Consider the following 72,089-nt stretch of genomic DNA (forward strand, 5'->3'; position numbering starts at 1 on the left):
CACATTCTTGTGCACTGGTTATGTCCACCACAAAGCTTGTTAAGACTATTTGATTTACTAAAGTTTAGTAAATATGGTTATACTTACAAGTTTAAGTATAATTCTGAAACATTGGAAAAGTCTCAATGTATTGCAGAACGAATAGGAAGAATCAAATTAGGGAGAAAGATAAAAGTTTCTCAAATCTGAAAAGATGGGAGAGTACTTTAGTATCATGTTTGTGATCATCTTAATGATTTAGAAATCATATCACAATTAGTCCTCTAAAGGTCATCTTAGTGCATTCTTATGACTAAGAAGAGGAGTCATGAATTGTTGAAATGGTTAGATCAGGAAGATGAGTCATACTTCGTTCCAAAACAATTCTTAGAGTCATACTCCAAGATTGTAACTTGAGTGACATATCTTAAAGAAAGGTTTAAAACACTTGTCAAATGTAAGAGTAAAAGTGTCCTACTCTTTTACATTTGAAATTGGTAAGTTGTGATGTTTTGGATAAAACAAAGACCAACTAAGGCCAATTGTGTGAAGTGTTTGTCTTGATAAAGAATCCGCACTATCTCTTGAATATTTGGCAAGATAGTCTTATATGTCAAGAGGACAGTGGGAGTCTTAAAGATCCTAAAAAGAATTTCAAGAACTAATCAAGAATAAAACCTGAGGTTCTTCACTAGCACACGACTTGAGGTTTATAACCTATCGTGTTGACATATTCTGTGCCCATTCCAGTTAAAGTTGGCTTTGCATAGGAGTTCTGAAAGTTCTCAATTGGTTGCATAACAACTTGGAAGCAATGGCAGACCCTGTACTGCCAGGTGGCAAGAAGTTAAGATTCCATAAGTTCAGTCCATATGAATTTGGATTTGTCATTATCCTTGTCTTGTGACTATGGTTTTGATGATTCACATGGATAAGAACACATACACCATAAAATCTAAGGGTCATAAGGTTTCTCTCCGATTCATGAAAATGATGGTGAGGAAACACTTCCACCAAGTAGATTTGAAGCAGATGGCAAAAGGTCTAAACAATTGAGACTATGATTACGACATCCCTTTTCATAGTTCTGAAATTGTTTAGACACACATGCATGCTATCTAAGGAAAGGTGTATGATTTTGATAAAGTTTTATCAAATCATCTCGTATCAGAAATCTGAACTTTGGTAAGAAAGTCAATAAAGTATTGATTTCTAGAAGTCCAGCTGATTTCTGAGTACATGTCAAAGCTAGTGGGAGCATAAGTGTTATGCTAATAATCATCATGTTAGTGGGAGCATGATGATTATTGTTAGTGTTGCAAGTTAGCAATGTTAATTATAGAAAACAAAAGTTTCAATTCGTGAGGCTGCAGGGATTGAAAAAGTTGTTTTGCTATAATTAAGGGAGAGGATATACTTCATTTCAGTTCTAAAGGCTTAGATTGAGACCTTAATCCTCTTTAGTCAAGAATATATATCTATGAATTTCATGTTGGATTGGTTCAACTTAAGGAAATTCTATATATTGCGTTCTCAAAATTCGATTATGATTACGACATCCCTCTTCATAGTCAAATTTTGAAAACATAGCAAATAAATATATTGTAGCAAAAGACTGGTCTAGAATCATGTCTTTATGTGAGACATCATGAATCGTGTACCATTTGCTTTGGGTACAGGATCGATTGCATGTGCTATAATATTTGTCCTTTCTAAATTTTTCCAAATGCCCAGAGGCATTAAGAAGGGAAAAGGTCTAGAATTGGATATGACTAAAATGATTAAGCAATTGTCGAGGACAATCTAAGGCTTACCAAAGATTGGTTGCTCAGGGACAGTTGGAAGTATAGTGCTAATTTTGGAAGGACTATATTGACATATTCTGAAAAGAGGCATCTCTTGTTCAGAAGTGATAATCAAAATGAGAATATGAAGTTGTCTCCATAGGTAGGAGTTATCTGTGTAAGATTAGAAAACTTAATGCAAGAATGATGTTTCCATGGAGTTGATCTCCATTGGAATACTCTGTAATGTTTGTTGACAAGTCTTTGTGACTTTGTACATATTCATTACAGGAGGGTCAGTGCATATAAGTTTAAAATCTAAACAAATTTCGATAAATGATAGGAATTTGAAATTCTCACATTTTTCGATAAGGATTTGGAAGTGTGAAATTAGAATCATTGAAATTATGTTCAATTGGTTTATTTCACAAAGTAAGGATCATAGACAAACATAGAGTGCATACTTGGTGTATGGCAAAGCTATTGTTTAGAAAAACATAGTGTACATGCTTGGAGCATGGGACAACTAGTGTTTTTAATTCAGGTATAAAGTTGATAAAACCGAAACAATGAAATAATGAGTAATTAGTATGGTGATAAATAAAAGTGGTCTATTTGTATTCATAGGGTTTGATGCCATATTTGATTCATTTATTCTTGTGTTTCATTTTGCATGTTTTGACTTCCAGAATAAACTAGGTCATTCTTCCTGAATGACTAAGTTATTCAAACTATCCACAGTCGGTCATATGTTGGAAGTAGATATGAATCAAGACTGTCATGGGTTGGCTTGTAGAGGTCTAAGATGTTGGACAAAGCGGTGCTACAACACTCATGAGTGCTCATAAGTTCTGAGTATTGGATTCAACGTACGCTCATTTGAATCACTTCATGGATTTTGTCATGAGTGATCATGAGACGATAATATCTTATATTCTTCAAACCTAGAGATATGAGTTGGTACTATGAGTTGGTTATAAATTGCTTGCACGAAAACGCATTGGTAACTCGATGTTATAAAACGTGTCTTTGTGTATGATTCAACAAGTAGTAGAACAAGCCTTATGAGTCGAAGTTTATCCATTCATTTTACCTTCGGGATAAAAGCGATATCTGTGGGCCCCTCGATGATTTAATGATGACACATGTGAGTGCTTGGCCAAGCCAGGACTGATTTGATCTGTTCAATCAGTCAGTCGTCATGAATCGGAAATCGGGAAACAACAAATGGACAGAGAGAATGATTTATAATCCATGTCTCAATCCATATGATATCTAGAATGGAGGAATATATGATCCCTTATCTAATGGACAAGTCATTGACAAAGGTCAGAGTTCATCGGCAAGGTCAGAGTTTGACAGAAGCTTTTGAGAGCTACGATTGCTAGTCAGGGTTTGAAGTCATACTCAATAATAGTTTTAGACTTATCCAAGTGGGAGACTGTTGGATTAATGTCTAAGTCCATAACTATAATTGGTAAGACTTGACCCGACCCGGCATGGTCCATTTGGGTTGCATGACATCGGGACAATTAGATAGACAAGATGAGGAAAAAGGATACTAGTGATTTATATTATTATATTATAAGTTCTAATATATTAATATATAATCATATTATTTAATTACTATTGATCAAGAATTAATTTATAATTAATTAAGTGATCAAAAGGAACTAATTAAATATGGACTCTAAGATATATGTGTGTGATGGACCAAGTTCATTTAGGTTGGGCTAAGCTTTCATGGATAGTCCATGGAGTGTTTAACCCATGGATCATATGAAATGAAAGGTCATGGGTATTAGGGTTTAACCCTAATCTCCACACTATATAAAGATGTCCTTGGTTGGTGAAATGGGCACTAGTGTGTGTACACAAAAGGGCAAGGCCGATTTCACTAGAGAGAACCAAAGTATCCTTATTCTCAAGGTTATTCCAAGTGTTCATGGTGTTGTGTGAACCATTTGAGGTGTCACACTTGGGGCACTAGGCACTCAAGCTTCATGAAGACAAGTTACATAAAAAAGGTATGTATTCTATCTATTTTATTACCCAAGTATATGATATTTGTATGCTAGTATATGGTAATATCTTGGAAACTTCATATTTGCATGTATAATAGAGAAAACATAGATCCAAGGTATTTAGGGTTGTATGTGCACCATAGGATGTTGTAGTATACTAAAACCCAACACTCTCCACATACCAGGCCACATCCCACTTCATGCATGACCACCAATAGTCAGGCCGGAGATCTCTATACATAACCTAACATGCACCACCCCAGTATGGAACCCACACCATCCAATTGAGAGTCAATAATACCCAACTATCATAATCAAAGGAAGCCACCTGACCCACTATACGCTCACTCTTCTGGTGCTTTTCCTTCATAGCCTCAACCCGAGCCACTCAAATCTGCTCTAATAGTGAGGTAATCACTGTCACCCTCAAACATACATCCCTGATCAGGGCAGAAACCACCTTGCGGCTGAGAGGATCGACCACCACATTGGCCTTTCCCGGATGATAAAGGATCTCACAATCATAATCCTTCACCACATCCAACCACCTACGATGCCTCATGTTCAGATTCGACTGATTCATCAAATAGCTCAGGCTCTTTTGATCCGTGTGGATAGCACATCAGACCCTATAGAGGTAATGTCGCCAAATCTTGAGGGCAAACACCATAGCCCCCAACTCCAAATCATGTGTAGGTTACTTCGCCTTATGAGGCTTCAGTTGCCTTGAAGCATAAGCAATCACATGACCCCGCTGCATCAACAGTGCTCCCAAACCTATGATCGACGCATCACAATATACCACAAAATCCTCAACACCCTCCGGCAGGGTCATAATCGACGCCTCACACAATCTCTGTCTCAGGGTCTCAAAAGTTGCCTGCTGCTCAGGCCCCCAACGAAACGTGAGGGTCTTCTTCGTCAACCGAGTCAATGGAACCGCTATCTTGGAGAAATCCTAAATGAATCTGCGATAATAACATGCCAATACAAGGAAACTTTAAATCTCAGATGGAGACCTCGGAACCTCCCACCTCATCACCGCCTCGACCTTGGCCGGATCGACCGAAATACCGTTCTGGTTGACAAGGTGCCCCAGAAACTGCACCTCGTGCAACCAGAACTCACACTTGGAGAACTTCGCATACAATCTCTCCCTCCTCAGAGTCTCCAATACCTCCCTCAGATGCTCCTTATGCTACTTATGGGTCTTGGAATAGACCATGATGTCATCAATAAGCACAATCACAGAATGATCCAACATAGGCATGCATACGCGATTCATGAGATCCATGAATGCGGTTGGAGCATTGGTGAGCATGAAGGGCATCACCACGAACTCGTAATGACCATAACGAGTTTGGAAGGCCGTCTTCTTCATATCCTCCTCTCTGACCCTCATCTGGTGATAACCCGAACGCAGATCAATCTTGGAAAACCAAGATGCGCCCTAAAGTTGATCAAATAAATTGTCGATCCTCGAAAGTGGGTAACGGTTCTTTCCCCGTTAGATTATTCAGCTCCTGGTAGTCGATGCACATCCGATGCGACACGTCCTTATTTTTCACAAACAAGATCGGCGCTCCCCATGGCGAACTACTTGGCCGAATAAATCCCTTGTCTAACAGCTCCTACAGCTGTGTAGACATCTCCTGCATCTCTGGAGGGGCTAACCCAAAAGGTGCTTTGGCTATTGGAGCCGCACCTGGAACCAAATCAATTTAAACTCCACCTGCCTCACCTCACCCTTTGTAACGCCCGCGTTTCTGGCTAAGCATTATTATGATGATGTAATAGTTAGGGTTAACAATTGTAACCTATTTGATGTAATGAAGAAGAATTATTTTGAGTATTATGTGATTTACGTGTAAATTATGTGCAATATACATGCTTATAACGATATAATAAAATAGGAATAAAATACGCGTCTAAAATAAAATAATAATTAAACCCAATATCTTTGAAGAAAGTTGAAGTCGTCGTAAAAAGGATTCCAGAGATATAAGGAACGCTGAAATCCGACTTATAACGAAGAAGTTATGACTCGTCGAAGTTTCATGATTAAACCGGCACGACTCCGCGTATCGTCAAAAGTAAATTTTTAACAAAATACTTTCTGGCCTTAGTAATCTAAACAAAATTCGTAGTAGATGGTAAACCGAGAGCGTTCATATAGAGAACGTCAAAATCTGACTTCGTTAGAGGAAGTTATGATTTTTCTAAGATACAACATATCAGTATACAACTCGAAAATCGAATTTTAGAGCGTTAGATTATTAGCCGACACAATTTAAACGAGAATTGAAGATCTCGTTAATAGGATCTCAACGATATAAAAATAGTCGAAAACGGATGTCGAACGAAAAAGTTACGAACTTTTACCGGACTTTAACTATCTAAGACTGTTAAAATATAACTTTAAAAATAAATTCAAAATTAGCCGACGGAGTCTAGAAAGAGATTTTTACCCTTCTCTCTCCCCATATCTGTTTGTTTTGACCAAGCGAATAAAGCCGGTGGCTGCTGCTCTACTATATAAGTAACGTGCGTGAGGAAAGGATCTCGTGTGGTAAAGCATCTCGACGCTCAATAGCCGTAGTTGACTATAGACCTTCACGAGTTACTTGTCATCACCGAGAAATCACAAATCTTTACCAAGTGAAATCCAACCCCTTCTCTACTCCTTTCCTTATGTTCTTTTTTTAGATCTAGCCTGAATGACTCCTAAACTAAAGGTTTTCATTATATCTAAAGTGTGGAGTGAGGGATCTTTATATTATAGGTAGCCAGTCTTTACTTCACTCGTCCCAAGTAGGTGATGTAAGCTTCATTTACAGTTTTTCGGCTTTTTTCGAGCTTCAAAAAGGCTTGAATTATTGTTTCTCTGTTCAGGTTTTCTTCATTTATTGTTCCATTTAATCTATGCAGTGTGATTTCTGGCTTCTGTTATATTTTTATATTTCTTTCTTTTCTTTTTCTTCCTTTCTATTGAAAAGGAGTCCGCTTTCTTCGCACTCATGAAAACAACCTGAAGCTGGACTGACCATGAACTAGTGGGAATGGGAGCCAAAATAGGGCAAGAGTGTGACATCCCCATTTTCACGGCCAAAAAAGACCGATTTTGTTTATGCTTTATAAAAATCAGAGTACCTCTTTTAATAAAAATGTTGCGGAATTTGTTCCCAGTAAAACATGATAAATATGTTATCAAAGCATTTCCGAAGAAAAGTATTTTTATTCATTTAAAAAAAATATTTGGGATGTCATCGTCAATACAGAAACATAAGCATAAACAGAACTTACATTCATTATCACTAGTGATTTATATCTCCTTAATCTCTCAGTGTAATGTGACTTCATATCAACACCTGTGATATAAATAAACTGAGTGGGTCAGGTTGGGAAACCTGGTGAGTACATAAGGTTTTCAACCTACAATAATATAATTATTATGTTTAATCGTAAAACAATTAACCCAATTACCCATCCCCATTATCTTCGTTATTCTTAAGGGTCTACCCTAAGAATCATCTATCCTGAATTCGTTCATTCCGAAGTCCATCGCTTCCAGGGTTCATATGACAGGCACTAAGTCCATAGCTGCCAATGCTCGTTCGTAAAGCACTAATTCCATAGCTGCTAAATTTCATTCATCGGGTACTAAATCCATAGCTACCAGTGTTTATCTAATAGGTACAAAATCCATAGCTACCAACGTTTATCTAACAGGTACTAAGTCCATAGCTACCGGCGTTTATCCAATAGGCACTAAGTCCATAGCTGCCGATGTTATTTATTAGGCACTAAGTCTATAGCTGCCAATGTTCACTCATATCATCTTTCATATCTCATCATTCATCTACCCATGTTTTACCCAACATATTCGTAGATATAAAATACATACAGTTTAAATTATTTAAAACATGTATAAAATCGTTCATCCATCATAGATAGCAAGTATACAGGTTATATGCACGTAATTTATATAAAATACTTCATATCTATGTGTAAGATGAAAGTAACTATGCACTCACTTGAAAAGGTGGTGAATCCGAACTCAGACAGCGCTTCGCTTCTTAAAAATAATTTCCTTCGACAAAACCTAGTATTATTACCATTAGAGTTTAGTCTATTATTCGCCGAGACTAATTAATAGTCTAGCTATTATTACTATTATATAAGCGTTAAACAATACTTATATAACCCATAATAATAGCCCAAGTACTTATTATAAGTTCCTAATAATGTTACTATAATTAAATAAACGATATATTAAAAATAGCGTAGGCGTAGCTCAGTTACAGCGGGTTTTATAGAAAATCGGGCTTTGCTTGGAGCAGCGTTCCCGAGCCGAAAAGCTCTTCTTCTCGGAGCCGTCGAGCACTCCGGGGCTTCCGCCTCGTGCTAGGGAGGTTCCCTAGGCTTTTCGGGGGGTTTCGGGGCTAGAGAGAGGTTCTAGAGAGAGAGTAAAGAGAAGAAAGAATGGGAAAGGTGTGAAGAAAATGAGGGTGGGAGAGGTTCTATTTATAGGGTGAAAAATGGCTGAACTTGGTGCCACATGTCAACATCTAGTGGCAAGACTTGGGGAGAAAGCAATGGCCAAGATTGTGCCACATCACCCATTTTCGCACAGCACACTTCCGACTTCTAAAATCCGTAACTTTCACATACGACCTCTGTTTTTGACGTTATTTATATCCACACGTAGGTAAAAATAAGATCTACAACTTTCATTTTGACTCCATCGGCTAATTCTCGACCGATCTTAAATTTAACAGTACGAGGAGATTATACTGTTAAATGTCCGCGTAAAATTCATAACTTCTACATACGGACTCTGTTTTCGTCTGTCTTTTTACCGTTGAGTTCCTATTAATGAGATATTCAATTCTCATTTAGGTCGCGTAGGCCAAAAACCGCTCGATCTAAAATTCGAGTTTCGGGCTGTGCACTGCTAAGCCAAATCTTAGAAAATTCATAACTTCCTCATACGAAGTCAGATTTGGGTGTTCTTTTTTTTTTTTGTATGTTCTCGGTTTAACGTATACTACAACTTTTGTTTAGATTTCTAAGGCTAAAAAGTCCTCCATCGTAAATTCACTATTTACGTCTCCCGGTGTCGTGCCGGTTTTGCCGTAAAACTTCGACATACCATAACTTCTTCGTTATAACTCGGATTTCAACGTTCTTTATATGTACGGAACCCTTGAGACGTATTCTGCAACTTGGTTAAGATTATTTATTCTAAATAATATTTTGTCAAAAAGTCGTTTTCGACCCCTATTATCTCTAAATTGACTAGTCCGGATCTACGGGCGTTACAAAGAGCACTGGAAGTCACAGTAGCAGGCATCATATTAAGTTTGGGGCTAACGGAATCCATTTCGAGTAGAAATTTCTTGTTGAGTTATGTACTTACTTAAAAACCAATAAACCGTTGTTTCAAGAAATAATATCTTCTACCAAGACATTAACAAAGAGTAAATTAAAGGTAAGGTCTAACTAAACCGGCTCAGTACTATGACCCCGACTCTGTTTAACTATCCCTTTCCCGACTCTGTTAAGGAGGATCGCTAACCCAACTCTTTGAATCTCTGACTAAGCCTGCTCCTCGACTAGCGCTTGCTAATCGGATAACAGAACTGGTAACCGTTGACTGATTCTTCTCTTGTCTTTAACGAGTCACTCTAACTCTATCCTCTGTCTACGCTCGTTCCTGTCCTTAAAAGAAGATCTCTCCGGTTGCTTCCTTCTCCTTGCTAAACTAGAAATGATTTCTTACGACTAGCACTACGATTCACGCATCTCGCACGGTTAAAGTTGTAGATCACGTAGATATCTATGCACGGATATAAAGAACGTCAAAAAACGGAGCTCGTATGCAAAAGGTATGGATTTTACAAGATAATTAATTTTCGGATTAACAAGAGGGTGACACGTGTCACGATCTGGCACCACATCTTCTTCGCCAAGGCTTGCGATTTGATGCTGACACGTGGATCCCAGTACACCCAACGTAATTTGACTACACCCAACATACTGGACCACTTCCAGCCTATAAATAGAAGTCGAAATTCACTTTATTCTTTACACCATTCCATCCTACTCTCTCCCCAAGGCTTCAATACCTTTATCTAGCACTTCCTAAGTGTTAGTAACGAAGCTCTGAAGTGTCAGAAAGCCCCAATAAATAGAGCTTTTAGTTTAAAAATTCTTCCCGCACAGAGTCCGGTTTTTCGCTAAAGCACCTGCAAGTTGAGTTATGCTTACCGTACTTTAAGTATAACTTATGTTTAAGTTCATTATCATTATTACGAACCTATAAAAAAGATTTATCAGTGATTCCAAGTCGTTAAAATGATTGATCTACTTACGAGAGAGGTGTCTAGAATGGTCACGTTGGCTTGGTTGTTGGATTTCAGAAAAGTTATACGCCGAAATGATCCTGCTCCCAACTGTCCTGTTTGGATGATCCTTCTTGATAGATCTTGAAATAGACTTTGAATTAATGATGAATCTAGACTAATAATTAGTCGCAATAAATATTAGACTAAGACTTAGTGATAATGATACTAGGTTATGTCAAAGGAAAAGACAGTTGCTAGAAGAGAAGCGTTGTCCGAATTTGGAATTGTCACTTTAACAAGTGAGTGCGTAGTTACTTTCATCTTACACATAGATATGAAATATTTAATATAAATTGCATGTTATATGTTCCTATTATCTGTGTTCCTGATAACTATGTTGGATGAACGATTTATACATGTTTTACTTGATTTAAAATGTATATGTATTTTATACCTATAATTATGTTGGGTAAAAATGGGTAGATGAAAGATGATATAGATGATGAAAGATGAAAGATGAGATAAATGATAAGAGGCATTGACTTTAAAGATGATCCACTCGTTTAGCGGAGTATAGATGACGACCACAGACTATTCTAGACCGTCCAGTGGAACGCTAGCAGGCTCACAACCTGTAGGTGTTTTTGAACTAAGTGTTCACCAGGTGTACTCCATCCCCCTCATGGTTGCCTTACTGACATATATTGCTGAAGAATCCCCTAAGCATTATTGTCTATCTCGAAGATAATCCTTAGGATAGGTCCCTTTAATTAGATGCTTTAGGGACAGAAAGTGAGGATAACGAGAATGGGTAATCAGGTTGAATGATTTTATGAAAATAAAGAATTTAATTATTGTGGGTTGAAAATCTTATGTGCTCACCAGACTCCCAAGCCTGACCCACTCAGTTTCTTGTATTACAGGTAGTGGCACAAGAGCACAAGTGTGATGATGAGATGAGAGATTTATGGATTATAGGCCAGTAGAATAATAGATTTTTGTAAGGCCTATATTATTTCCGTTTATGCTTATTTACTGTATTGACGATGACATCCCAACATTTTTAATATAATTAAAATATATTTCTTTGGAAATGATTTGATAATATCTTTATCATATTTTGTGAATAAATTCCGCAATATTATTCTTCAAAAGGATACTCTAATTTTAAATAAAGCATAAACAAATCGGTATTTTTTGGCCGTGAAATTGGGGATGTCACAGTTGGTATCAGAGCATTAGTTTAAGCGAACTAGGAATTTATAGGATTTCTAGACTTAAACTTAGAATGCTAAGCGATGATTGTGAGATGAGTGTCTGCTATATTTAGGAAATATACCTGCATAGACACGAGCACTAGCTTATTTTAGGAAAGATGCCTAAATTTCTTTTATGTGCTAAATGATTTATGATACCTTATATGCATTATGATGCTATTATTTGATCGGATCTATGGTCTATTGCCGACCGGATCTGGAAACTTTATGTGTTCAGATTTCTAAACGTTTAACTAAGATATTAGAACTGACATGTAAAATTTTGGAGTGATAAGGAGATTTATACGCATATCGTAAATAAAGTTTTCCCTATCTTAATTCCCGTCGCTATACACTGAACATCTGCTTAGGTGTATAGATCAACATGGTGAGAACTCGCAGCAGATTAGGAGACGCTAATGGAAACCAGCAGACTGAGCCACGAGTGATTGAGCGTGCACCAGTGGTAGCAGCCGCACCAAAACCTATCACGTTGGCAATGATACATGCGATGTTGGATCGTCAGATGGAAGAGACAAGGCGTCTACTTCAACAGAATAAGATGAACCTAATGTGCCTATTGTGCAGCCAGAACTGAATAAGGAACTATCAGAGGAGGGAAATTACAGCGGTACATTGAGTCAAGTTGAACCCCTAGTGGTAAGGAGGAACGACTCGGACAAAGGGATTGAAAAGGATGGGCGTATGTATAAGAACTACTTGGGTGTCAAGCCACCAAGTCTTTCAGAAAGCCCAAAGCCAGTGGAGATTATGGATTGGATCTCTGAGATGGAGATGGTATTTAAATACTGCAACTGCAGCAACAACCAGAAAACCGTCTTTACAGCCAGAAAACTAAAGACCGGAGTTTTAAGTTGGTGAAAGTTGTTGGCAGATACAATGCCACAGGGAGAAGCCCTGAGGATGTCTTGGGAAGCATTCATGGAGCAGTTGAAAATGCAGTACTACTCAAAGGTAGATCTGATAGACCTAAACAATGAGTTCAGAACCTGAAGAAATGGAAGATGAGTGTTGATGAGTATGCCACCGCATTCACCGAGAGGATGAAGTTATCCCATACTTTGTGCCTACTGAACTCTCCAAGATAGAGAAGTTTTCTAACGCATTGCTAACAGACTTTGGCCCAACGGTCAAAATGGAAACTACTTTGAAGACGGCCGTTAGAGCAACCAAGAATGTGGAGACCCAGTTAAGGGAGAAGGGTCTGGAGAGAGTTGAGGTAGGAGAGAAAAGGAAATTTGAGGGATCTTCAAGGTCCAACTAGAAAAGCAGGTTCTCAAAGTCTGTTTCTGAGAAGTTTGGAGTAGGAGGAGGTGAAGCAAAATGGTGTGAGAAGTGCAAAAAGAAACACTCTAGAAAATGTGGCGAGGAGCTGACTTGTTTCAAGTGTGGAAAAGCCAGTCATTACGCCAATGAGTGTACATCCAACAAGAGGGTGTGTTACGGGTGTAATGAAGAAGGGCATATTGCTAGGGACTGCCCGAAGAAGAAAGAGGCAGGAAAGCCTAATGTGTCGCCAAGGCCAAAGGCAAGAGCATTCCAGATGACCCTAGAAGCAGCAAGGGATGAAACAGATGTCGCCTCAGGTACCTTTCTTGTAAATGGATTGCCTGCCAATATATTGTTTGATTCTTGAGCTAATTACTCCTTTATATCACATAAATTTGGTAAAAGACTAGCATTGCCTGTAAATAAACTTGATAATGCTCTAGTTGTAGAAGTTGCTAGTGGAAAATTCATACCTGTCAGTGATTGCATTAAAAACATCGTCATCGACTTGAACGGGAATAAATTCAATGAGGAATTGTTACCCATTGAGTTGAACGGTTTCGACATAGTACTAGGAATGGATTGTCTTAGTTCAAACGATGCCGAGATACTATATAGAAAGAAGATGGTGAGAGTAAACCCACCAAGAAAAGAGTCGTTTATGGTGTACATGGACAAACGTAGAGTAAATTCTAGAATTATTTCCTAGATGAAAGCCAGAAAGTGTTTGTCTAAAGGATGTACATCATAATTGGCATTTGTGATTGACACAAAGAAGGAGAAAAAAGAGATGGAAAGAATACCAGTGGTGTGTGACTATCCGAATGTCTTTTCCGAAGATCTTCCTGGATTGACCCCTGATAGACAAGTAGAGTTTCGAATAGACTTGTTGCTAGGATTAACGCAAAGTGCATCCTCAATGAATCCTCGATACCTGCACTAGTCGGTCATCAGCAATCTCAACCTCTAACGGATAATCCAACTCTCCCAGAACATAGCCAAACCTCTTGCTAAGCGCAAGGGATATAAAAGATCGAGTAGCCCCCGAATCAAATAAAACCAATGCCGAAATACCGTTAACAAAGAACGACCCTAAACAATAGTACATGCATATAAGAATGATAAACGATATAAATAAGAAAGTAAGGAGAAGATACATACCAGTGACCACATCGGGTGCTACATGAGCCTCCTCGGCTGTCAGCTGAAATGCCCTGCACTGAACAACTGGCGCATCTGACTTTCCCTGGCGGCCATCAGAGATCCTCAAGGTCACCAGAGCAGGCGCTGCTGCTGATCCCAATGATGCTAAACTCGGGTAGTTGGCGTTCTTATGGCCCCTCTGATTGAAATGGAAGTAAATCAGATCATATCCCTAGGTGGTAGTGGTGGTGGTACAATCCCCGTCGAAGTGCCCTGTCTTGCCGCACTTATAGCAGCCTGAACCACCCGCTCTGCAGACTCCATCATGTGCCATGCCGCACTTGCCACAATGGCTTTGACCCTGATGGCCCTTCGATATAGAACTATCATCCTTGGGTTTCTTTGCTGAAACCCCCGTCACCTGCCCGTGCTCTACCTTCCTCTTCCCTATATGCTCCAAGTCAATCTCCCGCTCTCGAGCCCTGGATATCATGTAATCCAGAGTTGGACAGGCGGAAAAACTAACAAACTCCCTGATGTCAAATCTCAGCATGTCATGGTACCAGGTCTTCCTCATCTCCTCATCTGCAGCGTACTCGGGTACCAATAAAGCTCTCTTTCGAATCTTGGCGGTGATATCCGTCACGGTCTCAGTCATCTGTCGCATATCCACGAACTCCCTCACTAGCTGTTGCACCTAAACACCTGGTGTAAAATCCGCTCGGAACCGGGTCACAATATCCGACCATGTCATGGCCTCAATGGATGGGGCTCCTAGAGTATAACCAACCTCCTCCCACCAATCCCGAGCTCGCTCCCTTAGACAGCCTGCAGCGAACCTCACCTTCGACCCCTCGGGGCAGAAGCTAGTCATATGAGCACACTCAATATCTGATATCCATCGCCTGGCTGCACTGGGGTCCTTCGCCCCAAAGAATTCTAGCACCCCACATCCCCTGAAATCCTTGAAGGAGAGAGTGCAAGCTCCGAACTGACTAGAGGTCAGATCGGCCCTGAAGATCCAAATACGATCCCCCATCAACTCGATAATACCCTCCTTGATCGACCCAAACATCACCGGGGTCGCATCAAGGATGCCTCTAGTAATCTCAGACGTGATGAACTCGCATAAACCTGCATCAATTGGTTCGGCGCCCGAGCCAGAACCGGATCCAGATCCTGAACCTCTAGCCCCACTGCATGTCATCACCATGATGAAACATAACACATAGACAATGAGCATACACATAAAGAAGTTTACACTCTCGAAGTTTCTTGAATTCACCATGGCCTTCCTTGTCTTGGGTGTAAATTATGTTCTTTCAGTAGTACGGGCCCAATACTACCTTCCACACCTATCCATACCCTCCCTAAGGACCGTAATGACTCCTCCAAGTCATTTCCTTTCTATCTATTACCCCTCTCATTGTATAGAGCGCCTGCACGTCAAGACATATTCCAGGAACTTCCTAGGGTTCCTTCCCTCACCACTCTTTGCTATCAGCTGCAGAAGGAACTCCATCTAATACCACCTAACTACTACACAAATACACTTACATATTATTGATACTAGCTAGTTCTTTTAATGAAGGTCCCACACTACAACAGTTGGACTCAAACAAGAGCTACACAATAGAGTTAAACCTAACATTCTAAAATTATCTAATCTCAACAATATTTAACCAAACGCACTCGTCCACTAGTCAGTTGGTACTAATGAGAATTTCTAAAAAGCACAAAGCACGCAACATTCGAGCATAAAGCAATTCAAATCAGAACACAACCTAAACATGCCATCCTATCAGATAACTGATCTCATACTAGCATGCAATCTATAAGCTCATACAGTAGGCACATAAAGGCATCCCTCCTATCATTCTTTCATGCAATCCTGAGAAGATCCTTAGCCCTAATCTAGCATGCGATTCTCATATCATAGCATAAAACATTTAACATGTATGGGTATTTTGGGAAGACTTACTTGAGCTCGACTGATTGCACGTATTGTACCCCCTTATTTTATTATAAACAAAATACTTCTTTTATGAAAACATACCAAATTCTCAGTTTGAGTTCAGACACACCCGAGGGTATGACCGAATCCCTTAAGCCAAGGCTCTGATACCAACTTGTAACATCCTAAAAATTTCAATTCTATTACACCCCTTTCAGTATCTTTCAACTAGTACTAGGTCTATTCCACCTATTTCCTTTCTTTTCTCTTGTTAATTAGAACTCGGGAACGAGGTGTTAGGGCTTTTGGGTCCTTGTATGATCGAGCAAAAAGAAAAAGAACGGGAGCAGCAAACAAAACAGAGAATGGTAGTGTTCGGTGAGGTTCTTAGCAAAAGTTGCTCGTCTTCCCTTCTTCTATTTTCTAAAAATAGATTGCAAAGGAGAGGGAGGGAAGACAAATCCAAAGGAGCAAACATGCCGCAACAAGAACTTCGGTGAGGTTCTCGGCAACAGTTGCTCGAAAAGAGAAGAAGATGTGTGAAGGGAAGGAAAAGTTGGTCCGGTAGAGGAATGCAAGCAGCAACAACACACGTGAGGGTGTTTGGCAGTATTCCTCGACAGAAAGAAGAAGAGAAAGGTGCGAGGGGTTGTTCTCCTTTTTTACTGTTGAAGATCTCCACCTCCGGTGGGGGTTTCGTTGATTGCAACTTAATAAGAAAGAGGGAAGAAACAGAATAAAACAACGATTTCAGGGGTATTTTGCTGCTTCAATCGATAGGGAAAAGTGGAAACAATAATGAGGCTATTGTCCCCTTTATTGGTCTGAAAAACACCATTTCCAGTGAGGTTCTTCTTAGAAGTCGATCAAAGCAGAGAAGAAAGAAGAGAGAGGGAATTGGAGTGTTTTCCTTTTTTTGTGATCAAATGTTTTTTTGTGAACGTCAATTCTTGGCTGATACTTTAACTTTCAATTACTTGTGTACTTTGGGTGAAACTTCTAAGCAATGTATTGATTTACATGCACTTATGTGTATTATTGAAAGATAAATGGTAGAAAAGGTGATTGTAGAAGTTCTAGTCACATGGCTGCCCATTTAGTCTATTAAACATGGGGAAATCTCCAATAAAGTCCCAAAATTTTGGCCCACTTTACGTTTTAGTCCTAAACTATTTTTTTTACGAAAATGTTCCAAAAATCGGTAGAAGTTTTCATTTTGATCATTTTTGATCGGTTGGAACCGGTAACAAAGTAATTTGGGACTATTTACTAAACTAACCCAAAATATTGCGACTTTTCTGCAAACAAAAATATTTAAACATTTCTGCAAACAAAAACCTTATTATTATTATTATTATTATTATTATTATTATTATTATTATTATTATTAAAAAATAAATAATTATACTATTTTTTAAATTCGTTATTATTAATATTGTTAATAATATATGTAAATACGTTTAAATGAAAAAAAAGAATATTAAAGACATTTTTTAAGGGTGAAGGTGGATGAGATAATGATGCTTTAAACATCGAAATCATGAATGTCTGTTTGCATATTCTTACTTTGTATATGACCATTTCATATTTGTTAATATTTTTTCGATTCAGAATATTAGCACTAAACAATTTAAAAGAAGTTGTCTATTTGTAAAATTGTTTATAAATAGTTTAAGGTAGAAGGACTCAAATCCAATAGATCCACTCCAGTCATCTACATAGGTAGCCTATATCAAAATTCAAAAATATTAATTACAATGTCTCGGTTAATAAAATATAATAGGACATGTTTTGCTTTATCACACTACATCTGCTATGTTTCCAAAAAACAACATGAATAATGTAATGAAAAAGGACAACACACATGCTGGTAATTCAAATACTTGCACACAAGACATACACACATAACACACACTCACACACTAATACATGTGGTAGGAGATCCAATCATAATCTTGATATGATCCCATTTGTTGACCCAAACTCGATTCAAGATAATATACACAAGAAATGTTCGCTTACAATTTGAGAATGATAAGCAAAAAACTGAGAATTTAATGATAATATTGATAGACCATGACGTAAAATCACTATTTATAAACAATTTTAAAAAAGTTATCTTCTTTTAAATTGTTAAGTGTTAATATTCTGAATTGAAAACAATAAAAACAAATGTGAAATGACCATATACAAAGTGAGAATGTACAAGCAAACATTCATGATTTCAATGCTTAAAGCATCACCATCCCCTATACCTTCACCCTTAAAAAATGTCTTGAATATTCTTTTTTCATTTAAACGTATTTATATGCATTATTAAAAACATTAATAATAACAAATTTAAAAAATAGTATACATATTTATATTTTTAATAAAATAATAATAATAATAATAATAATAATAATAATAATAATAATAATAATAATAATAATAATAATAATAATTTTGTTTGCAGAAGAGTTTTAATATTTTTGTTTGCAGAAAAGTCCCAATATTTTGGAGCAATTTACGAAATAGTCCCAAATTAATTTGTTACCGGTTCCACCCGGTCAAAAAGGGTCAAAATGTAAACTTTTGCCGGGTTTTAGGACTTTTTCGTAAAAGAAAAATTAATTTATGACTAAAACGTAATCTAAGCCAAAATTTTGGGACTATATTGGAGATTTCTTATTAAACATGTTCCAAAAGTATCACACTTGTGACATGTAATGCTTGGAAAATTGGTAAGTTTCATATGTTAGCCCAAATCGAAAAAGTTTGCAAAAATGGTCCTTAAAGCTAGTACGCGGGGCGTACATGTGGATAAGTGAAACCCTAATTTTAGGGTGTTGCAACCTATTTAAACCTTGTGATAACCTCACTCGGTCATTCTTAGATAGCCTTCATCCCCTCTTGTCAAGAAAATCAAACCCTAAGTGAGATCTTGAGAGTTTGAGCCCTAAAGTATGATTTTTGTGCATTGTGAAGGAGAAGAAGAAGTGAATCATTTGGAGTTGTGCTTGGAGCTTGAAGATCTGAGATTAGCTCTTCATTTTCTTTCCTTGTGAGGTAAAAAGCTTCCATCTTGCTAATCCATGTTGCTAGATCTAGTTTGGTGCCATTTTTGTACTTTTGAGTCCATGGTAGGGTTGTTGAGCCTCTTGATTCACTCCAGAAGTGATTAATGGTAGATCTAGGGTCCTGTAGGTCCCTTTGTCCAAACAAATGCAAGCTTTAGGGCATTTGTGGTCTCATGCATGTGTTAAGACATTTGTTAAGCTCTTTTGAGCTCTAAAAGCCCATTAAGCCATGCATGCACGTAAAGTTGGCAACTTTACGTGATAAACCACCTTAAGGAAGTCATATCTAAGTTTGGGTTAGAGTCTTAATCTATTAAGAGCTAAATAGTGAAGGTTGGCCAAATGGTGGAGTACGTTGGGGGTACAAGCAAGTTCGCCGCGCGTACAAGCCCTCAAACGTGTACACTGAGCGTACGATCTGAGTACACCTTGCGTACTCAACAATGGGCTTCGATTTTGTGGGCTTCTCCGTATTGGGACTTGGTGGACTTTAGTTTTTTTGGGCCATCATAATTCTATTAGTGGGTTGTTAATATTTTATTTAACTCTTGGGTGTAGGCCCATGAAAGGGATTTGGGTCCAATTTGGAAAATTGGGCCATATTGGGCTTTGAGTGATTATTATGTAAATTGGGCCTTTAGACAATTGGATTGGGCCTTGGCCTTGGGACAAGTTGGGGGAAAGGGTAAAAAGGTCTTTTACTCTAGTTTGGACTCTTAGTATGGGTCGGGATCCAATTATTTATTAGATGATTATTTTGTGATTGATAGCGTGGGGATTTTTAGCGGGCCAGCAGCCAGAGATTTATCTGTGAGATTTCGCAGTGTGAGGTGAGTTTCCTCACTGTACTTAGCGGGTCGAAGGCACCAATGCTGGCCCATGATTATTTATGGTAGGATGCTAGATGTCTGCGTGACTCTTGCATGTCTTATGTGCTGATATGTATACCGAGCGAGGCTCGATGCCGGGCGAGGCCCGATGATTGTATTGTATGATATTGGTTGTGGTTATGGCATGTGTTAGCATGATTATATGTTTATATGTTTATATGTTTATATGTTTGTTATGTGTATCGGGCGGGGCCCGATGTCAGGCGGGCCTAATGAATGACAGATCTGTAATCCGGGTGAGGCTCGAGGCCGAGTGTGACTCGATGCCGGGCGGGGCCTAGTATGTGTTTATTATGTATGGTATGAGGTATTTTTGGGGAACTCACTAAGCTTTGGGCTTATAGTTTTCAGTTTATGTTTCAGGTACTTCCAGATCGATAAGGAAGAGCCCATGATGATTGCAGAGCACACACCACCTTTTGCCACATTTTGAGATTACACTGATATGTTTTGGATGTAGTGACATACTTTGATCTTTTGAGGGTTGTGTGACAATGTTTTAATAAATTTTTTTATTAAATCAAAAATGAAATTTTTGGGACTTTACATGACATCCAAAGTACATTAAATTAGCCTTCTTGATTCATGTGCCCAATTCCCGGTATTTAATAATTTCTATGAAGTTGGCGAATGATAGTCCCGGGTTTAAGGATTCCAAAAAGTTAGACAGATCCTAAATCCGACATGTAGAACTCTGGGAAAATCAATTTAAGGTTTCGCGATTAATTGGATCCGATTCGTCAGTTTTCGTGACTTTGTTGTATTTACGGGATCAAAATATTGTGATTATGAGATGTAAGTCCCCAATCTGCTTGTGCATCAATCAGATCCGTTTGATGGTGCGGAATCCCAATCAAATGAATGATGTCAGATCAATAGAAGAAGAAGGAGAAGAAGAAAATGATGAATCTTGTATGAATTGATTAGAATGAAGATTCAGATACAAGAGATTCACACACACAATCTTCTCTCTAGTTTCTCTCTCTAGAACACCTTGGGTTTCACACACTTAAGATCCTTCACTCTCCTTACATGCACTCCTCACCCTATATATAGTAGACATGTTCACGACCGTGAACGGGTTTACGGCCGTAAACCCGTTTACGGCCGTACACACTAACCTGGCCGTGAACACAGCCGCAAACACATATTACACTTTAGAAAAATACAGTTGTTTAGAAAAGCAAAGTATAAACCATAATTTTAGACCCAACAATCTCCCCCTTGGTTTATAGCTTTCTTTTCTAACTGACCCAACAAACTCCCCCTAAAAAGTAGCTGAATTTTCTTGTTAATCTTCATTGGGAGCTTGGCTTCAGCATTAATATTCAAATTCTTCACAACTTCAAGATGAACTTGATGAATTTTCAATGAATGACTTCATCTTGAGCAGTTGGGCTTTTCTTCAAAATTTGACGTTGAACGCTCGTCGGGTGAGGAGGCTTCTTGAAAAGATTCTAGAAAGATGGCGCTTTCAGGTTGAGAATCTTCAGAGAAAACAACAGAGAGAACTAATCTTCTGGATCACTTCAACATGTTCAAGAATAGCAGCAAATTGATTGAGGAGGCTTCAATGCAATCTGTCACATAATCTTCAAGTGCAGCTTGACCTTGCTTCTGGAGTTGATGGATTGAATGTTGGAAGAATAATCTTCATTTCTTGCTCATTTGAATGAAAATTCTTCGATGATCACGGACGAAGCCTTGGCTCAGAAATTCTCGATACAGTCTCCATGAGTCTCATCTTTATCTGAATTCACTTTTCAAGACAAAACAAAACTAAAAGAAAACTTAGCACATAATATTTTTGGATTTTTCATATTTTCTGAAAATTAAAACAGAAACAAAAATATTTTTGGATTTTTTGATTTTTCTGAACAAAAAATAAAAACATAAATAACACTATTTTTGGATTTTTAATTTTCTGATTTTTGTTTGATTTTTGAATTTTCTGATTTTTGTTTGATTTTTGAATTTTTTTTATTCTCATCCTAAATTTGTGCATATAGGAAAACTATGAACAAATTTAACATAACAAAAATATTTGGGATCAAAGTTGTCAAGCAATCCAATATCATTTATCAGCACACGCCTGGATGTCTAAATCTGGTCAATCACCGGTATTGTGGTCCACTTAAACACAAAGGATGTTGACAATTGGGACAGATTATAAGTGACAAGTCATTGTGATATATATTCCTAAATGGACATTTAGCTGACGACGACCAAGGATATTGTTGTCCACTTAAATTAAGCAGCAAGATCTACAGATAACCTCTAAATGGTTCAATTTTAGTTGCACTAGAACGTGTTTCCCACTTCCCGATATACCCCGGTAATCAAGAACTTCCAAAGAACTCCTTACTTTAGGTGAGTAAACAATTATTAAGGAGGAAGAAAGATTTAGAAATAGATGCATATGTTGTGTCCCGGGTCGGATTTATTTCAATCACGCAGAGGGGACAACATATGGCTAACTAGGATAGAGGGATTGAGAGGTAGAATGTTGCATATGCTGTGTTCCAGGTCAGATCATTTCAATCACGCAGTGGAGACAACATATGGCTAACAGATAGAAAGAATTTCATAGATAAGGAGGTGTGTAGAATTAGAGTTGCATATGTTACAATCCAGGTCGGATCTCTTCCAATCACGCAGAGGAAGCAACATATGACTGACAGATAGAAAGCAAGAAAATAATTTCCTACAGACCTACTTTATCAGAACCCCCCAGTTGCCCTATCAATACCGGAATTAAGGACATGAGTCCATACATCAAGGAAATGTTGAGCCACAGTTCTAGATAATTAATTTTTAGTGTATCTTGCAGGTTCCCATGTTTATCTCACTGCTCAATCTACCCGAGCGTCGTATGGTCAGTCCAAATGAAACTATCTAAGTTCATATTAGTCAAGTCCTTTCATGGTCAATCAATGTCTAGTCCTTTTGAATCCTTTGTGCCTACCAGCACATTGAATACAGAGTCTAGACAATTCGGCTTTAGTGCATTATACGCATCATAAATTGCCCTTTAGCACTATACTTCATATCACTTCCCAAAACAACCTACTAAAGAAAGATATATAAGGAAATAAAAAATTGTCTTCAAAATGAATCAGTTTAAGATAAACTCAGGAGTATAGAGAAGAAAACTCAAACCGTAAGTCACCGATTGAATTTGCATCCAGAAGGTCTGAGAACAGCACGCATAATCTCAGAACAAATCCGAAAATTCTTCACATCGTTAAGCACAAACCCCATGAGCGATCCCTTCATTTCTTCCTTTCCCGCAAAGGACACATACTCTCAAACAAAGTTCCGAGTGTTGTACAGTTGAGAGATGCCTCCTATCATGTGCCAGGAACAGCCACTACCAACAAACCAAAGTCTGATGATATGCCTCCATAGCTGCTCCGACACAGAGCGGGATCAGTTGATCTTTGGAACCCAGTCCATTTTGAAACTGGGTTGACCTTTGTCATCCTTGCACGGTATCCTCTCCCATGACATATCCTGTTTATCACAAACAGAAGATGAAGAAACGTTAGAAGCATTAGGAGATTTGGGAGAGTGAACCTTTGGTACCCATCTGTAGCCGGGTTTAACCCATTTCTTTTTTGAGCGGATGGGTGCCTCGACACTTGATTTTGAACTTGAGGTCTGCTGTCGAGATGACTTTGACATAGCCGGTCTTGGCTTCACTGGAGCATCTCTTGGGTTTGGTTTCTTGGCCGACTTTCCCTTCTTGTCCTTGGGATTTTGATTTTTCGCCTTTTGCGCGTTCCAGTCGCCATTGTCTGAACGTGACCTTGAGGGGTTTCTTTTGAAAAATCTCCCTCTTGGCGCGTTCTGCCACCCTTGTGCATGGTAGGGAACGTATGCGCGATTCGGACAATTTCTGGCAATGTGTCCAGGTGTTCCACAGTGAAAGCAAGTCTGCTTCTTCATGTAGGAGTTGTTTCTTCCTGCCCCTGGTGGCGTGTCCATGCCTCGTCTCTTATTGTTCCCACAAGCACAATTACAGTAAACACTCTGTTTCGCTTGTTTTGGTGGCCTGTACTTCTCAACAGCAGGTTGATCAGAAGCAACTGAGTTCAAAGCAACAGATTCAGAGTTCAAGGAGACATTGGTTTGTTCAACAGTTTTCTCAACACTTTCTGGTACATCCACGGCAGAATTATCAAAGATATCATCAAATATATCAAAAAAATTTAAGTCTTCAGACTTTGACACAATTTTATTATCAAACACACTCTCTTCAGCTGCTTGCTTTGATTGACTTAAAGATTGATCTGCATGGGAAGTAGAAACATTAGTATTTTCAAGATTAATACTACCTCCTGACACAAATCCATATTTGAGATGTGGCTCTCTGTCCATTTCCTCTTTTATCAAAGGCTTAAACTGATAATTATGATTATAAGGAGGAGGCACTTTGTCATATCCTAAACCCTTTTGCTGATTCTCTTTGAATTGCAAATTATGTTCTATCATGGATGCAACTACTTCACTTGACACATCAAAATTTCTAAAAGTAAAATTTGCATTTTCAAATTTGTTTTTCAATGTGTCAAGCTCAGCAGTTACCTCAGCAAGTTGTTCAGTCACAGATCTATAATTCGCACTCTTATTGCTATACTCTTCCTGAAGTTTTCTAAAGTATTTGGTTTTTGCTTCTAATTCAGCCTTCAGGGGTTTCTGTCCTTTCCTATGTTGATATCCTTCGTATTTTAGGTCCTCGTTCTCTCTACGTAATAATTCGATATGCTTAAGTAAATTTTAAACATTATCAATGCATGTTTAAGAACAAGAAATTTCATTGACTTTGGTGTTTGAAGAACTCATTGTTTACCAAAAAAATCCTTTGACTAAAAACTAAAAAGTCAACCTTAAAAGTCAAATTTAAAAAGTCAAACCTAAAAGTCAAACCTAAAAGTCAAACTTAAAAACTCAAACTTAAAAAGTCAAACTTAAAAATTCAAACTTAAAAGTCAAACCGAAAAGCTAAATTTGAAAATTTGAAGGTTAAACGAGAAAGTCAAAGTTTAAAGTCAAAGGTCAAACTTTAAAGTCAAAGTCAAAATTTTAAGTAAAAAGTCAAAAATTAAAAACTAAAATTTTTTGGTTGAAAATGTAATTTAAAAATAAAGGAAACTTAATTTTTGGGAAAAAGTGTCAAAAATGCGAAATTTGGTTCGAAAGAAGATGCCTTTTGAATTAAATTTGGAAGAGAAAAACCATCCATCAAGCTAAGATCAGATGGCTAAGGCGTTGCAATTATGAATCAGGGGACCCAGGTTTCGATCCCTGGCACCCCCAAAAACTCTTTTGATTATTTGCTGCTGCTGCGAAGTGTATAAAATTTAAACGAGCGAGATGTTTAACATGTTGCCTTGTAGCTCAACTGGTAAGGTGCGTGGGTGAGGAGATAGGAGACCTGGGTTCGATCCCTGACACCCCCAACTTCGATTCTCCTTTTTTAATGGAAGCACTCTGCGAGGACGAGGCTACGAATGCGAGACCGAGGCTGCTGCGATGCGAGGACGAGAATGAAGCGAAGTCGAGCCGTAAACGTCCAAAGTGAGGCTGGGAACCAATCCGAGGCGAGGACCGCAAACTCCGACCGTAAACGTGCGATGCTGCTGCTGGCCGTGAACTCCGAGTCGTACACGTGCGATGCTGACCGTAAACCTCGGACCGTAAACTCTGAGGCCGTAAACCTCGGACCGTAAACTCCGGAAACCCTAGCTGCTGGCCATACACGCCGCCACCCCCTCGCTGGTTACGACCAAAAACAGTGTTTTTTCGACTTTGTAGCTCCAAAACTCGATCAAAAACCCCTTTTTATCAAAAACACGAAGAACAAACCCCCCTAATTTTCAGAGATCTATCCAAAAACGCAGAAATCCTCCAAAAATAAGATCAAATAAGCTCCATATCTGGCCAAAATGATTGATACAATCCAAGCTCTGATACCACTTGTAAGTCCCCAATCTGCTTGTGTATCAATCAGATCCGTTTGATGGTGCGGAATCCCAATCAAACGTATGATGTCAGATCAATAGAAGAAAAAGGAGAAGCAGAAGATGATGAATCTTGTATGAATTGATTAGAATGAAGATCCAGATACAAGAGATTCACACACACAATCTTCTCTCTAGTTTCTCTCTCTAGAACACCTTGGGTTTCACACACTTAAGCTCCTTCACTCTCCTTACATGCACTCCTCACTCTATATAGTATACATGTTCACGGCCGTGAACGGGTTTACGGCCGTAAACCCGTTTACGGCCATACACACTAACCTGGCCGTGAACACAGCCGCAAACACATATTACACTTTAGAAAAATACAGTTGTTTAGAAAAGCAAAGTATAAACCATAATTTTAGACCCAACATGAGAACAAATATTAGACCTAAGTCTGAGTCCAAAAAAGGTCTCGTAATTTCCATATGAGATGTGCAAGTACCTCAACGGATCAAGTTGGTTTTTTGTTCTTTAAGAAAATCAGTATTATATTGATTTGGTTTCTTAAAATAGATGTAACTTTTGCATACGACCTCCGTTTTTTATGTTTTTTATATCCATAAAGTCCTGAGAGCATAATCTATATAATTTTATCATAATTTGGTCCTAAGTATACTCGATGAAAAAAATTCATTTTTTAACGTCACAAATATAATTAATTTTGTGATTTTCGACTCGATCCTTAACAATAGACGATTTATTGAGCAGTTTGAGACTGAAGTTAATTATGAGTATAATATATTTAATATACATTATAAGCATAAAATTACACAATTTTGGTCTTTTACACATATCGATTCACGGTGGTTTGACCGTTGAACACTGACCTATTTTACCAATTGCTACATTCCCCGCCTTTAAACTCTCGTCTTGGAATTCAGCTTGTAGTTAGGGATATCTTCAAACAATTGGGGATATTGTCATTCTTCTTGATCTCGTACATGATCCTTCTGTAGTTTTCTTGTGCATGCGAGTAGTATATATTTCAAGTTTGATCTATCAATCAAACCTATGATTCTAGCCTAATCTCACAACCAACCAAGGAAAAGGGAATAAGGCAGAGTCAACATTCTAAGGTAATCCAATTCTATAAATACTTCTACCGTATTTAACTAACAAGAATGCGATACTATTTAGGTTCCTTAGTTCACTTAATTGGGAGATATAACAAGAGTGTCATCGAATAAACACTTCTCGAGTTTTGACACCTAGCATGGGTTATACACATCGTTCAGTTTTTTTGAGAATCAGGACTAATTCTTACCGGAATTTCAAAGGTCCTTCATGTCGTAGGTTTAAGTCATTGATCTCTAACTCATATTATTTCTCCAAAAGGAAACTTTTATTGTTGATGTTCGTGTTTAGCTTTATATCGTTCTTTGGTTTATTCAATCTTTTCTGTAATCTCATGACTGCCTTCTGAATCAGTAGGCAGTGTGCTACTTACTTGTTCTCAAATAATTATTCAACATTTTGGGGATCAGCACTTTCATCCGTACAAAACCTTAGACGGTGTGGCTTGTATGCTGGTGTGATAACTATTGTTAAAATACTCAATTAACAGCAATTGTGTAATCCATGCACTTTCAAAGTCAATCACTTAGGCTTGGAACCTATCGTTCAAAGTTTGGATAATTTTTGCCCATCTAGAATGGGAAACCATGTTCATACCTAGGCACGTCCCTAAGAATTTATGTAGTGATAGTTAACATCATGAGGTGAATCTACTAACTCCATCCGATTCGATAAAAATCGACACCTGGTGCAGTTTTGTTGGGTTCTTGAGATAATTTTTGGTAAGCTTTTCTATCTTACTCATTCTCTTTGTTCCACAGGAAGTGGGCAGACTTAACCCCTACTTAAATAGTATTGAGAACACTGTGTCTTGGGTAGTTCTGTTACGAAGTCCATTAAAATTTACTCCCATTTCCACTCAGGCATTTCCGATTGTTGGTGTAAACCCAAGGGTTTCTGATGTCGCTGAACTGGTGATTCCAGTTTGAGACGTTCTCAAGGTAATTACGAGTATAATATATTTGATATACATTATAAACATAATGTAACACCTTATTTTTCCAAGTATTCATTTTATACCCCTGTTATAAGAATTGTTGGCAAAAAGGGTCCCTAGTTGCGTTTGAAGAAAAAAAACGCAGCTTCAGTAGAACGCTATATGTTCGTTGATAACGCCATGCATTGGGGACACTATGCGTTATCATCCTGGACTTAAAACCCTAATTTTTAGGGTTTGGACCCTATTTGAGCATCATTATAACCCCATACCCTTCCTTATCTCTAGCCCCCTCTCTATTTCGAAATCCTAAAGTGTGTGAGTGTGTTTTGAAGCTTGGTGTGTCATTTTGGTGTTCTTGGTGGTGAAGAAAGGATCTTGAAGTTGTGGTGTTTCACTCAAGGCATTGGATCCATCATCTACTCTCCTTTGTGCATCTTTTGGAGGTATAAAGCTCCAACCTTGATGAGTTTTCCTTTAGATATTGTTTTATCTCAAAAGTTACTCCTTTTTGTCCTAAATCTTGATCTTTGTGAGTATGGAATACTACAGGACCTTTGAGTTGTCCTTTCAAATATTTTGAGGCGTGATAAGTCATAAAAATGTAGTCTTGGCTGTTGGTTTCCTTCTATGCATGAACTAGGATGTCTTTTTGGGTTAATAAGTGAGGGTTTTTGGTATTAAGCACTTATTAGCCATGCAAGACCATAAAGTTGGAAACTTTAAGGTTAAGGACGTTAGTTTAGGGCTAGATCTGGAATTTAAGCAAAAGAGAATAAGGAATAAGATCTTAAATTAAGAAAAACGGAACAGTTGGAGAACGCTATACGTTCTCCAGGAACGCCATGCGTCGAGAATGTCATGCGTACGTTCTGGATGCTATGCGTTCTTAGCTGGATTGACTTTTTGACTTTTTGACCTTTTGACTTGGACCAAATTTTGACCAAGTTTGACCTAAGGGTATTTAAGGTATTTTGAGCTGTAATTTGAGTTTTTGTCACTGTTATTTGTAAAGGTGACCGGTAGAGTTGGTTTTCGGAGCAACGTGCTGTTTCAGCTTTTTTGTTTATCTGTGAGGTGAGTTTCCTCATTGTATCCACGGGTCGAAGGCACCAATTGCGACCCATTATTAGATTATACATACATTACTGGTTGTTATGTGATATGTGTGTTTTGTGATCGTGTTGAAATACACCCCAGGGCGGGGCCCACTATGGTTTGCCGGGTTGAAATACACCCCAAGGCGGGGCCCACTATGGCATGTTTGGGCTGAAACATACCCCAGGGCGGGGCCCATAATTTTTATTGGGTTGAAATATAACCTAGGGCGGGGCCCAGTGTGTGTTTGGTATGTGGTACTTTGTAGGAACTCACTAATCCTTTTGCTTACAGTTTGTGTTGATGGTTTCAGGTACTCACGGTACTAAAGGGAAGGGTCCGATGTGATGGCACATCATTCTCCCCTCATGTTTTTCCAAACTTTTCTGGATATTATAACTCTGATGATTTGATATTGTTTACTGTGAATGTTTTGGAACAATTTAATTTTTGAAATTGTTGGTTTTAAAAATAAAAATTTTATCATTGTTTTAGGGCGTTACAAGTTGGTATCAAAGCGTTTGTTTGAGGGATTCGGACACACTTCTGGGTGTGTCAGAACTCAAACTGAGGAAATGATAGTATTTTCAAAAGGAAAAGATTTTAGATTTCTAAAAAGATTTTTTTTATTAAGTAAAAAGGGGGTGCAATGCGTGCAATCACCCGATCTCAAGTAAGTGGTTCCCAAATTACCCATACCTATGTATTGTGTTCAGTATGCTTGATATGTGAATTGTATGTTAGATTAGGGCTAAGGATACCTTCAAGAATCATATGTTAGAATTGTCTGATTTGCGTGATGCTTGTCAGCCTAGGAGGATTGGATATTATGTATTACTTGGAAGTGCAATCGGCCCAGTTAATTGCTAAGTGTATGCTTTAAAAGTTGTATATGATTAGGATCATATAGCCCTAGAATGATCGATTTATCCTCATTTCATGTTTCTTGTTTGGTTGTGGACTTAGGGTAGAATCATTATTTTATAGTCTATGTGATCCCATTTTGTGTATAACTTGCATGCATAAGGCAACCAACGGTGTTGATTGAGGTTCTCTGTATTGTGAGCAGTGGGAGTTGAGGATTCCTAAAAAAGCCTAGGATGTGTATGTTGTTTAGCATTGGATTGGTTTATAGTGCTAGCATGGTGACTTAGAGGAATCAGGGCGATTCTTGAGGTAGGTACAAATAGGTGTGAAAGGTAGTATTGGGCCCATACTAATGGAAGCACAGGATCTGTACCTGAGACAAGAATAGACCGGTAGACTCTAAGGAGTCATATTTTGTGAGAATTCCTTGTGATTCATAAGTTTATTGTTTCTATGTTGTGTTTCAGTTTGATGATGGTGATAATTACTCGACGAGGTTCTGGTTCTGGTTCAGGTTCTGGCTCGGGCACAGAACCAGTTGATGAGAGGTTATGTGATCTTATTGCGGCCGAGATTACCCATGGAATTTTGGATGGTACAATTGTGATGTTTGATACCATCAAGGAGGGTATCATGGAGATTATAGAGTAGCGGCTTAGGGCTTTTCGGGCTGAGGTCATTGTGGGTCAGGTAGGAGTATAGACTCCCTTATTTCGGGAGTTCAAGGCTTTTGTATCTCCTAAGTTCTTTGGGGCTAAGGACCCCATCGCTAGCCGATGCTGGATCGCTAACATGGAGAATGGTCAGCGGACGATCTTATTCCTTGAGGAGGCAAATGTGGGATTTACGTCCTACCTATGGAGGGACCGGGCACGCGAATGGTGGGATGAGGTTGGTCGTGTTGTGGGGACTATGATCTGGTAGTCATGAATTGGGAGGATTTTGTTTTGAGGTTCCAGAGGGAGTTTGTACTGGCTATCGAGGTGTAGCAGTTGACGAGGGAATTCCAGGACCTTTGCCAGACCACTGAGACTGTGGTGGAGATCACTGCCAAGTTCCGAGAAAGGGCTCTGTTGGTTCCACAGTATGTTGTGGATGAGGAGATGAAGAAGACGAGGTGTCATGACATGTTGAGGGATGCCATTAGGGAGTTTGTGAGCTTTTAGGGGTGCAAGGCCCTAAATGATATGATCGAGAGGGTCCCTGAGCGGGAGATTGAGTTATAGCTTCAGTCGAAGCGCAATCTGGAGCAGGTGTTGACAGCAGTGGGCCAGACTAAGAGGCCCAAGACTTCCAATTCACACACCAGGGGCCAGCAGGATCGGGGCCGTTGCGGCAAGTACAACAAGCCTCACAGTGGGGCATTCCGAGCGGTGGGTTCAGGTTATTTTAGTTGTGGCCAGCGGGGTCATATGAGTAGGGACTACCCTCAGGGTGCTTTGATGTTTTTTCATTGCAATCAGACCGAAAATAAAAAGGCCGAGTGTCCGAGATTAGCAGGAGTGGTAGTGGCGGCGCTTGCTCCAGCCACCTTGAGGATCACTGATGGCCGCCAGGGGAAGGCAGAGACACCTGTGGTGAAGAGTAGGGCATGTCAGCTGACCACCGATGAGGTACGCGCAACACCAGATGTGGTTACTAGTACGTGATTTATTTATATCTGATCTCGTATAAGGACCTTTTTGGTCAATGGTATAACCGCTCATGTACTGTTTGATTCGGGAGCTACCCGATCATTTGTATCCCTTGTGCTTAGCAGGAAGTTCTATGATGCTCCTGGGATTTTGGATTTCCCGTTGGAGGTCGAGATTGTTGATGATCTTTCTGTGAGTTCTTCGAGGGTTCATCAAGGGTGTGTCTTGAACCTTTTTAATGAGAGATACTCTATTGATTTGGTGCCGATTCCTTTGTGAGGATCGAAGGTTATTATCGGGATGGATTTGTTGGGCCCCATTGGGATGATTGATTGTGAGCACTAGCTAGTGAGAGTTTGAACCCCAAGTGGTGGAGAACTAGTTATTCCTGAGGAGGGAGCTTCGCATGGGCCAGCTCTCTGTTCATCTGCGAGGGCTAGGAAATATCTTCAGCACGGATGTTCTAGGTTCCTAGCTTATGTGGTAGATACTCGAGTTGAGGGCTCGACGACATTGAGTGAGGTGCCAATTGTTCGGGATTTTCCCAATGTATTTCCAGAGGATTTATCGGGAGTTCCCCTGAGAGGCAAGTTAAGTTTCAAATTGATCTGGTTCCTGGAGCGGCTCCAATAGCCAAGGCACCGTATCGTTTGGCACCACCAGAGATGCAAGAGTTGTCTGCGCAGCTTCAGGAGCTGCTAGACAAAGGATTTATTCGACTGAGTAAATCACCTTGGGGAGCACCGATACTATTTGTAAAGAAGAAAGACGGTTCACACATGATGTGCATTGACTACCAGGAGTTGAATAAGCTAACGATGAGGAACCGTTACCCACTCCTGAGGACCGACCATTTATTTGACCATCTTCAGGGTGCATCTTGGTTTTCCAAGATTGATTTGCGGTCAGGGTACCATCAGATGAGGGTTAGTGATGACGATGTGCAGAAGAAGGCCTTCAGGACTCGTTATGGTCATTACGAGTTCGTGGTGATGCCTTTCGGGCTCACCAATGCACCGACAACGTTCATGGATCTTATAAACCGGGTTTGCAGGCTGATGTTGGATCGGTTAGTGACAATATTCATATAGGATATCCTAGTCTACAACAACACCAAGGAGTAGCACAAGGAGCACTTGTGAGAGGTGGTGGAAACCCTAAGAAGGGAGAGGTTGTATACCAAATTCTCCAAATGTAAGTTCTGGGTCCGTGAGGTGTAGTTTTTGGGGCACATCGTCAACTAGAAGGGTATATTGGTTGACCCGGCCAAGATCGAGGCCGTGATGCGATAGGAGGTCCTGAGGACCCCATCTGATATTCAGAGCTTCTTGGGTCTCGTGGGTTATTATCGGAGATTTATCCAGGAATTCTGCAAGATTACAGTTCCTTTGACCCGCTTGATGAAGAAGAATGTCACTTTTCGATGAGGGCGTGATCAACAGTTGGCTTTTGAGACTCTGAGGCAAAGATTGTGCGAGACCCTGATTCTCATGCTTCCCGAGGGCATGAATGATTTTGCAGTTTGTTTTGATGCCTCTATTTTGGGTTTGGGAGCTATCCTCATGCAGAGAGGACATGTGATTGCTTACGCTTCGAGGCAACTGAAGCCTCATGAAGCGAATTATCCTACGCATGATTTGGATTTGGGGGCTGTGGTTTTTGCCCTCAAGATTTAGAGGCATTATCTATATGGGGTTAGGTGTCCTATCTACATTGACCACAAGAATTTGAGGTATTTGATGGACCAACCAAATTTGAATATGCGGTAGAGGAGATGGTTGGCTGTGGTAAAGGATTATGATTGTGAGATCCTGTACCACCCTGGGAAGGCCAATGTGGTGGCTGATGCTTTGAGCCGTAAGGAAGTGAGTACACCTATCAGTGATATTTTCTTGAGGATGGTTATTACTTCAACCTTATTGGATTTGATCAAGATGGCTCAGGTAGAGGGATTGAAGAAGGAGAATTGGAAGGCAGAGTGAATCAGGGGGCATATTCCTTTATTCGTCATAGACAGTCGGGGGTTGTTGACTTAATGTGGCAGGGTTTGGGTTCTGACTACTGGTGGGGTGAGACAGATAGTTCTAGAAGAGGATCATAAGTCGAAGTTTTAGATTCATCCAGGGGCCAAGAAGATGTATAGGGATCTGAGACTGAGTTATTGGTAGCCCTATATGAAGAGGGAGACAGCATGGTTTGTTGAGAGGTGCTTGACTTGTAGGAAAGTCAAGGCCGAACATCAGAGACCCCATAACAAGATACAACCATTACCTATTACCATGTGGAAATGGGAAGAGATTACCATGGATTTCATCATAAAGCTGCCAAGGAAGACACGTGGAGTTCATTCTATTTGGGTCATTGTTGATAGATTGACCAAGAGTGCACATTTCATATCGATTGTCGAGAATATATTTGTTAAGAAGTTAGCTAACATTTACATTCGGGAGGTGGTGGTTCGGCACGGGGTTCCAATATTGGTGGTTTTAGATTGGGATGCTCGTTTCACATCCATGTTTTGGAGGAACTTTCATGAGGATTTGGGTACTCAGTTGCATTTTAGTACAACATACCACCCCGAGACCGATAGTTAGAGCGAGCGGGTGATTCAGACGCTCGAGTGGGCAAGGTTGCATACCAACTAGATTTTCCTGATGAGCTCAGTCACATCCACAACACTTTCCATGTGTCTCAACTTTGGAAGTGTGTGGCCAATGAGTCTGCGGTTGTCCCTTTGGACGATATTCAGGTTGATGATCGCCTAAATTATGTTAAAAGACAAGTGACGATTTTGGATTGGAAGAAGAAGACCTTACACAATAAGGTGATATCTTTAGTCAAGGTCCAGTGGTAGCGTCGTAAAGGTTCTGAATGGACCTAGGAGCCCGAGGTAGAGATGCGAGAGCATTATCCTGATTTTGTAACACCCCAAATTTCAATTGTTCAATGAAGGGCCAAAAGTGTAAATTTAGGAAAGGGACTCGACGAGTAGGCCCGCTTACTCGTCGAGTCGGAGCGGGATTCTATCGCGGTTTAAGTGGCCAACTCGCCGAGTCGGCGGCTTGGACTCGACGAGTTGGTGCTGAAGAGAGAAAACCCTAATCCCGGGGGTTGTGCCCTATATAAAGCACATTATAACCCCCCTCAGCCTCTTTGCTACCCTTTTTGAGATCCAGAAACCCTAGAATCGAGTGAGCTTCCATTAATAGAGAGAATAGAGCTTTGGAGAAGAAAATCTTGGAAAGGGGCTTGAAGATCAAGGGGTTTGCTGCAAAGGAGTGGTGTAGATCGGGGATCTACTTCAGTTGGAGCTTATATTGGAGGTAATAATCTGTTGCTTGGGCTCTTTTGCATCTAGATCTATTATCATTTGAGATTTGGGGCATTTTTGGTATGATTGAGAGCTATTTCGAGTTAGAGGCTTAGATCTGAGGTTGCTACTTCAGATCTAGGCTTGTGATGGTCCAAAATGTCATAAAGCTTCTGTCTAAGAGTTGTTGGTAAAGCCCCTTTGTCATGAACCCTAGCCCTAGAGTGTTTTGGGCCTATATCTCCTTGGTTTCACGTAAAGTTTGCAACTTTATGTAAGGGTTAGAATGTAGAAGAGTGGATCTATGGATTGGAGCCCCTGCATGCCTCGAAAAGCCTCTGTATGGATTGAGAACTGGAGAGACTCGACGAGTCACATGGGTGTACTCGACGATTTGTATGAACATCTACATGGACTCGGCGAGTTGAAGAACAACTCGACGAGTCTGTTGAAGATTGCCTTGGACTCGGCGATTCTGTTCTTGGACTCGGCGAGTCAGGTCGCAGAACCCCTAACCTCTTCTGGTTAAGACGCAGATCAGTGAGTCGAGGGGTGACTCAGTGAGTTGGACAGGATGGGACTCGGAGATCGTTGGACTCGACGAGTCTTGGGGTGACTCGGCGAGTTGAGTCGTGTTCTAAGAGTTTTCAGAGTATAAGGACTCGACGAGTCAACAGGTTGACTCGGCGAGTAGGGTCAGTAAGGAAGTTTGACTTTGGCCTGGACTTTGACTTTGACCTTCAAGGGTGCTATGGTAATTGGTTATTTATGTCAATGGTCCATTGATGGCAATAGGTGTTGGAGTTTGGAGCAGTGCTTCGGGTGTGTGCTTCCGTGGTTCGGTTCTTCATTTGAGGCGAGTTATCCTCACTGTACTCAAGGGTCTAAGGCACCAAGGCCAGCCCTTTGAATTGTTGTTTAGAGCTTGTTATGTTATGTGATGATATGCTTGCTAGTATCCTGGTAGATAGGATAATGATATGAGGATATGCCTTGTTAGCTTAGTATCCTAGAGGAATGGATAGTTAAGTGATGGCTAGTTCTGTTGGATCAGTGCCCTAGTAGTTGGGTAGTGGTTATTTATAGACCTGTAGTTGGTCTTTCCTTATGTACGCTGGTAGGAGGTTACCTGCGGGTTATGTATGTTGAGCAGTAGCAGAGGGTATTCCATCCCGGTAGGATGATAGGGCCCTAGTATGTTGGTTCTGAAGAGTATTATGTGGTTGCCTGTTATGTGTGCATGTTTGCGAGTGTGGGGCATTCAAACCCGATGGTTGTGGGCCAGGAGTATTCCATCCCGGTAGGATGATTGGACTCATAGTAGGTTGGCATTCCAACCCGATGGTTGAGGGGCCTGGGCTATTCCATCCTGAGGGATGGTTGGACCCATAGTAGTAGTAGTTACTGTATGTATAGGAAGTGGGGCATTCCAACTCGATGGTTGTGGGCCAGGAGTATTCCATCCCAGTAGGATGATTGGACTCATAGTATGTTGGCATTCCAACCCGATGGTTGAGGGGCCTGGGGTATTCCATCTTGCGAGATGATTGGACCCATAGTAGTTATTGTTGTACGTATAGGTGTATGGGCATTCCAACCCGATGGTTGTGGGCCGAGAGTGTTCCATCCCGGTAGGATGATTGGGCTCGTAGTATGTAGGCATTCCAACCCGATCGTTGAGGGCCAGGGGTATTCCAACCGGAAGGTTGATTGGACCCATAGTATGTTGTTCTTTGCTGTATGCGTATGTTTATGTGTGTATGGGTGCTTTGGGGGAAACTCACTAAGCTTTCGGGCTTACAGTTGTGGTTTATTGTTTCAGGTGCTTCAGGAGATCGTGGCAAGGCGAAGGCGTGATCGTACCGCTCCTCATGTTTTTGATTTATGTAATATGGTTCTGGGGGATACTCTGATGTTTAAACTATTTTGAAAATAAGATGTATGAACTTAATGGTTTTTGAATGAAATAAAATGTTTTAATTTGGCTCAATTTTTCTGGGTGTTACAAGTTGGTATCAGAGCCTTGGTTTGAGTGAATTGGAGGAACATTCGTGTGAATCCAGTCTCAAATCAAGGAGGGATTTTCAAAATGGTTTTCAAAAGGTTTTCAAAACAAGTAAAGGAGGATGCAGAGGGTACGATCAGCCGGAGCCAGTAAGTTACCCCAAAATACCATACAAGTTATTTGTTTATGTGATATGTTAGAATAGCATGCTAGTAATAGGCTAAGGGTCTTCAGGAATTGCATGATAGAATTGCCTGATTTGTGATGCGTGTTAGCCTAGGGTTTTCTTGATATGAGATATTTGGTATTCCTCTAGGGGTGAGGATTGAGTGCTTGCTATGTATGTTTGTGCTTAGGGCGTTGTGGTGATACTTGAGACAAATATGGGTAGGTGTGGAAGGTAGTATGGGCCCGTACTACTGAAAGCACAGGACCCATACGCGTGTCAAGGAAGTCACAACCCCTAGGTTGTTGGTTAGAGGTTAGTTCTCGGCGGTTATGCGAGGTATCTGAGGTTCTTATGGTTCGTTTCAGTATGGCGGATGCGAGACGTTTCGAGGCAGGATCCGGTTCGGGATCGGGATCAGGAGAGGGTGGTCAGGATGGACCAACACCACGCGAAGTCATCGGTCAGATGAGTACGGATGAGTTGGATGCCAACATTCGTGAGATCCTGCATGATGAGGTTGCTGCTATGTTCCGGGCTGAGTTGCCGGAACTGTTTGGGTCGATCAAGACCGCCATGGTTGAGTATTTTGATGAGCGCTATGCAGCTCTTACAGAGACATCGGCCGCGGCAACCGCAGCGGCTGTGGCAGCGACAGGAGGAGGAGCCAGTCGGGGCTTTCAGTATCGGGATTTCGACAATATGAAGCCCCTACTTTCGATGGAGTTCAGGATCCGATCGTTGCTATGAGATGGTTGTCAGACGTGGAGGGTTGTTTCTTCACGTGTTCATGCCCTGCGAATCAGAGGGTGAGGTGTGCTCTGAACCTTTTGAGGCTCGGGGCGAAGGATTGGTGGAGGTTGACTACGGGATCTTATTCTGATGCGCAGCGGGCTGCGGTTTCGTGGGATCAGTTCCGGGAGATGTTCAGTACTCGTTATGTTTCGCAGGTTGAGAGAGAGAGAGGTTGGCTCAGGAGTTCCTGGAACTGAAGCAGGGCTCAGAGTCAGTGACGGAGATCACCTGGATGTTCACTGAGAGGGCGATGTTTTGCCCGGAGTTTGCTTCGGAGCAGGCTCAGATGTCTCGCTATCTGAGTATGCTCAAGAGGGACATTAGGCAGTTTGTGTCCACGCAGAGGTGTAGTACCTTGTTGGAGTTGCAGGAGGCCGCTAGGCGGCGCGAGTTAGAGAATAAGCTCCAGTTGAGAGAGCAGAGGTAGTCCCCGGTGCAGTCGCAGCCTGCACCAAAGCGGATGAGGGCTGCTGATTATAGTCAGGGAGGTCCGATAAGTCGCACTTGCGAGAAGTGCGGAAAGGTGCACGGGGGTAATTGCCATTGTTCTTCGGGGTGCCACAAGTGTGGCAAGGAGGGCCACATAGCCAGGGATTGCAGGCAGTCGACTCCAGCGGCAGGAGTCCGAATTTGTTATCATTGTGATCAGGTGGGCCATATGAAGGCCCAGTGTCCTCTGCGGGCTGCCAGGTCAGTGCAGGCCCCAGCGCCAGCCACTTTGAGACTTACTGACGGAGGTCAGGGTCAAGCAGAGCCTCTGAAGGCTCCAGGGCGTGCTTATCAGCTTGTGACCGAGGAGATCAGGTTAGCGCCAGAGGTGTCAGCCTGTATGTTTTTCTGCTTTATCTCGTTTATGTTATGATTATGTGTTGTTGCTTCCTGCATGAGATGTAAAGTGTTGTATGTGTTAGAGAAGAGTTAGTATTGAGGGTTCTTAGATGGTTAGTATCCGGTGTGGAATTCGTGAGAAATGAAGGTTATGGTTCGGGAATTCGGGAACTTTCAGCAGGAACTTAGGTTCCTTGAAGTTTGGTGTATTAGTGGGGTTCGATTGAGCAGCGTGTTAGCTTCGCCGCCAGTGGATGGTGGTTAGTGCCCTAAGTGGGGGAGAATTGGAAATTCTCGGATGAGCCGCTGGTTGTAGAAGGTTGTCTGATGCGGTTTGAATGTTGGTTATTGGGATGGTGCGATGAGGCGGTTCAGTTATAGTAAGGGCTTTGCAAGTGTCGTGGATCTTTGAACCAGTAGTGAGGATGGTGTTATGAGATAGCGGTGAGCACCGCTAAGGGGTGATGTATAGCGAGGATCTGTCGATGTGGCAATGTTGGATGATGCGTAGGCATTATTTCAGTCTCCTTGGAAGAGGAGGGGGATAGTGGCTCCAGATTGGAGGTTTGGACAGAGGAAAGTAAGATAGCAGGTTAACAGACTCGGGAGCAGTCTGGACCGGTGATGAGGACTGTATAAGGATATTACAGACGGAGGTCAAGGACCTAGAGATCGTGATAGGGAGGTATGAGTGGGTTACACTCAGTTGTGGCGAACCGAAAGGTTCGAGGGTGACACAAGGACAAGGTCCTTGGTCCCGAGTATGGTTGTAGGTTTGAATTATGTATGTGGAGGTATCCCAATCTGGGGTATTCCATCATGAGGATGACCGGACCCTATGATTGATTGGACCTGGTGTGTTTGGTATTCCAACCCGAGGGTTGATTGGCCAAACATACACGCGGATGCGAGGGTATACCATCCTAGGGATGACTGGACCCGTTATAGGCGTGCCTGGTATTCCAGCCCGAGGTTGATTGGGCCAGGTATGAGTGGTTACGCGATATGGTTGGTTGATGGGTTATGGGAGCTGAAGGATGCAGCATCCTGTCAGAGCATAAGGGATAGAACCAGAGGGTGGAACAGGATTCGTTCCACGTTTCAAGTTATCAGGGTTATCGCCAATTTTGGGCGAAGGAAGATGTATTAGTTTCTTAGCAGAGCTCAGTGGGTGTTTTTGGAATCTTGCGTTGCAGGGCGCGGAAGCGTGTCCCTGATATGAAGGGTTAGTATTATCAGGTGATTCGTAGTTAATTCCTGGTGCTATTGAGTTGAAAGGCCAATGATCGGCTTGGAGTAGTGGCAAGGATGCCACGTGAGAATAAGCCATTTTAAGAGAGATGTAGAAGTAGGGTTTGTAAGAGCATGAGTTGATTGAGAAGTCGGAGTCTGCAGTGCAAGGGGTTTGTTCTGAGGTGTATACTGCAGTAGGCTTCGAGGACGAAGCCTAATTTAAGTGGGGGAGAGTTTTAACACCCCAAATTTCAATTGTTCAATGAAGGGCCAAAAGTGTAAATTTAGGAAAGGGACTCGACGAGTAGGCCCGCTTACTCGCCGAGTCGGGGCAGGATTCTATCGCGGTTTAAGTGGCCAACTCGCCGAGTCGGTGGCTTGGACTCGACGAGTTGGTGCTGAAGAGAGAAAACCCTAATCCCGGGGGTTGTGCCCGATATAAAGCACATTATAACCCACCCTCAGCCTCTTTGCTACCCATTTGAGATCCATAAACCCTAGAATCGAGTGAGCTTCCATTAATAGAGAGAATAGAGCTTTGGAGGAGAAAATATTGGAAAGGGTGTTGAAGATCAAGAGGTTTGCTGCAAAGGAGTGGTGTAGATCGGGGATCTACTTCAGTTGGAGCTTATATTGGAGGTAATAATCTGTTGCTTGGGCTCTTTTGCATCTAGATCTATTATCATTTGAGATTTGGGGCATTTTTGGTATGATTGAGAGCTATTTCGAGTTAGAGGCTTAGATCTGAGGTTGCTACTTCAGATCTAGGCTTGTGATGGTCCAAAATGTCATAAAGCTTCTGTCTAAGAGTTGTTGGTAAAGCCCCTTTGTCATGAACCCTAGCCCTAGAGTGTTTTGGGCCTATATCTCCTTGGTTTCACGTAAAGTTTGCAACTTTATGTAAGGGTTAGAATGTAGAAGAGTGGATCTATGGATTGGAGCCCCTGCATGGCTCGAAAAGCCTCTGTATGGATTGAGAACTGGAGAGACTCGACGAGTCACATGGGTGTACTCGACGAGTTGTATGAACATCTGCATGGACTCGGCGAGTTGAAGAACAACTCGACGAGTCTGTTGAAGATTGCCTTGGACTCGGCGATTCTGTTCTTGGACTCGGCGAGTCAGGTCGCAGAACCCCTAACCTCTTCTGGTTAAGACGCAGATCAGTGAGTCGAGGGGTGACTCAGTGAGTTGGACAGGATGGGACTCGGAGATCGTTGGACTCGACGAGTCTTGGGGTGACTCGGCGAGTTGAGTCGTGTTCTAAGAGTTTTCAGAGTATAAGGACTCGACGAGTCAACGGGTTGACTCGGCGAGTAGGGTCAGTAAGGAAGTTTGACTTTGGCCTGGACTTTGACTTTGACCTTCAAGGGTGCTATGGTAATTGGTTATTTATGACAATGGTCCATTGATGGCAATAGGTGTTGGAGTTTGGAGCAGTGCTTCGGGTATGTGCTTCCGTGGTTCGGTTCTTCATTTGAGGCGAGTTATCCTCACTGTACTCAAGGGTCTAAGGCACCAAGGCCGACCCTTTGAATTGTTGTTTAGAGCTTGTTATGTTATGTGATGATATGCTTGCTAGTATCCTGGTAGATAGGATAATGATATGAGGATATGCCTTGTTAGCTTAGTATCCTAGAGGAATGGATAGTTAAGTGATGGCTAGTTCTGTTGGATCAGCTCCCTGGTAGTTGGGTAGTGGTTATTTATAGACCTGTAGTTGATCTTTCCTTATGTACGCTGGTAGGAGGTTACCTGCGGGTTATGTATGTTGAGCAGTAGCAGAGGGTATTCCATCCCGGTAGGATGATAGGGCCCTAGTATGTTGGTTCTGAAGAGTATTATGTGGTTGCATGTTATGTGTGAATGTTTGCGAGTGTGGGGCATTCAAACCCGATGGTTGTGGGCCAGGAGTATTCCATCCCGGTAGGATGATTGGACTCATAGTAGGTTGGCATTCCAACCCGATGGTTGAGGGGCCTGGGCTATTCCATCCTGAGGGATGGTTGGACCCATAGTAGTAGTAGTTACTGTATGTATAGGAAGTGGGGCATTCCAACTCGATGGTTGTGGGCCAGGAGTATTCCATCCCGGTAGGATGATTGGACTCATAGTATGTTGGCATTCCAACCCGATGGTTGAGGGGCCTGGGGTATTCCATCTTGCGAGATGATTGGACCCATAGTAGTTTATATTGTACGTATATGTGTATGGGCATTCCAACCCGATGGTTGTGGGCCGAGAGTATTCCATCCCGGTAGGATGATTGGGCTCGTAGTATGTAGGCATTCCAACCCGATGGTTGAGGGCTAGGGGTATTCCAACCGGAAGGTTGATTGGACCCATAGTATGTTGTTCTTTGCTGTATGCGTATGTTTATGTGTGTATGGGTGCTTTGGGGGAAACTCACTAAGCTTTCGGGCTTACAGTTGTGGTTTATTGTTTCAGGTGCTTCAGGAGATCGTGGCAAGGCGAAGGTGTGATCGTACCGTTCCTCATGTTTTTGATTTATGTAATATGGTTCTGGGGGATACTCGACGAGTTGTATGAACATCTACATGGACTCGGCGAGTTGAAGAACAACTCGGCGAGTCTGTTGAAGATTGCCTTGGACTCGGCGAGTCTGTTCTTCGACTCGGCGAGTCAGGTCGCAGAACCCCTAACCTCTTCTGGTTAAGACGCAGATCAGTGAGTCGAGGGGTGACTTAGTGAGTTGGACAGGATGGGACTCGGAGATCGTTGGACTCGACGAGTCTTGGGGTGACTCGGCGAGTTGAGTCGTGTTCTAAGAGTTTTCAGAGTATAAGGACTCGACGAGTCAACGGGTTGACTCGGCGAGTAGGGTCAGTCAGGAAGTTTGACTTTGGCCTGGACTTTGACTTTGACCTTCAAGGGTGCTATGGTAATTGGTTATTTATGTCAATGGTCCATTGATGGCAATAGGTGTTGGAGTTTGGAGCAGTGCTTCGGGTGTGTGCTTCCGTGGTTCGGTTCTTCATTTGAGGTGAGTTATCCTCACTGTACTCAAGGGTCTAAGGCACCAAGGCCGGCCCTTTGAATTGTTGTTTAGAGCTTGTTATGTTATGTGATGATATGCTTGCTAGTATCCTGGTAGATAGGATAATGATATGTGGATATGCCTTGTTAGCTTAGTATCCTAGAGGAATGGATAGTTAAGTGATGGCTAGTTCTGTTGGATCAGCGCCCTGGTAGTTGGGTAGTGGTTATTTATAGACCTGTAGTTGGTCTTTCCTTATGTACGCTGGTAGGAGGTTACCCGCGGGTTATGTATGTTGAGCAGTAGCAGAGGGTATTCCATCCCGGTAGGATGATATGGCCCTACTATGTTGGTTTTGTAGAGTATTATGTGGTTGCCTGTTATTTTTGCATGTTTGCGAGTGTGGGGCATTCCAACCCGATGGTTGTGGGCCAGGAGTATTCCATCCCGGTAGGATGATTGGACTCATAGTAGGTTGGAATTCCAACCCGATGGTTGTGGGCCAGGAGTATTCCATCCCGGTAGGATGATTATACTCATAGTAGGTTGGCATTCCAACCCGATGGTTGAGGGGCCTGGGGTATTCCATCCTGAGGGATGATTGGACCCATAGTTGTAGTAGTTACTGTATGTATAGGAAGTGGGGCATTCCAACCCGATGGTTGTGGGCCAGGAGTATTCCATCCCGGTAGGATGATTGGACTCATAGTATGTTGGCATTCCAACCCGATGGTTGAGGGGCCTGGGGTATTCCATCTTGCGAGATGATTGGACCCATAGTAGTTTATGTTGTACGTATATGTGTATGGGCATTCCAACCCGATGGTTGTGGGCCGAGAGTATTCCATCTCGGTAGGATGATTGGGCTCGTAGTATGTAGGCATTCCAACCCGATGGTTGAGGGCTAGGGGTATTCCAACCGGAAGGTTGATTGGACCCATAGTATGTTGTTCTTTGCTGTATGCGTATGTTTATGTGTGTATGGGTGCTTTGGGGGAAACTCACTAAGCTTTCGGGCTTACAGTTGTGGTTTATTCTTTCAGGTGCTTCAGGAGATCGTGGCAAGGCGAAGGTGTGATCGTACCGTTCCTCATGTTTTTGATTTATGTAATATGGTTCTGGGGGATACTCTGATGTTTAAACTATTTTGAAAATAATATGTATGAACTTAATGGTTTTTGAATGAAATAAAATGTTTTAATTTGGCTCAAATTTTATGGGTGTTACAGATTTGTTCACAACAACGGACTTCGAGGACAAAGTCTAGTTTAAGTGGAGGAGAGTTGTAACACCTTGTTTTTCCAGGTATTTCTTTTATACCCTTGTTATAAGAATTGTTGGAAAAAAGGATCCCTAGTTGCGCTTGAAGATGAAAAATGCATATTTAGTAGAACGATATGCGTTCATTGAGAACGCCATGCATTGGGGATGCTGTGCGTTCTCGGCCTGGACTCAAAACCCTAATTTTTAGGGTTTGGACCCTATTTAAGCATAATTATAACAACATACCCTTCCTTATCTCTAGTATCCCTCTCTATTTTGAAACCTAAAGTGTGTGAGTGTGTTTTGAAGTTTGGAGTGTTATTTTGGCGTTCTTGGTGTTGAAGAAAGGATCTTGAAGTTGTGGTGTTTCACTCAAGGCATGGATCCAACATCTACTCTCCCTTGTGCATCTTTTGGAGGTATAAAGCTCCAACCTTGATGAGTTTTCCTTTAGATCTTATTTTAGCTCAAAATTTACTCCTTTTTGTCCCAAATCTTGATCCTTGTGTGTATGGTATACTCCAGGACCTTTGAGTTGTCCTTTCAGATGTTTTGAGGTGTGATAAGTCATAAAAATTTAGCCTTGGTTGTTGGTTTCCTTCCATGCATGAACTAGGGTTTCTTTTTGGGTTAAGAAGTGAGGGTTTTTGGTATTAAGCACTTATTAGCCATACAAGACCATAAAGTTGGAAACTTTATGGTTAAGGACGTTATTTTAGCGCTAGATCTGGAATTTGAGAAAAAGAGCTTAAGGATTAAGCTCTTAATGGAAGAAAAGGGAACAGTTGGAGAACGCTATGTGTTCTCCAGGAATGCCATGTGTCAAGAACGTTATGCGTCCGTTCTGGACGCTATGCGTTCTCACATGGGTTGACTTTTTGACCATTTGACTTGGACCAGATTTTGACCAAGTTTGACTTAAGGATATTTTGTTTATTTTGAGTTGTAGTCTGAGTTTTGGTCACTGTTATTTGTAAAGGTGACCGGTAGAGTTGGTTTTCAGAGTAGCATGCTGTTTCAGCTTTTTCATTTATCTGTGAGGTGAGTCTCCTTATTGTATCCATGGATCGAAGGCACCAATTCCGGCCCATTATTAGATTATACATACATTACTGGTTGTTATGTGATATGTGTGTTTGGTGTTCGGGTTGAAGTACACCCCAGGGAGGGGCCTGCTATGGTTTGTCGGGTTGAAATATACCCCAGGGCGGGGACCACTATGACAAGTTCGGGTTGAAGCATACCCCAGGGCGGGGCCCATAATAGTTATGGGTTGAAAGATACCCTAGGGTGGGGCCCAGTGTGTGTTTGGTGTGTGGTACTTTGAAGGTACTCACTAAGCCTTTTGCTTACAGTTTGTGTTGATAGTTTCAGGTACTTCCGGTACTAAAGGGAAGGGCCCGACGTGATAGCACATCATTCTCCCCTCATGTTTTTCTGCACTTTTCTGGATATTATAACTCTGATGATTTGATATTGTGTATTGTGAAGGTTTTGGAACAATTTAATGTTTGAAATTGTTGGTTTTAAAAATAAAAATTTTATCACTTTTTTGGGGTGTTATACATAAAATTACATAATTTTCGTCTTTTACACATATCGTTTGACCACCGAACACTGACCGATTTTTACTAATTATTACACATCCTAATGTTACCTAGTCCACATAATTAGAGAGTTCGCGAAAACTCAGCTGAATAGATGATAAAATATGTCCACACAATGACATAAGTGGCACCAAAACTTCCCAGAAGCACTACACATTTATTTAATCCTAATTAAGCAATTAAGGTTTAACACTTAACTTTCAATTAGGTTATTCGTTAGGTTTTTCTAATTCTATTAGGTAAAAGACCATATTTCCCTTCAACACATCATTCAAGATCAGATTCCATCATAGTTGAGTAAAGGTCAAACTGGCCAAAACGTCAAGGATCAACAGTCAGTGGACACTTATGACTGTGCCGTGAGCCAGCTTATGGTCGTGTTGCGGTCAAGTTATGAAGAAACAATCACGAGACCTATACAATTCCCACGCCCCAACCAATCCTTGGTCATGCCGCGTTTCACTTGGCAGAACACTCTTAACCCATTAAGCACTTAATCTCTATAGAACAAGGTTTAGATTCTCATATCAGATTCTCTTCAATGACTTAATAGATAAAGTTTTCAACTCTATCCATTCTAATGGATAGATCTAACCAAATCTACAACCCTAACAAGAATTAGTCCATTAAAGTCTATAATTCCTTTCATGGTCGAATAAGAACACAAGAAACGATTTTTCTTATTCCTAAAGTCCAGAGACATAATCATTTGCTAACTAAACTTTTGGAGTTGCTCAAACTTCAAGAACATGAGGTCAAAATGACCAAAAAATCATGAAGACTTTAGATCTATACACCAAATCGAATAAAGCAGTTAAATTTGTCATTTACATTGCTTATGCCTGCTACATGTCTCAAACAAGTGTATTGCTTCATGTGTAGTTACTTTTAAGCCTTTGCTTAAGACATGAGTTCAGGGTTCCATTCTTTCTCAGTATCGTAGGTGGTCGGGGTTACTTTATCAGTTTAGGGTTTTCGTATAATATTTTCGAAGTTTAGTAACTTAAGATGACACGAAATACATCAATTCATATAACAACGCGTGAAAATTTCGAAAGTCATAAACTTATAACTGGCATAAAAAGCGTGTTTGTTATGTGTTAGACTCAATTTATTAGAACTGCATGAGTAGTTTTCCGACTGTTCATTAGTTGTTTTGACTCCGTAAATTAATAATCAAGAGTGTATGAAAACTAATGATTCGTAAAAGTACAAAATACAACACAATTTACCCTTGTAATCCCATACAAGTAAAAGATTTTTCTTTATCTACATAATTTTTTGACCTAAGTTATAATTTGATAAAATTTCATGTCGATTTAAAGATTTATTTGTTTCAATTAAGTCAATATTTGACACTTAACCTTTTAAATAATTTATTCATTTTATTCCCGCACATTCTAGATTGAATTTCCAGGTTCTAATGTGAGCATATAACCGACACTATTGACTTAGTCATGCCTCTGTAGAGCACTATAAATAAAGATGCCTTAATTTTCACTAACGCGTCATGAAAGTCGTGCAGTATTAAGAGTCAGAACAATTACGCTCGTTTTAGTCTCTTCAGACGAATGTCGTAGCTAGAAACCATTGGCAGGGCTGTCGACCCGTATAGATCTATATCAATAAGGTTCACGTTCCTCCTCAGATTAACAGTTATAGCACAAAGGGCTGATACTAAGTTTATGTTCTTAGTGAATGAAGTATCTCTCACATAGAAAGTCCCATAATTATCAAGTCTAGGTTTTTGTGTATACGTTTTAGTCTCAAACTACCAAGATAGTTTTATTGACTAACTAATTCAAATAATTCAGGAAAGAATATCAAACTTTTAAAAACTGAAGTTGTAAAGTTTCATATACGTTGTACGTAAGTCCTAAAATTTAATGAAAACTTTATTTGACTAATTCATTTCAGTTGTTCAAGAAATTAAACCAAACTTTAATGGGAAAACTGTAATAAAGTCCTTACATATTGACCTCATAATCGATTTAGTCATTATATATTTTTTTATTCAATTTAGTCCCAAAAACCGATAATCGTTTTCAATTTAACCATTTTACCTGTTCAACAGGTCATCCAACTTTCAAAAATTATATTTTTGGCCCAGATTTCAAATTTTATTACAATTTTGGTCCAAAGTTTACACTTTTGCCCCAGATTTTAAATTTTATTACAAATTTGGTCCAAAATTTACCCTTTTTGCACAAATTTTAAAATTTTGTTACGAATTCATCCCAACATACTTTTATTTTCTGAAAAATTTGTTTCAAATATGTTTTATCTTTACAAAAATCATATTTATACAAAAAAAACATATTTTTATATATATATTTTTATAAACACTTATTTGTATTAAAACATGTTTATATATAAAATGTATACAAACATGATTTTATAAAAAATATAGATATACACCTATATATATATATATATATATATATATATATATATATATATATATATATATATATATACGTTTACTATGAAAATAGGTGTTTGTTTATATTTTTTTATAAATATGTGTTTGTATACAAATGTATTTATAATAAAATAGACGTTTGTATACACTCTTTTGTAAAATACGTGTTTGATATATATATATATATATATATATATATAAATGTATTTATATATATATATATATATATATATATATATATATATATATATATATATATATATATAAATATGATTTGATAAAGAAAAAACATATTCGAAACAAAATTTTGAGAAAAACAATTGTAAAAAAACTAAAGTTAGGATGAATTCATAACAAAATTCTAAAATTTAGGCCAAAAGGGTAAATTTTAGACCACATTTGTAATAAAATTTAGAATTTGGGCCAAAAGTGTAAATTTTGGACCTAATTTGTAATAAATTTTGAAATGTGGCATAGAAATGAAATTTTTTAAAGTTGGATGACCTGTTGACCGGGTAAAAGGGTTAAATTGAATACGATTACCAGTTTTTGGGACTTAAATGAATAAAAAAAAGATATAAGGACTAAATCGATTATGAGGCCAATATTTAAGGACTTTATTGCAGTTTCCAACCTTTAAAAACTGATGTTGAAAAGTTTCCTATGTTTTGTACCTAAATCCTTAAACTTAAACTTTAAATTGTAGTACAAGTTTTCTAACGAAAAATTGGACAGCGTAACGGCTATACTTTGACAAAAATCCAAATTTCAACCAATATGAAATCAAACAATAAATACAAGACTCTGAAACACAAATATACTCACCAAACAGTTATTAAACTGAAACCATAATAAACTCACTTTCTCTATATTTTGTTCCTACCGATGTAAATAATATTTGCTCACGAAAAAATGCCTTTAATATATATATATATATATATATATATATATATATATATATATATATATATATATATATATATATATATATATATAATGATTTGATAAATTCTAAAATACATAATTATATAATTATTAATATATAAATATGTGACCAATTCATCGTTTCATGTATAAACTTTGCTTTATACTAAATTTTGCTAAATGCTTTGACATATACATATATAATACACAATTTATCAAAAATATAGATTTATACATATATATTATTATAACAAGTGTGTAGCACCCCGATGATAAGGTACTTCTAATTTAAACCCTATAATTTAATTATATTGCGTGGTTGGTCCCTAAGTGTATGAAAGTGTGGAAAGGGCCCATAGTGGTAATTTGGTAAAATCTTGAAGTTTGAGTACGCCATGTGTACGTGTGTGTATGCTAAGTGTACTAAGGCGCGCCTTAGTACGTTGGGTGTACACTTCGTACACGGGGAGTACGTGGTTGGCATGCAAACCCTAATTTTAGGGTCTTGCCTCATATTTAAGCATCTTTATGGACACAAATGCTATTCTTACCCAACCTCTTTCAGAGATTTCGACCCTCAAGCAACCCTAGAGCAAGTGAGAGAAAATTGTGAGCCTTTAAGAGAATTTGGAGTTGCTTTGAAGAAAGAAGAAGGTGGTGTGAAGACCTTGGGGTGGAGTACATTGTAGATCTTGGATTTCTAGCTTGTTTGCAACCTCTAAAAGGTATAAAGCTTGCATATTTACCACTCCATCTTGTAGATCTAGGTTTTTGCTCCCTTAAAGTCTCTTTTTGATCCCAAAATGATGATTCTTGAACAAATCATGTTCTTGAACCATTAAGTCGTCCTTTTAGACCTTTGGAAGGGTCTTGAGTCATAAAAATGGGTTCCAAATGGTAGTTTTGCTCCATGCATCATTTAGAAGGTCTTAATGTATTAAGACCTTGAGTGAAGCACTTATTGGACATGATAAGTTATAAAGTTAGAGACTTTATAACTTCTAAAGGTATTTTAGCCATGGATCTGAAATATGGATGTTAGAGCTTAAGCTATTAAGCTCTTAATGGATGTTTTGGGCTTCTGGGAGTACTCCCCGCGTACTTGAAGTACGCCTTGCGTACGAGGTCAACTACCCCGATGGTGGTCAACATGCGAGGATGTGAGTACACCCAACGTACCTTCAGAGTACGCCCTGCGTACTCACCCTGAGTTGATTCGGTTGAGTTGACTCGGTTGGGTTGACTCAGTTGACTTAGTTGGTTTGACTAGTTTGACTTTGACTTTGACCAAGTTTGACCTTAAGGGTATTTTGGGATTTTGATTGAGATTGGTTTTTTGGTTGGAATAGGAGACGGTTAGAGCTGAGATTCGGAGTCGAGACCTGATCAACTTTTGTCTAGTTTTCGAGGTGAGTTTTCCTTACTGTACTTGCGGGTCGAAGGCACCAAGGCCGAACCATTGGTTTGATATCCTTATATTCACTGATATACTGAGTATGGAATTGCTATGCATGATTATGCTAGTTGTTGATATGCTAGTCTGGTAGATCTGTAGGACTACCTGTGATTCTGTCTGCATGATTATCTGTTAATGTTTATTATCTATTATCTGTTGACATATTGTGTTGCTTTGAGGTTGTACTGCTCCGTGTTGTAGCCAACAAACCATGGAGCATTCTAGATATGGGCTGAGGGCCGGGTAGAGCATGTCAGACTCATACTGAGGGCTAATGAGCATTCCAGATACAAGCTGAGGACCATGCGATATGCCAGACTCGTACTGAGGGCTTGATGGTATTTCAGTTCGATGACTGATCTTGTTAGGGAGCAAGCCAGACATAAGCTGTGGGCCCTAAGGGCAAGCCAGACTTATGTTGTGGGCTCAGGGATAATCCAGTCTTTTAGCTATGGACCCATTACTATTGGATTAGGTGTCTAAGCCCATAACTATAATTGGTATGTACTTGACCCGATAGTAGCATGGTCCATTTCGGGTTGCCTTCACCAGAACAATTTGATAGATGGATATTTGAGTAAGAGGTTATTTATGATTTATTAATATATTATAAGTATAATATATTAATTTAGGAATCATATTATTTAATTAGTATTAATCAACAATTAATTAAGAATTAATTTAGTGATCAAAAGAGACTAATTAAATTGATATATATGAGTTGGGATAATGATCCATGGTTTGATTTGTGATGGGCTTATGGGTTAAACCATGAAGTATTTATCCAAATCAAATGGATGGATCATGGGCTAATGTGTATGGATTAGGGTTACACATGACCTTTGATATTCTACACACACACACACATATATATGATGGGTTTTCAGCATTCTAACACTCCTATGGTGTACATGCAACCCTAGAAACCTTGGATCTATGTTTGACTAAGATACATGCAAATAATTATTTTTCCAAGGTTCTTATCCTAACTAGCATGGCATGTGGTACTTGAATCAAATAAAACTAGTAGAATTAGTTACCTTGTAGTAGTAGTTGATTGCTTGGAGTTTGAGAGCCTAGCACCAATAATGTGGATGCCTCAAATGGAAGTCACAAATCACCACAAACTTGGAAACTTGAGAGAATAGTCACAAACTTCTTGAAATCGGCCCTCTTAGTTTACACACATCAACTAGTGCGATTTCAAGAACCAAAGCCTCCTTTATATAGTGTGGTGGATTAGGGTTACATCCATGTAAACCCTAATACCCATGTCTTTTCATTTCCATGAGATCCATGGGTTAAAGCTCCATGGAGTATCCATGGACTTTACATGCAAGCCTAGCCCATTCCAAATAAGCATTAGCCCACACTATATAAATACAAGAGCCCATATTTAATTAGTCATACTTTTGATCTCTAAATTAATTCTAAATTAATTATAGATCAATACTAATGAAATAATATGATTTTATATTAATATATTAGGACTTATAATATATTAATAAATCATAACTTATACTATTCTCAAACGATTATCCATAAATTGTTCGGGTGAAGTGCAACCCAAATGGACCATGCCGGGTCGGGTCAAGTACATACCAAATATAGTTATGGACTTAGACACTATATCCAACAGTCTCCCACTTGGATAAGTCTAATAACTATAGTTGCAAGTATGACTTCAGGAACCGATCAGCAATCGTAGCTCTTTAAACTCTGTTGAACTATGAAGCGCCATTTTAGATAAGTGATCATATAATCCTCTGTTCTAGATATCAGTGGGACAAATACATGGAACATGGTCTTGCTTATTGTCCAACATTTGTTTCCCGATTTCCGATTTGTTTGACATAGAACTTAACTGAACACATCAATTTAGTTCTGACCGGGCCCGGTACATAGGTCAAAACAAAATCATCGAGGGGCCCAGATATCGCTTCTAATCCTAGAAGGAACAGATAAACTTCGACTCATATGTTTGCTCTACTACTTGTTGAACTACACACAAAGGCACGATTTATAACATCGAGTTACCAATGCGTTTTCGTGCAATCAATGCATAACCAACTCATAGGCAACAAATCATATCTCTAGGTTTGAAGACTTATATGATATTACCGTCTCACGATCACTCGAGATAAATTCCATGAAGTGATACAAGTGAGTGTGGGTTGAATCCAATACTCAGAACTTATGAGCACTCATGAGTGATGTAGCCCCGCTTTGTCTAACATCTTAGACCTCTACAAGCCAACCCATGACAGTCTTGATTCATATCTACTTCCAACATATGACCGACTGTGGAGAGTTTGAATAATATGATATAAACCATAACATCATTATTCTGGAAGTCAAAACATGCAAAAAGAAATAATAGTAAACGATTGACAAAAGATAGCAACACTTTACTCATAAATAACAGCTTTTATTTATCATAAAATGTCAATTACATTTTACAAATTTCAAGATTATCTAACTACTAAAACTAATATCATCCTTCAGCCCTATGCTCCGAGCATGCTGGAGATGCTTAGCCCGAGTCAGTCCTTTCGTGAGGGGATCTGCTGGGTTCTCATCCGATGATACCCTCTTTGCCACGAGGATTCCTTCTTCTATTCGATGTCTGATAAAGTGATATTTTCTGTCAATGTGTCTGGATCTCCCATGATCTCTTGGTTCCTTGGCTAAGGCAACCGCACTATTGCTGTCCAAGAAAATCTCCATTGGCTCCTTTATAGCTGGTACAAATCCAAGGTCTCCGATGAAGTTCTTTAGCCATATAGCCTCCTTTGCTGCCTCGCTTGCTGCTATATACTCTGATTCACAAGTGGAATCAGCCACTGTCTCCTGCTTGGAACTTTTCCAAGTAATTGCCCCTCCGTTTAGAGTAAAGACCCAGCCCGACTGAGAGCGGAAATTATCCCTGTCAGTCTGAAAGCTAGCATCACTGTACCCTACAACTCTCAAGTCCTCACTGCCACCGAGGGTAAGGACCCAGTCCTTAGTCCTCCGTAGGTACTTGAGGATATTCTTTACTGCAGTCCAGTGTGCCTTGCCAGGGTTCCCGTGATACCTGCTAACCATGCTCAAAGCAAAGGCTACATCAGGTCGAGTACACGTCATAGCATACATGATCGATCCTACAGCTGAAGCATAAGGTATTCGACTCATTTCTACTATCTCAGCCTCAGTACTAGGGCTTTGTGTCTTACTCAATCTGGCGTTACTCTGGATAAGTAACTCTCCTTTCTTGGAGTTATGCATGTTGAACCTTTTCAACACTTTGTCCACATAGGTGCTTTGACTAAGTCCAATTAGTCTTTTACTCCTGTTTCTCAAAATCCTTATCCCTAGGATATAGGCAGCTTCTCCAAGGTCCTTCATAGCGAAACACTTCCCAAGCCAGGACTTTACTTCCTGCAGGGTTGGGATGTCATTTCCTATGAGTAGTATGTCATCCACATACAATACCAAAAAGCTGACTATACTCCCACTAGCCTTGATATAGACACAAGATTCATCTTCACTCCTTGAAAAGCCAAATTCTTTGACTTTCTCATCAAAGCAAAGATTCCATCTGCGAGGTGCCTGTTTTAATCCATAAATGGATTTCTCGAGCTTAGACACTCTACTGGGGTACTCTGTGCTGACAAAACCCTCTGGCTGAACCATGTAAACATCTTCAGCCAACTTTCCATTAAGGAAAGCGGTTTTGACATCCATTTGCCATATTTCATAATCATGAAATGCAGCAATGGCTAACAGAACCCTAATAGACTTAATCTTGGCCACTGGTGAAAAGGTCTCATCATAATCAACTCCCGGAGTTTGAGAATAACCCTTTGCAACCAGTCGTGCCTTATAAGTGTGTACATTACCATCCATGTCCGTCTTCTTCTTAAAGATCCATTTGCACCCAACTATCTTACGATCAGGTACATTGTCAACCAAGTTCCAAACTTGATTGTCATACATGGACTGTATCTCGCTATCCATAGCCTCTTTCCATTTAGCAGCCTCAGGGCCTGCCATGGCTTCCGTGTAGCTGTTAGGCTCATCCAGATTTACCAGTGTGTTATCACGGATAAGTGTCTCACCTTCTGCAGTAATATGAAAACCATAATAATGCTCAAGTGCATTCCTAACTCTGGTGGAACGCCTCAGAGGTATAGATTCTTCAGTCGGCTCAACAGGAGTTTCCTCCTCAGGTTGAGGGCTAGGGTTTGAGGTTCCTTCACCACTTGACTGTTGAATTTCCTCAAGGTCAATTTGCGTCCCACTGTCTCCTTGGCTTATGAATTCTCTCTCTCGAAAGAATCCACTTCTTGCTACAAAGACCACATTATCACTGGGTCTGTAGAAGATGTAACCAAAGGATTTCTGTGGGTAGCCGATGAAAATACACCTTTCGCTTCGGGGTTCGAGCTTATCGTGAGTCTCGCGTCTCACGAAAGCCTCGCAACCCCAAATCTTGATGTGGTCTAGATTGGGAACTTTTCCAGTCCACACCTCATGAGGTGTTTTGGCAACCTTCTTTGTAGGGACTAGATTAAGGATATGGGCGGCAGTCTCTAAGGCATACCCCGAAAATGAGATTGGTAGCGAAGCTCGACTCATCATGGAACGAACCATGTCCAACAAGGTCCGATTGCACCTCTCAGCTACACCATTCAACTGTGGTGTCCTAGGAGGTGTCAATTGTGAGACAATCTCACATTCCTCAAGATAGTCAAGGAACTCAGTACTAAGATACTCACCACCACGATCGGATCGAAGCATCTTAATGTTCCTGCCCAACTGATTCTCCACTTCTTGCTTAAACTCTTTGAATTTCTCAAAGGTTTCTGACTTATGCTTGATTAGGTAGACATATCCATATCTACTAAAATCATCAGTAAAAGTCACATAGAACCGATTAGCATCTCTTGTGGCGGTTCTGAAGGGTCCACACACATCTGTGTGTATGAGGTCCAACAAACCTTCACCCCTAGCACAAGTGCCAGTAAAAGGTGACTTTGTCATTTTACCAAGCAAACAAGATTCACAACTATCATCTGACTTTAGGTCAAATGACTCCAAGACTCCATCTTTTTGGAGTTGGCCTATGCGTTTCTTGCTTACATGTCCAAGACGACAATGCCATAAGGATGCTTTATCTAAGCTAGTGGAAGAGTTAATACACAATACATTATTTCCTAGATTATCTACAACAGATACAGTTTCATACACGCCATCACAAGGTAATGCTTTAAAATAAAGAACATTATTAAGGAAAGCATCAATACTACCATTATTATTATCAAAATAAAAGGTAAAACCTTGTTTATACAATGCATGAAAGGAAATAACATTTCTTGCCATTTCTGGCGAATAATAACATTTATTCAAATCTAATGTAAACCCACTATTTAGCACTAAGGAATAAACTCCTATCTTGGTGACAGGTGAAGCTTTCCTGTTTCCCATGATCAAGTTTATCTTTCCCTGCTCCACATTCTCACTTCTTTTTAGTCCCTGCCAATCACAACATATGTGAATACCACAACCTGTATCAAGGACCCAAGACTTAGAATGAGGTGAGTTATTAGACAATATAGTGTATATACCTGCATGGTTGGGTTTTACTTTCCCATCCTTCAAATCTTGCTGGTACTTTGGGCAGTTTCGCTTCCAGTGCGACTTTTCATGGCAATAGAAGCATTCAGCCTCATTAGGGTTAGCAGAAGGAGTGACAAAACCTTTCTTGGTTTTGCTTGAAGAGGAGCCTTCAAGGGTCTTACCCTTGGTACCCTTAGAAGGGTTCTTTCTCTTCTTCCCTTTGCCATGCCCGATTGCCAAGACATTGGCCGCAGTTGGAGTAGGAGTAGGAGTAGTAACAACCGACTTACCCTTTAGACCACGTTCGGCGGTCTTCAAGAGTCCTTGAAGTTTGCTGAGGGTGACTTCTTCCTTGTTCATGTGATATGTCATGCGAAATTGATCATAACACAATGGCAAGGAGTGCAAAATGATGTCTATTGCTAACTCCTCAGGGAAGTTCACATTCAGCTTCAGTAAACGGTCCACATACCTTTGCATTTTCTGCATGTGGCCCGTGATGGGTTCACCATCCTTCATTCGGGTTGTTATCATGGAGGAGATTATTTCATATCGCTCTTGACGAGGACTTTGATGGTAGCGGTCCATCAAGTCCTCGTGCATCTCAAAAGGATAATAGTCCTCATAGGACTTTTGGAGCTCGGCTGTCATGGTGGCCATCATGATGCATGCCACTTTTGTAGCATCTCTTTCATGTACCTCATATTCAGCAAGCTCTTCAGGAGTAGCAGTTGGCTCGGGTACCTTCAGCTCCTTGTCGAGAACATATTCTTTGTTCTCATACCGAGTGACCATCCTGATGTTTCTGATCCAATCTGTAAAGTTGGACCCATCAAAGATGACTCTTTCACAAAGATTCATGAGAGAGAAGGAGCTAGTAGGGTTTGAGCCAGAAGCATTGTTATTGGAAGACATCTGAAAAGAAGAGGGAATATATTAGATTAGATATAGAGATAGTCCTTAACAAAACACCCAAATGTAATATTAAGGCTAGGACCCAACACAATATTTTATAACTTAGAAGAGGGATGCCGTAATCTAAGCTATAAGATATTTGAAGGTAGGTGAATGACGATTCACCAATTTCCACCATGTAAAACGAAATATTTAATTAGGTTTTAATTGGTTTAGAAACTCCTAGATTCTTTGAGATTCATTGAACTTTCTTCAATGGCATGTTTCAATCTCGAGTGTGCCCTTCAAGTTTTGTGACTGGGATGCCGAGGATCACAAAACAAGGTGTGAAGTAACCATGCAAATTACTTGGTACCCTTAATGTATTACCCCTCAATCGATGTGCCGGTTAACCACACACGCTCCATCGATACTATGATAAACATTAAGTCACCCTTTACCTACCTTGTTAAGTTCAAGTTAGTGTGCTGGTTAACCACACACGCTCCACTAACGACTTAAACAAAGTGTAAAGTGTAATTTCATGGATTAGCACCTTATTCACATTTTCCTAAAATAACTAAGATTGGGAATTCAATAAAGTTTAGTTACTTTAGTATTATCATTATACTTTTAATGAGAATTTGTAAGTCCTTGTCCTACCCGTTCGGCTAACGACCCTCTACCGATCAAGGAAGCGGTGGGTGAGAGTGGACACCCATTAAGTTGTCATTTTATAGGCAGCAACTTTATACCCCCCTTATAGACCGGCTTCGTGAATGAGGCGTACTAGCGGTAAGACGACTTGATCTTATACATATATAAATATTATTAAACTTATAATATTATAAAGTATAAGGGTTGAATTTTAACTTTTAAAATTCTAGGGGTTGGAACTAAAGTTTTTAATATGACTTTACATGTTCCAAAACTTGAGGGCAAGTTTTGTAAACTTTCAAAACTTTTCATTTCTCATAACTTATGAGTTAATGGTTATTAAAAATGAAGACTCTTCATTTTTTGTAACCTATGTGTTCTGTTAATGGTTATTTATAAATGTGACTTTTGGTTATCCATAACTTAAGAACTAGTTATGGACTCCATTAAAACACATAAAGATCAAGAATTAATCTAATCAATTATTAGCACATAATTTCTATGATCTTCTAAACTCATATGTTTATGAATGTTCATATCAAAAATTTCAAGAATCGTAAGTACATATACAAAACTTGAAATTTTGATACGAGCTTTTGTACAAAACTTCGATTTTCAAGTTTTTTTTTTTTTTTTTTTTTTTTTTTTTTTTTTTTGCATCAAGTATCAAATAAACAAACCAGGCTCTGATACCACTGATGGGTTTTCAGTATTCTAACACTCCTATGGTGTATATGTAACCCTAGAAACCTTGGATCTATGTTTGACTAAGATACATGCAAATAATTATTTTTCCAAGGTTCTTATCCTAACTAGCATGACATGGGGTACTTGAATCAAATAAAACTAGAAGAATTACTTACCTTGTAGTAGTAGTTGATTGCTTGGAGTTTGAGAGCCTAGCACCAATAATGTGGATGCCTCAAATGGAAGTCACAAATCACCACAAACTTGGAAACTTGAGAGAATAGTCACAAACTTCTTGAAATCGGCCCTCTTAGTTTACACACATAAACTAGTGCGATTTCAAGAACCAAAGCCTCCTTTATATAGTGTGGTGGATTAGGGTTACATCCATGTAAACCCTAATACCCATGTCTTTTCATTTCCATAAGATCCATGGGTTAAAGCTCCATGGAGTATCCATGGACTTTCCATGCAAGCCTAGCCCATTCCAAATAAGCATTACCCCACACTATATAAATACAAGAGCCCACATTTAATTAGTCATACTTTTGATCTCTAAATTAATTCTAGATTAATTATAGATCAATACTAATTAAATAATATGATTTTATATTAATATATTAGGACTTATAATATATTAATAAATCATAACTTATACTATTCTCAAACGATTATCCATAAATTGTTCGGGTGAAGTGCAACCCACATGGACCATGCCGGGTCGGGTCAAGTACATACCAAATATATTTATGGACTTAGACACTATATATATATATATATATATATATATATATATATATATATATATATATATATATATATATATATATATATATATATATATATATATATATATATATATATATATGTTGTGCTAAGCCCTAAAATCGACCACTACTTGCATTCCAAGAAGAGAAATCGGTTTTTAGTCTCCTTAGCCTCTCTCATAGCCATCTAGTTGTTTATTTGGTGTTTGTGACTTGTTTGAGGCACAACACTTGGGGTGCTAAGTTCTCTTCAGTCCAAAGTCTTACTAGCTACATCAAGAGGTAACTTTCTATCTTATTTTATGATTCATATGTTAAATTTTGTGTGCTAGTTAGGCTTCGTGCTTTGGAAACCAATGTTGCATGTATAATTAGAGAAAAATTAGATCCAAAGCATTAGGGTTGTATGTGCACCATAGGAATGTTAGAGTACATAAAACCCAATAGTGGTATCAGAACCATGGATGTTTTCTGTAACGACCCAAATATCGAGGGTAAAAATTTCATTTTCCATATAGTTAAAACATTGATACCATGTAGTTCAAACATCTCAAATCATCATTAAGTAAAGCATTTATCAGAGTTCATCCCAAAATCATTCATTGCGGAAATCATAGGTGTGTGCACTGCGATCAATCCGAGCTCTTCTTTTCCAAATCGATGATACCTGAAACCAAAACTTTAAACCGTAAGCACAAAGCTTAGTGAGTCCCCCAGAGCATACCCCACACACAATGCACATAACACATATTATATTAGCTATAAAAGCTATCTCTACCGCATACCACATATCATATTAGCTATAAAAGCTATCTCTACCGCATACCACATATCATATTAGCTATAAAAAGCTATCTCTACCACATAACATAATCACATGAGCTGTAAAAGCTATCTCTACCATATAAAATTAGCTATAAAATCTATCTCTACCACATATCCTTGCATAAGGACGCCATGGGCTGCCCCACATGGTCTTACACCTAAGTGCCATAGGCTCCCCCATGGTCTTTAGCTAGGAATGCCATGGGCTCCCCCACATGGTCTTATATCCAACTGCCACGGGCTCCCCTGGGGTCTTCCATGCAAATCACTAGCATATCATATATCACAGTGGTGTCTATCATGCTTCCTAGCACATACATAAACATATAAGGATGTTGTGGGCTCCCCCCAAGGTCGTACTCCAGGATGCCATTGGCTCCCCCACATGGTCTTACACCTAAGTGCCATGGGCTCCCCCATGGTATTTAGCTAGGATTGTCATGGGCTCCCCCACATAGTCTTATGTCCAACTGCCACGGGCTCCCCCCTGGGTCTTCCACGCAAATCACATACACAGTCACTAGCATACCACTCAACATAAAGCTAACTATCATACCACATATCTCTACTACAGCTAGTGTATCACATATCATAAAATGGGTCGGCCTTTGTGTCGTAGACCCATTGGTATGGTGAGAAGACTCAGCTGGCACTGCTGAAGCTTCCCACATGAATTCCTTAGCTGCTGCCCCATTAGCTTCCTGAACTGTCACTACCAATTAATATACCCAATTAGCAATTGGGTCCCATACCATAATGCTTAATCCATGCATGGGGTAAAGTGACCATTCTACCCCTGGTCCAGTATGATCCAAAACTAAGGCCCAATCCCAAAACAAAAGCCCAACACTAGGTAGGCTTTCCAAACCCACTAGTGGCCCACTAATAGCCCAATTTGCTAAATTGGGCCAAATCCCTCTAATGGGCCTTACCTTAGGCCCAAACATATTCCTGGCCCAAAACATCTGACCTCTGATGGTCCACTAAGGCCCGAAGGCCCAAAGTCCATTGCCTAGCCCAACCCGAGGCCCAAAACACTCCAAGCCCATAACTGATGAGTACGCGGGGCGTACTCCCTTGTACGCTAAGCATACTGACTGAAGGTGGTGTACGCTGCGCGTACCTGCATGTACACCCATCGTACTCCTCTGTTAAGCTACTTTTCCATTAAGTGCTTAATACTCCATTCCAGCAGCTACAATTACAGATCCAAGTCCTCTTCGACATCTTAATCCATAAAGTTGATTACTTGGTGGCTTACAATCCACCAAATGTGCCCAAACTTGAAATGTGACAACAAACTTCCATGAAGAGGGCTAGATCTCAAGCATGGCCACAAATGAGCCCTAAAGATTGAAACTTTACTGCTTATGGGACTCACATGATACTAAGGGTGGCAACCCTGGACCTAAAAACGTGCTTGAGTCATAAAGTTCCATTCTTGGGACCAAAAGAGTCCATAAACTCGTCCTAAGAGAGATCTAAGAGATTAATCATCAAGCTCAAGACTTTATACCTTGAAAAGGTCTGAAGTAAAGCAACAATCCCAAATCTGAACCTTCTCTTTTGCACCAACACCTTGCCTTGACCTTTGCTTCCTTGAAGGGTGGATCCACAACACCAAAATGCTCTCACAAAGCCTTCCAAGCTCCAAGAATACTCAAAAAAAGATTAGGGTCTCGTGAAAACTGTCTAAGGGTGAGAAGGAGGCTGACCCTTGAGGGTATAATGTTCTTTATATAGCGGCACACCCTAAAAATTAGGGTTTAGGGACTTTGAGCTTACGTTGGGCGTACGTCTCCAACACCCGCGACCACTTATCCCTTTTACACTGGGCGTACCCCAGCTTACGCTGGGCGTACTCTTGTTCTGGCCACTTTGCATGCATGGGATCTCCTTGCCACTTTTCCCCACTAAGGACCAATAATGCCAATAACCTCATAGTACTAGAACTTCTTCATTCTAAGTCCGTTTCCTACGAACTTCATATCCACGAAAAGGTGGTAAGAAACCCTATGCTCCCAGCTCTACACCCGAGCCTTACAACCTTCCGAATAAGACCCGAGACCCATAAAAGGCCGAATCGACAGATTATGCTTATACCCTTGGCCTCCGAAGTCGCAACCGAGCACCTTCTAAATCGGGTGTTACATTTTCTATTGTATTGATGCAACTGTGTAATTTTCAAAGATGAAAAAACTGCAAAACTGGATTCTGCCAGGGCCTACTCGACGAGTCCATATATGAACTCGATGATTAGGTGCCTTACGATGAAGAACTCGTTGAGTTCATAAGTGCAATCGACGAGTTGGAGAGTCAGTGGGCCGAAGCTTTGAGTTTTTGGCCTGTTTTGGATTAGGAACATTACCACAAACTGTTTTGGTTCATAAAATTCGATTTTAGTGATATGGTAATGTCTATCCCCATCCAATAACTTGATGTTTATCAAATTCTAAGATAACTACTTGTTTTTGTGATATACTAGTTATTTGTAAAATTTGAAGTTATCATGTACTATGAATCAAATTAGGTCAAATTGGTAAATGATCTTCATATCATAACTGGATTCGTTAATTTGATCTATATGTGTTCTTGAAAAAGTTCCATAACTTGTCCTCAAGTTATGGAATATGAAAAGTCTTTATTTATGCAACCATTAACTAATGTAAGTTATAGAATTCAAAGAGTCTTGAAAGGTTTCATAAGTTGTCCTCAAGTTTGGAATTTGAAAGGTTTCACTCATGGAACATAATAGTTCATAAGTTATGAATGTCAAAAGTTTTGACAAGTTACAAAACTTGCCCTCAAGTTTTGGAACTTGAAAAGTTACATTAATGAAACTTTAATTCCAAACCCTAGAGTTTTAAAAAGTTTAAAATTCAACCCTTATACTATTATAATATTAAATTTTAATACTTATATATATGTATAAGATAAGTCAGTCTTACCATTAGTAGGCCTCATTCATGAAGTCGGTCTATAAGGGGGGGTATAAAGTTACTGCCTATAAAATGGTGGTTTAATGGGTGTCTACTGTCACCCACCGCTTCCTTGACTGGTGGATGGTTGTTAGCCGAACGGATAGGATAGGACATTAATTCTCATTTATAAGTATAATGAAAATTATTAACGTAACTAAACTTTTATAAATACCTAATATTATTTACTTTAGGAAAAATGTGAAAATGATGTTATTCCATGAAATTGCACTTTGCACCTTGTTAAGTCGTTTGTGGAACGTGTGTGGTTAACCGACACACTAATTTGGGATTGACAATGTGTGGAAAAGGGTAGCTTGGTGTTAATCATAGATCAATGGAGCGTGTATGGTTAACCAACACATTGGTTAGGAGATTTGTAACATCGAGAGTACCAAGCTAATTTGCATGGTTATTCACACCTTGTTTGTGATCCTCGGTATCCCAGTCACAAACTTGAAAAGCATAATCGAGATTTAAAAGTGCCATTGAAAAGTTCAATGAATATCAAAGGAATCTAGGAATTTCAATTCATTTAAAACCTAATCTTCAATTTCGTTTTTCATGGTGAAAATTCGTAAATCGTCATTTACCTACCTTCAAATATTTTACAATTGGATTACGGCATCCCTCTTCCGAATTGTAGAATATTGTGTTGGATCCTAGCCTTAATATTCCATTTTGGGTGTTATATTAAGGATCATTATCTAATCTAAACTTTGTCTTTATTTTCAGATGTCTACTTCAAACAATGCTTCCAACCCAATCCCTTTCGGCTCTTTCTCCCTCATGAACTTATATGGGAGGGTCATCTTCGATGGATCGAATTTCAATGATTGGATTCGAAACATCCGAATCGCTATTCGTTATGAGGACAAATAATATTTCTTTGATAAAGAGATTAAGGAGATTGATGAATCAAATGCTGCTCCCGAACATATTGCTGAGTACAAAACTCATGAGAGGGTCGTAACCAAAGTGTCGTGTATAATGATCGCTACCATGACTGTTGAGCTCCAAAAGTCATATGAGGACTTTTGGCCTTATGAAATGCACCAGGACTTGATGGAAAGGTACCATAAAAGTGCTCGGTAGGAGAGGTATGAGATCATTGCCTCCATGATCACGACCAAAATGAAGGTTTGTGGACCGCTTGCTTTAGTTGAATGTCAACTTCGATGAAGAGTTGGCCATATATATTATTCTACACTCTTTACCTCCTTGTTATGATCAGTTTCATACGACTTATCATATGAACAAGGAGGAGGTCACTCTAAGCAAGCTTCAAGGTCTCTTGAGAACTGCTGAAAGCAGTTTGAAAGGCAAATTTGTTGTACCTACTCCTACTATAACTGCCCATGTCTTGGCAATTGGACATAGGAAGGGAAAGAAGAGGAAGACTCCTTCCAAGATTCATAAGGGAGAGTCCCATGTTAGATCCTCCTCCAGTGGAACCAAATTTGGTTTTGTCACACCCTCATCCAATCCAAAGGAAGCCGAGTGCTTCCATTGCCATGAAAAAGGGCACTAGAGACGAAGCTGCCCGAAATACTTGCAGGACATAAAGGATGGGAAGATCAAACCCTCCTTTGCTGGTATTATACTATTCTATCTAATAACTCATCACATGCTAATTCTTAGGTCGTTGATACAGGATGTGGTTTTCACATTTGTTCTGATATGCAGGGTCTAAAAAGAAATAGGGATGTGGAGCACAGGAAGATGAACTTAATCATGGGGAATAGGAAAAAGTCGTCTGTCACCAAGATTGGAGTTTATTCTTTATTTCTTAGTAGTGGGTTAAAATTAGATTTGAATAATTGTTGCTACTCGTCTGATATGGCGAGAAATATTATTTCTTTTCATAGTTTGTATGAACAAGGTTTTACCTTTTCTTTTAGTAATGAAATTGGTTCAATAAATGCTTATTTTAATGGTGTATTTTATTTTGAAGCATTACAGTGCAATGGCATATATGAAACTGTGATGGTTGTAGATAACTTAGGAAGTAATGTGTTGCATATTGATTCATCCAATGATTTGGATAAAGCATGCTTATGGCATTGTCGTCTTGGGCATGTTTGTTGGGTTTTAGTATACTACAACATCATATGGTGCACATACAACCCTAAATGCCTTGGATCTATGTTTTCTATAATTATACATGTAATAGTGTTTCCAAAGCATTAAGCCTATAACCAGCATGCAAATAACATATGTATGATAAAACAAGTTTTAGACATACCTCTTTATGCTGTTGATGTTGCTAGGAAGACTTTGGCCTTTAAGAACTTAGTGCCCCAAGTGTTGCACCTCAAATGGAATCACAACTCACCTTGGACAAAGGTGACTCTTGAGAGAGAATTTCCATGCACCAAAAACACCTCCGTGAACTCCAAGAACTAGAAGTCCTTCCAAGTCACGTTTTTAGGTTATGGAGCATGTGTCCATGGTCCAAGAACTAGAAGTCCTTCCAAGAGTCATGGGTGTAACCCAAATGCATACCCATGGGTTTTATGATCCATGGTTCATGTGTCCCAACTCTTTATGTATCCATACATAAACTTAGTCCAATATGGATCATAAGCCCAACACATATAAATATAACCAATTACCATAATTAGTCCCCATAGATTTAATTAGTCTCTTTTGATCACTAAATTAATTCCAAACTAATTATTGATCAATACTAATTAAATCATATGATTTCATATTAATATATTAGAACTTATAATATATTAATAAATCATATATAACCTCTTCTCAAAAGTCCATCAAACAAATTGTCCTGATGTTATGCAACCCAAATGGACCATGCTAATCTCGGGTCGAGTACATACCAATAATAGTTATGGGCTTAGACATCTAATCCAACAGTCTCCCACTTGGGTAAGTCTAATACTATATTGCAAATACGACTCCAAAATCCCGACTAGCAATCGTAGCTCTTAAAAGCCGATGTCGAACTCTGATATAGTCAATGATGTGTCCATTAGATAAGGGATCATATATTTTTCCATTATAGATATCATATGGACTGAGACATGGATTATAATCATTCTCTCTGTCCATCTGTTGTTTCCCAATTTCTGATTGATGACGACCGACTAATTGAACAAATCAAATCAGTCCAGGCCCGACCGAGCACTTAGGGTTGTCATCACTAAATCATCGAGGGGCCCACATATATCGCTTTTATCCCTCACAGGGTAAAAGGAATGGATAAACATCGACTCATATGCTTGCTCTATTTACTTATTAAATCACACACAACAATGTGTTTTATAACGTCCAAGTTACTGGTGCGTTTACATATGTCAATGTGCAACCGACTCGCCACTACAACTCACACGTCTCCGTTTGAAGAATATAAGATATTATTGTCTCATGATCACTCGTGATAAAATCCATGAAATGATTCAAATGAGCGTGGGTTTAATCCAATACTCGAATCTTATTCCAGGAGCACTCATGAATACTGCAACTATGTCTAAAACATCTAGACATACTACATACCCATTCATGACAGTCTTGCCTCAATACCTACTTCGAAAGTATGATCGACTGTGGACGGTTTGAATAACCTAGTTATTCGGAAAGTCAAAACATGCAAAGTAAAACACAAGAATAATACTAATTCAATATGGCCCCAAAACTTTGAGTCATATTGATTACTCATTATTCATTGTATAATGTTTCAAATAATCAACTTAATACTTGAATTAAAACAATAGTTGTCCCATGGTACAAGCATGCACACTATGTTTACCTATGGTCCTTTATTTGTGGAATAGATCAGTTGAAAACAATTCAATGATGCTCATTTCACAATTCCAAATCCTTATGATAAATGTAAGAATACAAGATTCTTTGGCATTTACTGAAATCTGTTAGACTTGGCACAAAAGTCACAAAGACTTGGCAACAGAAATTACAAAGTATTCCAATGGAGAGCAATTCCATGGAAACGAAGTCTCACATTCAAAGTACATTCCTTTGAACATCCTTCTTGCATTAAGTTTTCTAATCTTACACAGATTTAAAGAATAACTTCCACTTATGGAAACATTTCCATATTCCCATTTTGACTATCACTTCTGAACAAGAGTTGCCTCTTTTCAGAATATGTCAATATGGTCCTTCCAAAATTTAACACCATACTTCCAACTGTCCATGAGTAACCAATCTTTTGTAAACCTCAGATTGTCCTCGACAATTGCTTAATCATTTTAGTCATATCCAGTTCTATTCCTTTTTCCCTCTTAATGCCCAAGGCATTTGGAAAAATTAGAACGGATGAATATTACAACACATGTAATCGATCCTATATCCACAGTATATGGGACACGATTCATGATGTCTCACAAAAAGACATGATACTAGACCAGTCTTTTGCTAAAATATTTCTATTTGCCATGTTCTCATGATTCGAATTATGAAAAGGGATGCCGTAATCATAACCAAATTTTAGAACGCAAATAATATTTCAATATACAAAATTTCCTTATGTTGAACCATTCCAACATAACATTCATATATATACTTGACTAAATTTGATTAAAATCTGTAACATCCGGATTTCCAGGTATCATAATTGAGTATTTATTTTTGAGTCAAGGAGAGGGACTCGACGAGTTGACGCCTAGACTCGTCGAGTAGGATCGCGACTGCTGACTAGGATTAATGAATGGACTCAACGAGTCGGAGGGTCGACTCGACGAGTCCGCACTGTGGACAGAAACCCTAAATCTTTGGGCATGTGCCCTATTTAAGGGTCCTTATGGCCTTCATTTGCGGCCACCCTTTCAGAGAAAAGAACCCTAGCATATTTGAGCCTGTGTAGTGAGAGAGAGAGCCATCTTGAACCATTTGTTGTGATTTTGCTAAGGAGGAGAAGTGATCCAGCAAGAAGGACGAAAGGAGATTGTTGTTCTGAGACTTTCAAGCAAGGAGGCTTCACTTTGAGGTAGCAATTCGGCCCTTTTCTTCTTTGTTGTGTAGGCTTCTTGAATCAAAGGTTTCTTTACCCTTTCTTGAGTTGGAATAAGAGCATGAGAGGTCCCAATGTGAAATAGACCTTAGATCTGGACCTTGAGAGGTCCAGAGAGCCCCAAGCATCCAGCTTTATGCAGTCCCTTTTTGGGTTTTGGAACATGGTTGTCATATTAGGGCTAATTCATCAAATAGAGCCATATGCGTGTTGCATGAGCATAAAGTTTGGACCTTTACGTAACTTCTGAGTGTTAGAAGGCCAAATCTATAGGTTAGAGAAACAGATCTGACCTTAGAAGGTCGTTTGAGCATTCTCATGGAAGAAACTCGTCGAGTCCATGAGCAGACTCGACGAGTCGGATCGTGTTGCACCACGATTCGTGATCAGTGGTAACCAATCGAGAGAAAGGTTAACTCGACAAGTCGAGTGAGGCCTTAGGAGGATTCAGAGGACATGCTTGGACTCGCCGAGTCAGCCGAGAGCACTCGACGAGTCTGGTCAAAGTTGGACCGTTAACTGGGGTTGACTTTTAGGGTTTGCTCAACATTTGGATATTGGACCATTGGAGGGGTAAAATGGTCTTTTCCCCCCTTCTGAGAGAATATAAGGAGGGACTAGTCTAGCCTTTGAGAGCCGTATTAATTAGAGATAATTACTTTATGTGATTAGGCGGAGGCTAGATCAGATATTCGAGTTCAAGACTTTCCGAGATTTCCCGAGGTGAGTCTTCTCACTATACATTACCTAGAGGGGTAACTATATGCAGATCGGAGGGTCTTATGTGTTATGTGTATGTTGAGTTTATGTGCTTTGTGATATATGTATGCTATGTGTTATATAGACCAGACCGGAGGGTCCTACGATTTAGACCGGACCAGAGGGTCCAACGATTTAGACCGGACCGGAGGGTCCAACGAGCTAGACCGGACTGGAGGGTCCAACGAGCTACGGGACTGGAGGGTCTCGCTGAGACACATTGACCGGAGGGTCATACCGAGTTATAGCCTCGAGTGGCTTATGTGTTGTATGTGGTATATTGGGGAACTCACTAAGCATTTATGCTTACCGTGTTATGTGATATGTGTTTCAGGTACCAGCGAGGATCACGGGAAGGCGCCGACATGATTTGTACACACTGGCAGAGGATTATGTTTGAGATTCTGGGATATGTTTTATTATGATGACATTTGATACATGAGATATTGAGAATATTATATGATTTGTATTATGTTGAAAAGAGAAAAATTGTTTTAAAATTTACGTCGTTACAAGTTGGTATCAGAGCCTTGGTTTGAGGGATTCGGATGCACCTTTCGGGCGTATCTGAACTCAAACTGAGGATTTGAGAAAAATTTTCATAAAAGAAACAATTTTTCTAAAAAGAAAAAAATATTTTTGAGAAAACGCAGAACGGAGCAGTGTGTACGATCAGCCAGCGCCCGAATGATGATTTCCCAAAATACCCTTACATTATGTGTTATGAGATATTATGTGATATGCTATGCATGCTAGAGTAGGCTAGGTATTCATAGTTAGGACTAGAGTGGGCCTGATTTGTGATGCCTTAGCCTAGGAGTTACTGCTGCTATGAGATACTTCGAGAGTGAGTAGGTAGCAGCGAAGAGCTTACGAGTGGTCTACTGGAGGGTAGTCTGAGTTTAGTGAGATATAGAGTACTTGTGATCTGGGATCCTAGGAGGAGGACTTGGGGTGAATACCGATGCATTGTGGAAGGTAGTATAGGGCCCGTACTACTGGAAACACCGAATCGGTGAGCAGTCCAAGTAAGAATCCTTAGGGTACTAAAGAACATGTAGGGTTGAGTATCGAGTGCGAGTATACTCGAGCGAGTCTCTGACTTTTTTTGTGTTGTATTTCAGAGACATCATGGTTGGGACGCGCCACCACCCAGGAGGCAGTGGTACCATTGATGATGAGATCCGTAGGTTGATTCACGAGGAGGTAGCCGCAGCCATACGAGTGGAGATTCCTGAGATGTTTGGGTCTATCAAGACCACTTTGATTGAGACGTTTGACGAGCGGAATGCTTCTCTTACCGAGGCTGCTGTTGCTGCAGCCACCGCAGCCGTCGCCGCTGCCAGGCCACAGGGGGGTGACTCGTTGATGTACCGATAGTTCAGCAACACGAAGCCACCAGAGTTTGATGGGAATCAGGATCCGATAGCCACGATGAGGTGGATCTATGACATTGAGGGATGCTTCTACACCTGTTCTTGTCTGGAGCATCTGAGAGTACGGTTCGTGCTGAACCGGCTTCGCTTGGGAGCGAAGGACTGGTGGAAGTTTGTTACGGCAGACTTCACTCCTGCAGAGATTACAGCGGTGACATGGGAGAGGTTCACCAGCATGTTCCGAGATGAGTATGTTCCCCCGGTGGAGAGGGAGCGGTTGGTGCAGGAGTTCTTGTCCCTCAAGCAGGGAACGGAGTCCGTGACCATGATTACACGGATGTTTCATGAGAGGGCGTTGTTTTGCCCTGAGCACGTGTCTACCGAGCAGGCACGTATGAGCCGATATCTGAGCATACTGAGGAGGGACATTCGTGAGTTCGTGGCGAACTCGACATACCAGACATTTGCCGAGCTCCAGGCGAATGCCCGGAAGAGGGAGATTGAGCTAGAGACTCAGGCCAGGGAGGAGGCCGAGTCTCAGAGGAGGAATAGGCGGTCGGTACAGTCTCAGCTGACAGCCAAGCGGGCAAAGCCCGTTGATTCGAGATCTGGAGGTCCGAAGGGCCGCACTTGCGGGAAGTGCGGCAAGTGCCATGATGGGGTGTGTAGAGCAGGTGTGTGCTACAAGTGTGGGAAGGAGTGGCATATCGCGAGGGATTGTCCCAAGGGATTTTCGGTTTGCTTTCACTGCAACCAGACAGGCCATCGGAAGGCCGAGTGCCCGCAGCTACTTCAGGGATCAGCACAGGGATCTGCACCTGCTTCTAGAGCTATCGAGGTCCGGCCAGCGAAGGTCGAGGCACCGAAGGCTCGCGGGAGAGCCTTTTAGTTGACAGTGGAGGAGGTCCGCGCAGCGACCGATGTCGTGGCTGGTATGTATTCTTTTATTTACTTATACTGAGTTTGAGATATTGTGCTTATTCTGTGGTATGCATAGGTACTTTTCTTGTGAGTTCTGTACCTGCTTTGGTGTTATTTGACTCGGGTGCGAGTCGATCTTTCGTGTCATTAGCGTTTAGCCAACACATCAGTACCCGGTGAGAGGCGCTGAGTCGACCTCTACAAGTTTCCATAGCTGACGAGCGAGCGGTTTATGCTACTGATGTGATTTGAGGATGTGTGCTCGAGATTTTCGGTGTTGAGTTCCCGATAGATCTGGTACCGATTACGATGGGTGATGTCTGTGTCATCGTGGGCATGGATTGGTTGAGCCGATTTGGAGCTGTTATAGACCGCGAGCGGCAGTTGGTGACCATACGAGGCCCTAGTGGGGGAGTGCTGACGGTGTATGGCGAGGGTACCCGATCTGGGTCAACATTTTGTTCGGCTGCCAGAGCGAGACAGAGTCTACAGCAGGGTTGTAGAGGGTTTGTAGCCTATGTGATGGATACACGAGTTGCCGCAGAGAGGCCGAGTTCTGTCGGTGAGGTACCGATAGTGCGGGAGTTTCTGGATGTTTTCCCCGAGGAGTTGCCGGGTGTGCCTCCCGAGAGGCAGGTGAAGTTTCGCATTGATTTGATTCCGGGGGCAGCATCTATTGCCAAGGCGCCCTATCGCCTTGCACCACCGGAGATGCAAGAGTTATCCTCGCAACTTCAGGAGCTGCTGGGGAAGGGATTCATCCGACCGAGTAGCTCGCCGTGGGGAGTGCCGATCCTTTTTGTCAAGAAAAAGGATGGTTCACACCGGATGTGCATTGATTACCGGGAGTTGAACAAATTAACGGTCAAGAACCGTTATCCATTATAGAGGATCGATGATTTGTTCGATCAGTTGCAGGGTACGTCTTGGTTTTCCAAGATAGACTTGAGGTCTGGATATCACCAGATGAGGGTGCGTGATGAGGATATCCAGAAGACAGCATTTAGGACTCGTTATGGGCATTATGAGTTCGTGGTGATGCCTTTTGGGCTCACCAATGCACCAGCGGCATTCATGGACCTCATGAACCGAGTATGCAGGCCGATGTTGGAACGATCAGTAATCGTATTCATCGACGACATTCTAGTGTATTTGAGGACCAGAGAGCAGCATGAGGAGCACCTGAGGGAGGTCCTCGGGGTATTGAGATCGGAGAGGCTTTATGCCAAATTCTCCAAGTGTGATTTCTGGTTACGAGAGGT

Source organism: Lactuca virosa, chromosome 6 (assembly GCF_052849685.1).
Source record: "Lactuca virosa cultivar CGN04683 chromosome 6, Lactuca_virosa_CGN04683_v6, whole genome shotgun sequence".
Taxonomy (NCBI): Eukaryota; Viridiplantae; Streptophyta; class Magnoliopsida; order Asterales; family Asteraceae; genus Lactuca; species Lactuca virosa.